Source organism: Podarcis raffonei, chromosome 12 (genome assembly GCF_027172205.1).
Source record: "Podarcis raffonei isolate rPodRaf1 chromosome 12, rPodRaf1.pri, whole genome shotgun sequence".
NCBI classification, from domain to species: Eukaryota; Metazoa; Chordata; class Lepidosauria; order Squamata; family Lacertidae; genus Podarcis; species Podarcis raffonei.
Genome location: NC_070613.1, coordinates 8,298,319 through 8,369,794, shown reverse-complemented (window position 1 = coordinate 8,369,794; position 71,476 = coordinate 8,298,319). Strand labels below are relative to the sequence as shown.

The following is a 71,476-nucleotide window of genomic DNA, read 5'->3' as shown; positions in this document are numbered from 1 at the left end:
TTTTCATCAGATAAATGTTGGAGGGTATGCAGTTGGTTCCCAAGGGTGTTGGTTCTGGTGTACAAAGCCCTAAGCAGCTCAAGACCAGGATATGCAAAAGAACCTCTCACTCCATATATACCCAACCCATCACTGTGCTCTGCAGTGCTTTCATGCTGATATCATCTTATCCGGAGGACCATTCCATGCTTTATAGGAGTTGAGCCTTTAGTGTGGTGGCCCCAGCCCTTGGAAGTCCCGCCCTCATTATATAACAGACAGGTGTCCTCTCTGTTTCCTCTCCCTTGCAGGGACGCAGGTGGCGCTGTGGTCTAAACCACTGAGCCTCTTGGGCTTGCCGATCAGAAGGTCGGTGGGTCGAATCCCTGTGATGAGGTGAGCTCCCGCTGCTCTGTCCCAGCTCTGCCAACCTAGCAGTTCGAAAGCACGCCAGTGCAAGTAGATAAATAGGTACCGCTGTAGCTGGAAGGTAAACACAGTTTCCATGCGCTTTGGCTTCCGTCACGGTGTCCCATTGCACCAGAAGCGGTTTAGTAATGCTAGCCACATGACCCGGAAAGCTGTTTGCGGACAAACGCAGGCTCCCTCGGCCTGAAAGCGAGATGAGCGCCACAATCCCATAGTTGCCTTTGACTGGACTTGACCGTCCAGGGGTCCTTTACCCAGGACTGTCTTAAGCATGTGTGGCGTCGTGGTGCAAAGATCCGCCCGGTGCCCCTCCCAGGTTGCCCAGTCCCAGGTGCGCAGAAGGACGGAGCCAGCCGGCCGCCTCAGCATCTCGCTGGTGTTGGGATACTGCCAGGGAGGCAAAGTCCATCTGAGCCCTCAAGCCGGCTGCCGGATGATCCATTGACCTCCCGTAGACAGGCAATATCAGCTATCAGCGACACGAAGCCTCAAGAATTTAGATTGCCACATTCTTAGGCTGGTGCACACTCTATCAGCAGAATTCACACAGCAAAAGATGCACAGCAGGAGAGCATATTTACAGTTTATTCAGCGTTGGTCAGAACAAAGAAACCATGACCGCCTGCTCCGGCTGCTCAGGCAACAAGAAGCGAAAGCAACTGAAAACATAAACATCCTGTGAGACAGGAAATACGCAGGCTGTGACACAAACATCCTGCTCCCTTTTAAGGTGGAACGGAAATATCCTAACAGCTGGCTCGGTCACCCCTGAACTCGTGGTGCAGAAGAGTCCGCTGCGGTGCTCTGACCAACAGGCAGGCTCTTTCCTGGACTCAACTCTCAGGCCCCGGACTCTCGGCCTGGCGCCCCTAAGAGCCCGGCACCCAGGTGTCCTGCACCCCTAGCACCTATGGCTAAGACGGCCCTGCCTTTACCTATTTTAGCTCTCCCTTGCCTGTTGAAGACTTCTGTCCCACTCAAACAGCCTTTTAAGTGAAGATCATTATCCCAACCTGACTCTGTATTGGACTGGAAACAGTTTTCACATAAGAGTGTGTTTTTGTGTATATGTATGTGTGTGTGTGTGTATTGTTCCTTTACATATGGAATTGTTTTTCATTGTTTTTACTGTTGGCGCTTCTGCTGCGAAATCTTTCCGAGATGTTTTGTGGGAAGTGTTTCATAAATAAACTGAATCAAACAAATAAAAGCAAATTCCAACCAGCCACAGGCGATGTGGTTGCGCTGGCAAGGGAACTGTAGTGCAAAACATGACGGGTGACTGTTTGGGAAAGGCAGGTATGTATCTATCATCTACATACCTAACTACCTATCTAGTGTCTCCACTAACAAAACGTTACATAAACTTATTTCATTCATCCCATTCTTTAAAACCCACAGCAGAAAAATTATATAAGTTGATAAGAACAGAAAAATTGAACCAGAGAGAGAGAGTTATGAGTTAGATCAGCCATATTATTAAAAAGCTGATAAGCAAATCATTCCTTGATTTAGAATCATCACTATTAATTCAATCTGCAAAACAAAAACCTTGAAAAGAGAAAATATTTTTACAAGGAGGAAAAAAATCGTTATAATAATAATAATAATAATTATATATTATTTATGCCCCGCCTATCTGGCTGAGCCAGACACTTTGGGCGGCTCCCAATCGAGTGTTAAAAACAATACAGCATTAAGTATTAAAAACTTCCCTAAACAGATGCTGCCTTCAGATGTCTTTTAAAAATAGGATAGCTGCTTATTTCCTTGACATGTGATAGGAGGGTGTTCCACAGGGCGGGTGCCACTACCGAAAAGGCCCTCTGCCTGGTTCCCTGTAACCTCACTTCTCACAATGAGGGAACCGCCAGAAGGCCCTCGGCACTGGATCTCAGAACAATATAACAATAAAGTGCAATGCTCAGCTATAGACAAATATTGCTTTACTATCCCATTTACAACCCACAGCGACTTTATTTCCTGAAGCAGCTTAGGATATAACGACTGCAATTCAGTCAGTAAAACGATAAAAAGTTCACCTTAGGTTAAACAACGTCAAAACATTGCGGAAGAGCTGCAGAGATTGCAAAGCACCGCTTGAAAACAGTCAGGCCGTTCATTGTTTCACAAGTCAAAAGAACTCTTGGAAACGACCAGTATGGTGGTACCTTGGTTCTCAAATGCCTTGGTACTCAAACAACTTGGAACCCAAGCACTGCAAACCTGGAAGGAAGTGTTCTGGTTTGCGAACTTTTTTCGGAAGCAAAACATGCCCTGTGTTTTGAGTGCCACACTTCCATTTTGAGTGTTATGCTGAGGTCTGTCTGTTTTTGCTATTTATTTTGTGTTTTTGTGGCTCTTTGTGTGTGTGTGTGACTGTGTGGAACTGCACAGCTACTGATTGATTGACTGTGTGACTGCAGTACATTGTTTACTGCTTTCATTTTATGGATCAATGGTCTCCTTAAACAGTAAAATTCATGTTAAATTGCAGTTTTAGGGCTTGTTTTTCAAAGTCTGGAACGGATGAATCCATTTTGCTTTCCTTTCTATGGGAAAGTGCGCCTTGGTTTGGGAACGCTTTGGTTTTGGAGCAGACTTCTGGAACGGATTAAGTTTGAGGACCAAGGTACCACTGTATTTGACACTTTCATCAAATCCGCAAGTTACCTGGGGCAGGTGAATCCATCTGAACAGAACTTAAGAAGAGCCTTGGTGCCGGGTCAGCCCAAATGTCCATCTAGTCTGGCGTCCTGTTTATCGTAGTGGCCCAGCACGTGTCTGGATTAAAAGCGAAAATCTGATAAATGGATTACACGGGATACCATTCTTGTGGTGCAAAGGGATTCAAACTCAGGTCCTTCCATTCCAGCACAAACCCTCTCTCTGTTGGGCCACGGGGTCCCTTAGGTGTTTCTGCCTGGGAGGAATCACCATGAAACTTGGTGACTCAGTGCAATTTAGGTAAAGGTAAAGGTACCCCTGCCCGTACGGACCAGTCTTGCCAGACTCTGGGGTTGTGCGCCCATCTCACTCAAGAGGCCGAGGGCCAGCGCTGTCCGGAGACACTTCCGGGTCACGTGGCCAGCGTGACATCGCTGCTCTGGCGAGCCAGAGCCGCACACGGAAACGCCGTTTACCTTCCCGCTGGTAAGCGGTCCCTATTTATCTACTTGCACCCGGGGGTGCTTTCGAACTGCTAGGTTGGCAGGCGCTGGGACCGAGCAGCGGGAGCGCACCCCGCCACGGGGATTCGAACTGCCAACCTTTCGATCGGCAAGCCCTAGGCGCTGAGGCTTTTACCCACAGCGCCACCCGCGTCCCAATTTACTTCTGAGCAAATGCGCACAAGATTGCACTGTAAACTTATCACCATCATCGTGACTTGAGATTTCAAACAGTTGTGTGTCCTTTTCCCCTGCATTTAGTTGTGCAGCTCCTCTGAAATAAAATTCCTGCGTCTTTCTTTATGTCAGACTGCTTCACTTGTTGGCTTGTAGTTCCTCCTCGCTATCAGGGCTGGATTAACCATTAAGCCAAATAAGCTCACAGAAATTTCCCATTGCCGGATTTTGAACATTCATGGCCACAGATTGCTCAGCTGAGCATCCATTTTCTCAGTCGAAGTATATTTTAAAAATCGCAACAAAACAATTGTGCAACAAGGCAGGCTGGGTGCCTCCTCTCTGCTAAGTCTAGAAGCAGAAGTGTTACGTAAATTTAGTTTTTAGGATCTGATCAAAGACTTGGCAATTAGAAAAAGGAGGCGAAAACATTTCCAAGTGGAAATATACAAAAATAAACTTTATTTTCCTTCTTACTTTTCTGTTTTTGCTTCATTTCGAAAAATAAAAGTTTATTTTACGGTTTATTGTTCATATTTTGAATTTGATATATATGGGGGCACCCAAAACTTTAAGTGCATAGGGCCTATAAAGGTCTTAATCCGTCCCTATGCACTACAGTGGTACCTCGGGTTACATACGCTTCAGGTTACATATGCTTCAGGTTACAGACTCCGCTAACCCAGAATTAGTACCCCGGGTTAAGAACTTTGCTTCAGGATAAGAACAGAAATCGTGCTCCGGCGGCGCGGCGGCAGCAGGAGGCCCCATTAGCTAAAGGGGTGCTTCAGGTTAAGAACAGTTTCAGGTTAAGAACGGACCTCCGGAATGAATTAAGTACTTAACCTGAGGTACCACTGTATCTAGAATGCAAATTTGCGTTCGGTTCATGTTCCCCCTTGAATTAAATTTCATTTGCTTTGACTTGATTCCCTGCTTTCTATTTTGCAGGTGCAAGGCAGCCTGCTGCAGATCCCTTGTCCCTCTGAGTTCCATCACCCAGTACACTCATATAATTTTCTTTCCCTCAATTTCTTCCCCAAGTACCGAAACCTGATTTCATTATTTACTGCTGTCTCTGTAGCCTAGGAGATAAATGAATGCCAATGTGATTTATGAACTGGGCATTCGGGATACTTTTTTTTTTTTTGTAAGGGTTGTTCAAGTTTGGCGTAAACAAACAGAGAGGAAATTTAGGAAACGTAGGAAAATTCAGGAGCGGAAGTGTGAGGAATTAGATTGGGAGGCAGCTACTGTGTGGTTGGACCCAACTGCTACCAACCCCAGACTGTGTGGCCAAAGGTCAGCGATGACATACCCTCCAACATTTCTCTGATGAAAATAGGGACGTCCTGTTCCATAATGATAATTTTACAATTTATACCCCACATATCTTACTGGGTTGCCCCAGCCACTCTGGGCAGCTTTCAACATATATAGAAACATAATAAAACATTAAAACGTTTTAAAAAACTTCCCTATACAGGATTGCCTTCAGATGGCTCGGGGGTCACATAACTTCATCCCCTCCAACATTTCTTCAAGGGAAAAAAAGGACGTCCTATTCCATCCCCTCCAATATTTCTCCAATGAAAATAGGGATGTCCTATTCCATCCCCTCCAACATTTCTCCAATGAAAATAGGGATGTCCTATTCCATCCCCTCCAAAATTTCTCCAATGAAAATAGGGATGTCCTATTCCATCCCCTCCAACATTTCTCCAATGAAAATAGGGATGTCCTATTCCATCCCCTCCAACATTTCTCCAATGAAAATAAGGTAAAGGGACCCCTGACCATTAGGTCCAGTCGTGGCCGACTCTGGGGTTGCGGTGCTCATCTCGCTTTATTGGCCGAGGGAGATTGCATACAGCTTCTGGGTCATGTGGCCAGCATGACTAAGCCGCTTCTGGTGAACCAGAGCAGCACACAGAAATGCCGTTTACCTTCCCGTTGGAGTAGTACCTATTTATCTACTTGCACTTTGATGTGCTTTCGAACTGCTAGGTTGGCAGGAGCAGGGACTGAGCAACGGGAGCTCGCCCCATCACGGGGATTCGAACCGCCGACCTTCTGATTGGCAAGTCCTAGGCTCTGTGGTTTAACGCACAGCGCCACCTGTGTCTCTATTCCGTCCCCTCCAATATTTCTCCAGTGAAAATAGTAAAGGTAAAGGTACCCCTGCCCGTACGGGCCAGTCTTGACAGACTCTAGGGTTGTGCGCCCATCTCACTCTATAGGCCGGGGGCCAGCGCTGTCCGCAGACACTTCCGGGTCACGTGGCCAGTGTGACATCGCTGCTCTGGCGAGCCAGAGCCGCACACGGAAACGCCGTTTACCTTCCCGCCAGTAAGCGGTCCCTATTTATCTACTTGCACCCGGGGGTGCTTTCGAATTGCTAGGTTGGCAGGCGCTGGGACCGAGCAACGGGAGCGCACCCCGCCGCGGGGATTCGAACCGCCGACCTTTCGATCGGCAAGCCCTAGGCGCTGAGGCTTTTACCCACAGCGCCGGGACATCCTATTCCATCCCCTCCAACATTTCTCCAAGGAAAATAGGGACGTCCTAAGGAAAAGCGGGACATCCAGGATCAAATCAGAAACTGGGACGGCTTCTGTAAATCTGGGACTGTCCCTGGAAAACAGGGACACTTGGAGGGCCTGCAGTTTGAGGACTTATTTTTGCCCATCAAAAGTATCTGAGGAAGGGGCAGGCCTCAGTTCACAGTGCCTGGTTTAGATGGTGATTCTTGTCTCTGAACCCATGCCTAAGAGTATGCTGGTGTGGCCGTAATCCTGTTTCCACATGGCCAAAATAATAATAATAATAATAATAATAATAATAATAATAATAATAATCTTTCTCACCTGTTCTACTTGCGTTCTCATTAGTCCCTTGCTCCAAACCTGTAAGCAGAGGAGAAATGAAGTTGCATTTTTTACTTTTTATTTTTGGCCATGTGGAAGTGCCTATTTTTAATGCGAAAGCTCGGCTGTCAGGTTGAAAAGCTTGTCATGCAAATCGTCCGCAGAAGAGACTACGGCTAGATTAAAAGGACCAGAGCTCACAGTGCATGCAGAGAGACACAGATGAAAGAAGGCGCCGCAAAAATAGAGAGCTCCCGTTCTCCCCTGACTGCTTTCTTCCCATCTCTCAGAATTGTTCTATCCCCCTCCCCGCTTTAAAATCCTTCTGCATCGCGAGTCCTGCCCTTGAGACAGAAAAATACGTTTCAGTCTTGCCTGAAATAAAGCCTTGAACTTATGGTTGATCGCACTCGGGTGACAATAACGGAGAGGGAAGGGAAGTTAAAAAGGGAAAGGGAAAAAATTAAAGCAAAATTATTAGTTCGCAGGCACAGAAGATAAAGCACAGAACTGTGTTGTGACACTTTGGGCTCGTGTGGGGCTCGAAAAGATCACATTTACAGGGTATTTACAAGGGTATTTTCAGTACAGTCCTAAAAGTGTCTGTTGTTGTTGTTTTGTCATTTAGTCGTGTCTGACTCTTCGTGACCCCATGGACCAGAGCACGCCAGGCACTCCTGTCTTCCACTGCCTCCCGCAGTTTGGTCAAACTCATGCTGGTAGCTTAGAGAACACTGTCCAACCATCTTGTCCTCTGTCGTCCCCTTCTCCTTGTGCCCTCCATCTTTCCCAACATCAGGGTCTTTTTCAGGGAGTCTTCTCTTCGCATGAGGTGGCCAAAGTATTGGAGCCTCAGCTTCAGGATCTGTCCTTCCAGTGAGCACTCAGGGTTGATTTCCTTCAGAATGGATCGGTTTGATCTTCCTGCAGTCCATGGGACTCTCAAGAGTCTCCTCCAGCACCATAATTCAAAAGCATCAATTCTTCAGTGATCAGCCTTCTTTATGGTCCAGCTCTCACAACCATACATCACTACCGGGAAAACCATAGCTTTAACTAAAAGTGTCTACTCAGAAGTAAATCCCATTGAGTTACACTTATGGAATGGCCTACAGAGATAAACCATAGAAATAAATTTGGATTCACACACCTGTTCACAAAGGCTGCACTAGTGGGGGTCAAGCCATTGTCTCTCCCTACATTTGTATATTTCTTATCTTTCCTGATAACTCGCAGGTGGTACTGAAATTGGTCACCGTCTTATTTTGAGAAAGCTAAGATATTATCTGTTATATGTATAGGCATAACTCACAGACCAAAACCATTTCAAAGGTGCCTGAGCCAAAAACCATTAATGTGGGGCGGTGTTTTAAATTAGTTTTAATATGCTCTGCAAGGCATTCACTGGGGGCGCGGGGAATAAAGAAAGGACCTGCAGCATTGCATCTTTGGATTTCCTGCATTAAAGAGAATTCAGATTTGAATTCATCGCCGTGTGTGAGAACTTGGAGGCCAGCCAGTCTTACTATTAGGCTGCGCTTCACCCACATCGTCAAAAAGACACCAAGAATGAGTAAAAGATTTACAGAGCAGAGTGCTCCTTTGAGCCGAACCCTTGGAGGATAGCTGCTAGACTACACACTTTATGGATTCCAGAGGTCGAACAAGACAAGGACATCGTTTGGGGTTGGACTTCAGGCTCCCCAGAGTTAGTTAATTATAGACTCTGGACTTCATACTTTTGAGGGAACTGCCATAACTCAGTGGCAGAGCAGTTGTTTGCATGCAGAAGGCTGCAGGTTGAATTCCCAGCATCTCTAGGTAGGTATGGGAGACCACCCTGCCTAAATTCCCAGAGAGACAATGCCAGTCAGGCAATACTAAGCTAGATGGTTTGACTCAGTAGAAAGCAGCTTCTTGTGCAAAGGGTCTTTAGATGGCACTGTGCATTTCTACTTCGCTTCAAAACATGGTGAGCCAGCCGGAGCTGCTGTAGGGGATTTGGGGAGAGGGCTGCCAGGAGGACTGGAGGTGCTGGTCAGAGCAGGATGACAGGTGGGAGGGGCTTGAGGAGCTGCCAGTGGATGATCCCAGGGTGGGTTCCAGCGGGTTGTCACTCTGCCCGTCTGCGCCGCCATCCCAGCAGTGAAAAGTCCTGTGCCAGCCACATACACACCTCTATGTCCACCTCCAGAGCCTGCCCCCCAGGTCCCGGGCCCTAACGAAGTCATATTATCCTCCACCAGGGCCAGGGCCTTCTCAGTGATGGCTCCAACCTGGTGGAATGCTCTGTCCCATGAGATCAGGGCCCTGCAGGGTTTAACTTCCTTCCACAGGGCCTGTAAGACAGAGCTATTCCGCCTGGCTTTCAATTTGAACTTAGCCTGATCTTTTATTCCCCTTCCTTCCCCCCCCTCCCCTTTTTTTGAAGATTACCTGCTCTGGGACCCCACAGCTAATTCTCCCCTGGTCTCCTCGCTGGCCCAAATAGGACTAACTTAGCCAGCTAGCCCTGGTGATCATCTAATATTTATTGGATGGACTTTCCCCCTAAATTGATTTTTGAATTCTGAATTTATTCTTATTCACGTTTATGCTGTTTTTTGTTGCATCAATTAAGCGTTTTAAATTTGTTGTTAGCCGCCCTGAGCCCTGTTTTCTGAACTGGGAAGGGCGGGGTATAAATAATAATAATAATAATATAATAATAATTATTATTATTATTATTATTATTATTATTATTATTATTATTATTATCTCCAGCTGCCTACAAAGGACACACCAGATACCCAGTTGAATTCTGAGCTGGTGTTGACATCTCCTCCTCCACTTAGGGCACAAAGATGCCAGCACTGACTCAACCATAGAGCCATAGACTTGAAGAGTTGGAAGGGAGCCCAAGGCTCCAACCCCTGCAATCTCAGCTAGATCATCCATAACAGATGGCCATCCAACCTCTACTTGAAAGCCTCCAATGAAGGAGAGTCCACCACCTCCCGAGGAGACCATTCATGGTTGAACAGCTCTTATCATCAAGAAGTTCTTCCTGATGTTTAGTCGGAATCTCCCTTCTTGTAACTTGAAGACATTGGTTTGCATCCTACCCTCCGGAGCAGGAGAAAAACTGCCCTTTAGATATTTGAAAATGGCTATCACATCACCTCCCAGTCTCCTCTTCTCAACATACCCAGCTCCCTCAACTGTCCCTCCTAAGGCTTGGTTCCCAGGTCCTTGATCATTTGGGTTGACCCCCTCTGCACATGTTCCAGCACAGACCCAGCCCACCAGAAGTTCCAGTTTGTTTCTACACACTTTTGGCCTCTGGCTCCGCCTAGCAGGGCATGTGACCCTCAGCCAGAAAAAAACATTCTCCAGCTCTGCTCTCAATGGACAATTAAAGTAAAATGGTACAGTCATACCTCGGGTTACAGACGCTTCAGGTTGCGTTTTTTTGGGTTACGGATGTGCCAAAACCCGGAAGTACCGGAACGGGATACTTACGGGTTTCGGTGGTCGCGCATGTGCAGAAGCACTAAATCACGCTTTGCACATGCGCAGAAGCACCGAATTGCAACCTGCGCATGTGCAGATGCGGTGCTGAGGGTTGCAAATGCTGTGGGTTGCGAACGTGCCTCCCGCACAGATCACGTTGACAACCCGAGCGTCCACAATACCTCGGTTTAAAAACAGTCTGGTTTAAGAACGATTTGGTTTACAAACTCCGCAAAACTGGAAATAGTGTCTTGGTTTGAGAACTTTACCTCCGTCTAAGAATGGAATCCAAGCGGTGGAAGGGCACTGGCGGCAGGCCTCGTTAGGGAAAGAGTGCCTCAGTTTAAGAATGGTTTTGGTTTAAGAATGGACTTCCGGAACAGATTAAGTCCATAAACCGAGGTACCACTGTATAGGGGAATGGCCAGAGGGACTTTATTCATGCCCTGAACCCCACAGATTTCACAGAAGCTTTTTGGTGCTCCTATGCAAACATGGAAGTGGTTGGAGAATTGCTCACCATCATGCTTAAATGCACCACAGGTGTATAGGAGCCCTGAGAACCACCAACTGGAACTGTAGAGGTTGTCTGGTTGGGCTATGATTCATGTCATTAGGGTTGCAGCTGAGTTGGAGGAATGTGGGTTCAGATCATTTGGGGGGGGGAGTCTAGCTCACAGCAGAAGCCGAATCTGGATTTCATTTGGTAAACGGATTTGAGTTTTGATCTTCAGTGGACCAAAGCATTAGAACATAAATTACCAAGTTTTCATCAGATGTCCAGAACGTCTCACCGGGAGCTTGTTCTTACCATTAAAAGCAGCTGGTCGAGAGTCAAAGCTTTAAGGTAGAGGCTGAACATTCCTCTGTTCCATAAGGCCTTGGCGAAAAGCCTGGGGAATCTGTTTGTGAGCCAACCCCTCCATTCTTGGCAAAGGCCTTCATTTCAGCACAGGATAGTCCACCACTGTGTGTAAACATAACAGTTCGATTATGATTTTGCAGCCTGCCCTATGGCTAGGCTTGATGGAAGTTGTAGTCTGATACATCTGGAGAGTTGCAGTAGTCAAGGCAGTGCAAGTATGATGACGGACAACTGTCAAGAGTAAATCCAGATGAAATATACTCGGAGTCGAGAGTGGATTTCATGCTCTTTATTCAGCTAATAGTGGTGAGGAAGAATGGGAGTTCCCCCAGAATGTCTGCTTTATAGACATTATTTACACAATGGGCCCCATGTGATTGGCTAATCCTGGGATTCTCCTGTAGGCCAATCAGGTTGCGGATTCACTTCCACCTGGAGTTGGATTGGGTGGCTCCTGTGGACCAATCAGATTGCTGCATTCTGAAGCCTATTGTTCTAAGACCAATCAGAATGCTGCATTTTGGATCCTATTCAACTCAGTACATAACACCAGGAGTGATGTCAGATCTGATCTGATAATCAGAACAGGGAGAGTCAGAAGCAGAAGAAGAGCACCGACTGGATGAGGCCAATAAACCATTCAGTCCAGCATCCTGTTCTTCTGACAGTGGCCAAGCCAGGAGTCAACACTGAGTGGCGTGTGAGTCAGGAAGAAGATTGTCCCCAGTGTTCCAGCTCAAACAGGAAGCCAGTTTTAGTGGATGGAGCAAGGCTGAAGCCTAAGGACACTACTCAAGGATCTGCACCCAACTACAGCCCTGGTGGGCAACCATGAGGGTTAGAGGATCCTCACATCTCTGGGCCCAATGACTCCTGATGTATACTACGAGATAAAGAGTCAATAAGATAACCCTCCTTCTCTCTTTCCTTTAATATATATTTTTATTAATTTTTATGTATCATTCCCAACAACCATATAACATAATTTCTTATATTATACAATTGTTTTGGATTTCCATCAACCACATCTGAAGATTTTTCAGTCTTTATCACTTAATCTACATTTCTTAATTCCCTTATTACTTTTAATTGTCCTTAACTAACAATTCTCTTTATAATCTTCTCTGGAATATTTCGCCTAATCCTCCTTACAAAACTTCTTGCAGTCCTACTAGCGTAATCTGTTTATTACAATTGCTTTTCAAATAGTTCAAATATTTACTCCAGTCCTCTGAGAATCTCTGGTCCCGCAGGTTTTGGATCTTATCTAGTTCTGCATAGTCCATTAATTTCGCCTGCCATTCTTCTTTTGTCTGCCATTCTTCTTGTTTCCATTTCTGGGCCAATAATACTCTTGCTGCCGTTGTTGCATATAAAAACAATTGACTATCCTGTCTGTTAATATCCTCCCCTACAATGCCAAGTAAAAATGCTTCTGTTTTTTTTTTTATAAATGTATATTTCAACATCTTTTTCCCAGAAGCTTTTCACTTTCTTACATTCCCACCACATGTGGTAAAAATATCCTTCTTTTTCTTTACATTTCCAACATTTATTACTTGTTTTGTACATTTTGGCTAATTTCACTGGTGTAACATACCATCTATACATCATTTTCATCACATTTTCTTTCAAAGCATTGCATGCTGTAAATTTTAATCCTTCTTTCCACAGTTTTCCCCAATCTTTTAACTGTATAAAAGGACCCCTGACCATTAGGTCCAGTCGTGACCAACTCTGGGGTTGCGGCGCTCATCTCGCTTTATTGGCCGAGGGAGCCGGCGTACAGCTTCTGGGTCATGTGGCCAGCATGACTAAGCCGCTTCTGGCGAACCAGAGCAGCGCATGGAAACGCCGTTTACCTTCCCGCCAGAGTGGTACCTATTTATCTACTTTGACGTGCTAGGTTGGCAGGAGCACGGACCGAGCAACGGGAGCTCACCCTGTCGCAGGGATTCGAACCGCCAACCTTCTGATCGGCAAGTCCTAGGCTCAGTGGTTTAACCCACAGCGCCACCCACGTTTAACTGTATATTATACCCAAAATCTTTGGCAGATAACCCTCCTTCTCATAGTCACTCCTCCTGCCTGCTCTTGGCTTACTGTCTGACCTTGACTCCCGCACACAATCTTTTGATATCCAAAGGCAACGCTTGACACCCAACAAATGACACATATGGTGAATATCTGCATGCCGAGAGGGAAACTGGAGAATTCTCATCCTCAAAACTGAGTGAGGGCATCCTGGGGTCAAATCAGTTCTTTCTTTCGGTCTACTGATTTCCTTCTCTTCGCCATACTATAAATGCCCCTTTCTTACTTTTAAAGCCATGGCCTGCCCAAGACATTTTGCTGCCTGAGGCAAAAGTCAAGGTGGTGGCTTCGCCAACCTACATAGAAAAGCCAACCAGACTGGCAACCGAATTGTACTGGTGATGATGGGTTGGCATCCACTGCACTTGGCAGACAGCTCTGTCTGCTCCCCAACCCCCTGAATCTGCCGCCTAAGGCAGCACCCTCACTCTCCCTAATGGTAGAGCTGGCCTTGTTGAAAGCTCGACATCACGCTCCCTCCTTTCATTCCCCTTCTATTTTTTGCTCAAGTGCCCTCTTGTTCCCTTCTCTCTGCTCCATCTAATATTCGATTAGGCCTTCAATTTCCGTGTCTTTGACCTCTCCCTGCGAACACTGCTCTCTGCCTCTTAATAAAAGTCTTACCTCTACTTTTCGAAAGCTCCTTCAAGCCCTCTTCTTTGCTTCTGAGTTTCCTTCTACAAACCCTTACGCAATACAGAACATATTCTTCCCCTCGGTTCCTTGCCTCCTCCAACTCCCTTACTTCTCCTATTGTGTTGGCTGGTGATAAATCGCTGGTCTACAAGGAGGAAATGATCTTTTTCAAAAACCCGCATTGCCTGAAAATTCCAGCAAGATCCACTAATAGTGTTGGGCGCCTGAAATACCAACACATTCATTATGACATAAGCCAGGGGTTATTTTAGGGGACCCCTGACCATTAGGTCCAGTCGTGACTGACTCTGGGGTTGAGGCGCTCATCTCGCTTTATTGGCCGAGGGAGCCGGCGTACAGCTTCCGGGTCACGTGGCCAGCATGACTAAGCCGCTTCTGACGAACCAGAGCAGCGCACGGAAACGTCGTTTACCTTCCTGTCAGAGCGGTACCTATTTATCTACTTGCACTTTTGGCGTGCTTTCGAACTGCTAGGTTGGCAGGAGCAGGGACTGAGTAATGGGAGCTGACCACGTTGCAGGGATTCGAACCGCCGACTTTCTGATCGGCAAGTCCTAGGCTCTGTGGTTTAACCAACAGCGCCACCCGCGTCCCTGCGAGGGGTTATATGGGACTCACAGCCCCCGTCAGCCACGAAGCTCACTAGGTGTCCTTGGGCTGGTCACTGCGTCTCAGCCTAACCTGTCAGGAGCTGAGCCTACACTCGAGTAGGACCCTGGCAGAGACACATGCCCGACTGGCATGTTCTCTCCCTCCTGGTTGACCGTTCGGGAGCTTCAAAAGCTTTCTTCAGCCTGAACATCACAGCGACCAATGCCAACAGACACCGGCACACTTAGGGATCTGCAGAGTTTGTGCAAATTGCGTAACAGACCTCAGCAACTCAGAATTTTGGCTAATCTATTTACATATAAGCACACATGGAGCACTGCAACATGGCTCCCTCTCTCTCTAGCATCAGACAGCAAAGAGAAAAAGAACAAAGGACAATAGTCCTACTTCACGGAAAACAGTAACACAAATATCCTGTCTCCGTCACTTCCCACTTTGTGGAGCCAAAACATACACTGTCATGTGATAGACAACAATCCCATGACTGCAATCATGGAGCAGGAATTCTAACATAACCTACCTTACAGGGTCCTTGTGAGGGGTTGAGTGAGGACGTGGAGAACCATGTATACTGCCTTGAGCGAATTAAAGAAAATAAAAATGGTATATTATATTCAATAGATGAATAATATAATAATGAATAATAATGGTATATTATATTCAATAGATGAATAATATTCAATAGATGGTATATTCAATAGATGAATAAAATTAAACGTTGTGGAGTTGCTAGGAGGACCCCATTCCCTACCGAGAGCTACAGTTCCCAGCATGGTTAAACCATCAATCTCTCATTGCCGGGAACTCTGGGAATTGTAGCTCTGGGAGGAGGAATAACAAACCCGTCAGCTGCCCTGGGAAAAATGGGATATCCCATTTTCCCCCGTGAGGGGACAGTGGCCAAAATGGCTGCAGCAATCTTGTGGAATTTCGGGTTGCACTTTTTTCAGGCACAGTGTCCCCAAAACACACGTGCAAAATCAGTGTCCTGAAAAAACAATTTGGGGGGTGCTGTGATCTTGCATGGGTTATGTGTCTCATGCGGAAATGCAGCCCTGGAAGATGTTGTTGTGGTTTTGGGCCACTGAGAGCCAGTGTGGTGTAGTGGTGAAGAGCGGTAGTCTCGTAATCTGGGGAACCGGGTTCGCGTCTCCGCTCCTCCACATGCAGCTGCTGGGTGACCTTGGGCCAGTCACACTTCTCTGAAGTCTCTCAGCCCCACTCACCTCACAGAGTGTTTGTTGTGGGGGAGGAAGGGAAAGGAGAATGTTAGCCGCTTTGAGACCCCTTAAAGGGAGTGAAAGGCGGGATATCAAATCCAAACTCTTCTTCTTCTTCTCTTCTACTTCATATTCGAATAGCAGCTCCTAGCACGCTTAGCAAACTACAGTTCCCAGAATCCTTCAGGGGGTGGGGGTGGGGAAAGCCATGACTGTTTAAAGTGGTATCGTAGTGCTTTTAAATGTATGGTGTTAGTGTGATCCCAATGCTATGTGTGCAGAACCACACGAATTCCCCACCCTTCCAAAAACGAAGAAGTGGAAATAGGGGGCGGCGAGGCATCCGAAGTACTTTCCAAGAACTGCCGCAATCCATTTTGGATGCATTTGGGGTGTTTTTTGTTGCAAGGGCCACTTCTCCTGTGAGGCACCCTAGCGCAGAAACTTTGGTATGTGCTGTAGATTCTGTGCAAAGTGGGGTGGGGAGCAAAACCAAGCCAGATGAAATTTCAAAACCCAAAGAGGCCTCATTAAAGGGGGAGCGGAGTTTGTGTGTATGGTTTGTGTGTGGGGGAAAAGGGAGAGGGGGAAGAATACATCTGAAAAAAGAAGGAAGGAGGAGGTCTGCCATCTAGTGGCCTCGACTAGCTGCTTCACATCAACAGTTACATAACCCCTCTTCGGTAAGGGATTATTTTTAATGCAAATCAAGCGAGGGAGTTGAAACACAAAGGAATTTTCCTACATTGTGCGGAACGACAAGTTCTTTCCATTTTTAATTTCCCCCCTCCCAGCTGTTTTAACAGTCAGGAAGCAGCACTCGCACAAGCTCTTCGAAGCAGGACAAGCTGTGGTCTCGAAACCCTTAGAAAACAAACTTCAGAGTTGCGTAGTGCGGGAGAGTTATTTGGACAAGGCGGTGGGGTGGGGGGGGCAGGTGCTAGTCCACAGGAAATTCAGGACTTCAGCATTGTTTTGGGATTCTCCTGAGGGCGACAGTTTGCTGCGGACTGGGGACTCTGCCCATTGTGGAATGTGGCCCTGTTATTGTCTACCATGTTGTTGTTGTTAAGTTGTTTAGTCGTGTCCGACTCTGGACCAGAGCACGCCAGGCACTTCTGTCTTCCGCTGCCTCCCACAGTTTGGTCAAACTCATGCTGGTAGCTTCGAGAACACTGTCCAACCATCTCGTCCTCTGTCGTCCCCTTCTCCTTGTGCCCTCCATCTTTCCCAACATCAGGGTCTTTTCCAGGGAGTCTTCTCTTCTCATGAGGTGGCCAAAGTACTGGAGCCTCAGCTTCATGATCTGTCCTTCCAGTGAGCACTCAGGGCTGATTTCCTTCAGAATGGATGCGTTTGATCTTCTTGCAGTCCATGGGACTCTCAAGAGTCTCCTCCAGCACCATAATTCAAAAGCATCCATTCTTTGGCAATCAGCCTTCTTTATGGGCCAGCTTTCACTTCCATACATATTGTCTACCATAGCAGTCAACAACTAGGAGCCATGTGGCCAAATCCGTCCCACCTGAAGAGTACCAGTTGGCCAACCAGTATCTCATGATCCAGTTCTCATGAACCTGAACATCGGAGGGGGATATATTGGAGACCTCTGGAGGGTACCAGTATGGAGCAGGACCCCATAAGTATGTTGGCTGTTTGCAGTTTAGTAGCGCAGAGAGCTTGCTGGGGAGACCATGCATTAAAAAAATAAAGGACTCAAAAATAACTTAAACTAGGTTTTAATAAGAAAAACAAAAACTCCTTTTACACTAAATACATTAACCAGACCCAACCACCAACCCATCCCCCAGGGTAATGGGAGAGCTAGGTGCTGCTCCTTATATACTACACCCAAATGCTGACACACCTTAATCAAATACAACTCAGCAGCACCTGCTACATTTCACAGCTGTAAAGCTGGGTCTCGTTATCTTACTCTGGCCCTTGCTCTGGCCCCTTAAAGACATACACATTGGGTGGAACAATGATGAACCTTTACATTTAAATAAACCATTCAACATTTCCCCTGCGGTTCATCATTGTGGAACAAAAACATAAAGCATACTTTGTACATGTCTTTCAAAACAGAATGTCCACGTTGTGATGCATCTTTTAACAAAAGCTTAACTGTTTCAAATTTTACGCTTGGTGAATAACACAAATCATAATCTTCGCCTGGAATTTGTTGAAAACCCCTAGCAACTAGTCTTGCTTTGTACCTTACAACTTCATTTTTGTCATTCATTTTAACTCTATAAACCCATTTTGAATCAATAAGTCTCATATCTGGGGTTTGTGGTACAAGAGACCAAGTGTTATGCTCTTTTAAAGAAGCTATCTCAGAGTTCATAGCTTTATACCAATTTGCAGCTTGTTGCTTAGGTAATTTCTGAACATCATTGTAGCTTTTTGGCTCAAAAACTGCCTTACTGGCATACACAGTATTAAAATGTTCATCTGCAAAACGTTGTGGCTTCTGCCTCTTTCTATCTGAACGTCTTAGTCCAGAAGGAGAGTCAGACTCCTCAGACTTAATGGGACTAAGTGAACCACTAGTTTCAGGTTGTAAATCATTGTCAGATTGAAGAGATGCCTGTAGGCTAAGCTCACGGTCAGAAAACTCAAGAGAATCTAACCTCCCCTTGGGTGCCTGTGACTTTAAATCATCAAACAAATCAGATTCAACAGACTTTTTGTCTTTTTCCATTAATTCAGAAGCACCATTTCCTCCTCCTGCTGCTGCTGCTTCTTCCTCTTCTTCCTCAATATTATCTATACCATCAGTATCTTGGAAGACAGCAACTCCATTCCAATTTACAGTTTGTATCATGCTTCTGGTAATATGAAATTTGCCAGTTGCTGGTATGTAAATTCTGTATGCCCCCTGCTGGTAGCCCATTAATTTTCCCTGGACACTACGTTCACCCAATTTCTGCTTAGCAGGATAATGCATAATTACATCTGAACCCCAAATGCGTAGGTATTTCAGATTAGGGCGTTTTTTAAACAGCTTCTCATAGGGGGTGACATCTAAACCAGAATGATAACTGCGATTTCTAACATAACAAAACGCATTAAGCGCTTCAGCCCAAAAGTCTTTGGGCAGATTAGCATCGTGCAGATACGTTTTAACCCCTGCCTGTAGGTCACGCTGCACAACTTCAACAAGCCCATTTTGCCAGGGACTTCGGGGGCAAGATAACTCATGAGTAGTCCCCTGCGCTTCCAGGAATTTCTCAAAATCCTCAGAAACAAATTCCCCACCCCGGTCAGAAAACAGGTTCTTAATTGGTTTGTTAAAGTGCATTTTTACCCAGTTGCAAAAAACTTTGTACTTCTCAAATGCTTGGGACTTCTCAGCTATTGCATAAGTCCAACAATATCTACTATACTGGTCTATCAGAGTAAGCCAGTACTTAGAACCTCCTAATGATGGTGGGAGTGGCCCAACTAAATCACAATGTACACGCTCAAATGGCTCAGTTACTTTCCTATCTGAGCATCTACCCTTGCGTGCAACCTTAATCTTATTCTTGCAACAGGATAGACATTGCATAAAGAATTTACATGGTTTTAAGTTGAGGCCATCAACAATATTCTTTGTCTTAATTACATCAGCAAAATTCAGGTGTCCCAGAATTCTGTGCGCCTCATGGACACACCCGGAATGTGGCCTTACATTCCTCAACCCCTGGCTTGACTGTGCTGCTCTGCAATTTATAGGCGATTGGGAGTAGGTGCGAAAATACAGTCTATATAAACCATCAGATTCCCGGGCATATAATAGACGTTTGTTCCCATCGAAAAACTCACACATTGACTTTAAGAAACGCACAGTTATGCCTTGACGAGCAAAACACCATACTGATAATAAATTGTCCACTGACGGGCAGTAAATGCAGTTCGCTATTGTAATGTTTAAAGAGTCAAGTTTAACAGTACCCCTGCCAAGCGACTGCAAGACTTGTGAATTGGCTAAATGTACATTACCAATTTCCTCTTCGAAAGAAATAAACAAGCTTCGATCGTTGCAAATATGCTGAGATGCTCCTGAGTCCACAACAAAAGACTTCCACTTGGCACGTTTAAGTCTTTTACGATCTGTTGTCCTAGCATGGAAAACTCACGGCTCGTTTCTGTCTCTACTATACGATGTCGGCTGCTGGGCTGACGACCGTGACTGACGAACAGAAACAGGCTTGGGAGTACTTTGCTTTCTTTTGGATTTGCAGTCCTTTGCAAAATGTCCTTGCTTATTGCAGAACCAACAACGCTTTGCAGCTTTAAATGCAGTTGTATCACCACAGGTTTGCATATGGCGTTCCTCATTACTTCTGGAAATAGGAGTGCTTATGGCACAAGCCTCCCTTCTGTCCAACTCGCCCATTAATCTTGCCGTTACCCCTTCCACAGTTAATTGTGCTGGTGGAACAGCAGATATCTGGCTAGCTATACCATCGAAGTCCTCATTAAGGGAACATAGAATGATAAAAACATACTGAATATCAGGTATCTCCATGTCCCTTCGAATTAATTCGCAGCGTATTGCCTCCAGACGTCTCAAGTGTGCTGCCAAATCACCACCAGGCTGCAACTTCGTCTGGTACAACTGCTTGAAAAACGTCAATGCAGATGCTGACTCTTTTCTAACATGCACTGCTGCAAGACTGTCTCACATTTCTTTGGCAGTTTTCTTATTTCTTATATAGACTACTTGCTGGTCGCTGACTGCCAAATTAATTATCGCCCTGGCTTTTGCATCTCCTTTCGACCAAGCATTAGTCACAGGGTCAGGAGGGTCATCAGTTACATAGGTCCATACTTCTCTAGAGGTCAAAAGCGCCTCCACCCGAAAAGACCATAAACTATAGTTCTCATCTGTTAGCTGTGGGAAGACCAGAGCCTTCTCAGCTTCAGGAACCCGGTCAACCATTCTGGAACTCTTCCAGACCCACAGAACTACACTAACAGGAGAAGGAGTTTTCAAACCTTTCTCAGAGTCCAAAAATATGCAGTCATCCACTCAGCAGCTGGGCCCATAACCAAAGATGTTGGCTGTTTGCAGTTTAGTAGCGCAGAGAGCTTGCTGGGGAGACCATGCATTAAAAAAATAAAGGACTCAAAAATAACTTAAACTAGGTTTTAATAAGAAAAACAAAAACTCCTTTTACACTAAATACATTAACCAGACCCAACCACCAACCCATCCCCCAGGGTAATGGGAGAGCTAGGTGCTGCTCCTTATATACTACACCCAAATGCTGACACACCTTAATCAAATACAACTCAGCAGCACCTGCTACATTTCACAGCTGTAAAGCTGGGTCTCGTTATCTTACTCTGGCCCTTGCTCTGGCCCCTTAAAGACATACACATTGGGTGGAACAATGATGAACCTTTACATTTAAATAAACCATTCAACAAAGTAGACCTCCTGGAGACTACAGTTCCCACCATCCCTGACCATTGGGCCATACTGGCTGGGGATGATGGGAGTTGTTGTGTGGGCCCTAGACCAGGCTTCCTCAAGCTCAGCCCTCCAGATGTTTTGAGACTACAAGAACCCACCATTCCTGACCGCTGGTCCTGATAGCTAGGGGTCATGGGAGTTGTAGGCCAAAAACATCTGGAGGGCCGAGGTTGAGGAAGCCTGCCCTAGACCTTCCCAAACCAGAAACCCTTGAGGAACTAACTGTGTGGTTCAGGCACACTTCATAAAACGGGGGCAACATTCACACCTCTGGAAAGAGCATTGCTGCTTTGCTGTGTAATAGTCGGCACGTCTGATCTAAACACTGCCAGGTAACATGTGGGGTAGCCCTAAAAGAGCACACCCTCCAACATTTCACAGGTTAAACACAGATCTTGTTGTATACAGAAATGGGGGGCCATCACAAAAAAGTCCCTGCCATGGCTCAACACTAGCTGGGCAGCCCCCAGTGGCAGCATTACCATTTATTTATTTGTAAATCTCAGATTGTAAATTACAATGCAAAAAACACAAAATACCAAACAAAAACAAAACAACAATCCCCTCTCACATAACACATTTAAAAGGGCCACCCAAAGCCTGGTTGAAGATGAATGTTTTTGTCTGGTGTGCCTGGGGAGAGCATTCCATAGGGGGGAGCCACTGCAGAAAAGGCCCTGTTCTTGCGTTGCCACCCTCGAGACCTCTCATGGAGGAGGCATGTGAAGAAAGACCTCAGAGGATGATCTCAGGGTCCAGGTAGGTTCATATGCAGAGAGGCAGTCCTTGAGGATTCACCTGCCAATCATAGTTTCCAAGACGGTTGATTTTAGGAAAGGCTCTTTTAGGAGAAAAGCACCTCTTCAAATTACAAAACAGGGACAGTGATTTATCAGGACCAGGAGCCAAAAAACAGACAGTGCCACGTAAAATATGTTGTTGTTGTTTAGTCGTTTAGTCGTGTCCGACTCTTCGTGACCCCATGGACCAGAGCACGCCAGGCACTTCTGTCCTCCACTGCCTCCCGCAGTTTGATCAAACTCATGCTGGTAGCTTCAAGAACACCATCCAACCATCTCATCCTCTGTCGTCCCCTTCGACTTGTGCCCTCCATCTTTCCCAACATCAGGGTGTTTTCCAGGGAGTCTTCTCTTCTCATGAGGTGGCCAAAGTATTGGAGCCTCAGCTTCAGGATCTGTCCTTGCAGTGAGCACTCAGGGCTGATTTCCTTAAGAATGGATATGTTTGATCTTCTTGCAGTCCATGGGACTCTCAAGAGTCTCCTCCAGCACCATAATTCAAAAGCATCAATTCTTCGGCGATCAGCCTTCTTTATGGTCCAGCTCTCACTTCCATACATCACTACTGGGAAAACCATAGCTTTAACTATACGGACACTTAACTATACGGACCTTTGTTGGCAAGGTGATGTCTCTGCTTTTTAAGATGTTGTCTAGGTTTGCCATCGCCTTTCTCCCAAGGAGCAGGCGTCTTTTAATTTTGTGACTGCTGTCACCATCTGCAGTGATCATGGAGCCCAAGAAAGTAAAATCTCTTACTGCCTCCATTTCTTCCCCTTCTATTTGCCAGGAGGTGATGGGACCAGTGGCCATGATCTTCGTTTTTTTGATGTTGAGCTTCAGACCATATTTTGCGCTCTCCTCTTTCACCCTCAATAAAAGGTTCTTTAATTCCTCCTCACTTTCTGCCATCAAGGTTGTGTCATCTGCATATCTGAGGTTATTGATATTTCTTCCGGCTATCTTAATTCCGGCTTCGGATTCATCCAGCCTAGCCTTTCGCATGATGAATTCTGCATATAAGTTAAATAAGCAGGGAGACAATATACAGCCTTGTCGTACTCCTTTCCCAATTTTGAACCAATCAGTTGTTCCATATCCAGTTCTAACTGTAGCTTCTTGTCCCACATAGAGATTTCTTAGGAGACAGATGAGGTGATCAGGCACTCCCATTTCTTTAAGAACTTGCCATAGTTTGCTGTGGTCGACACAGTCAAAGGCTTTTGCATAGTCAATGAAGCAGAAGTAGATGTCTTTCTGGAACTCTCTAGCTTTCTCCATAATCCAGCGCATGTTTGCAATTTGGTCTCTGGTTCCTCTGCCTCTTCGAAATCCAGCTTGCACTTCTGCGAGTTCTCGGTCCACATACTGCTTGAGCCTTCCTTGTAGAATTTTAAGCATAACCTTGCTAGCGTGTGAAATGAGTGCAATTGTGTGGTAGTTGGAGCATTCTTTGGCACTGCCCTTCTTTGGGATTGGGATGTAGACTGATCTTCTCCAATCCTCTGGCCACTGCTGAGTTTTCCAAACTTGCTGGCATATTGAGTGTAGCACCTTAACAGCATCATCTTTTACAATTTTAAATAGTTCAGCTGGAATACCATCACTTCCACTGGCCTTGTTATTTGCAGTCCTTTCTAAGGCCCATTTGACTTCACTCTCCAGGATGTCTGGCTCAAGGTCAGCAACCACACTACCTGGGGTGTACGAGACATCCATATCTTTCTGGTATAATTCCTCTGTGTATTCTTGCCACCTCTTCTTGATGTCTTCTGCTTCTGTTAGGTCCTTACCACTTTTGTCCTTTATTATGGTAATCTTTGTACAAAATGTTCCTTTCATATTTCCGATTTTCTTGAACAGATCTCTGGTTCTTCCCATTCTGTTGTTTTCCTCTATTTCTTTGCATTGCTCATTTAAGAAGGCCTTCTTGTCTCTCCTTGCTATTCTTTGGAAATCTGCATTCAATTTCCTGTATCTTTCACTATCTCCCTCGCATTTTGCTTGCCTTCTCTCCCCCGCTATTTGTAAGGCCTCGTTGGACAGCCACTTTGCTTTCTTGCATTTCTTTTTCATTGGGATGGTTTTAGTTGCTGCCTCCTGTATAATGTTGCGAGCCTCCACCCATAGTTCTTCAGGCACTCTGTCCAGCAAATCTAAATCCTTAAACCTGTTCCTCACTTCCACTGTGTATTCATAAGGGATTTGGTTTAGATTGTATCTTACCGGCTCAGAGGTTTTTCCTACTTTCTTCAGTTTAAGCTTGAATTTTGCTATAAGAAGCTGATGATCTGAGCCACAGTCAGCTCCAGGTCTTGTTTTTGCTGACTGTATAGAGCTTCTCCATCTTTGGCTGCAGAGAATATAATCAATCTGATTTCGATGTTGCCCATCTGGTGATGTCCATGTGTAGAGTCGTCTCTTGTGTTGTTGGAAAAGCGTGTTTGTGATGACCAGCTTGTTCTCTTGACAGAACTCTATTAGCCTTTGCCCTGCTTCATTTTGATCTCCAAGGCCAAACTTGCCAGTTGTTCCTTTTATCTCTTGATTCCCTACTTTAGCATTCCAATCCCCTATATTGAGAAGAACATCCTTCTTTGGTGTCACTTCTATAAGGTGTTGTAAGTCTTCATAGAATTGGTCAATTTCAGTTTCTTCAGCACCAGTAGTTGGTGCATAAACTTGGATTACTGTGATGTTAAAAGGTCTGCCTTGGATTCGTGTCGAGATCATTCTATCATTTTTGAGATTGCATCCCAGTACAGCTTTCACCACTCTTTTGTTGACTATGAGGGCCACTCCATTTCTTTTACGGGTTTCTTGCCCACAGTAGTAGATATGATAGTCATCCGAACTGAATTCGCCCATTCCCGTCCATTTTAGTTCACTGATGCCCAGGATGTCAATATTTATTCTTGCCATCTCATTTTTGACCACATCCAACTTACCCAGGTTCATGGTTCTTACATTCCAGGTTCCTATGCAATATTTTTCTTTACAGCATTGGACTTTCCTTTCGCTTCCATGCATATCCGCAACTGAGCGTCCTTTCGGCTTTGGCCCAGCCGCTTCATCAGCTCTGGATCTACTTGTACTTGTCCTCCGCTCTTCCCCAGTAGCATGTTGGACACCTTCCGACCTGAGGGGTTCATCTTCCAGCGTCATAACTTTTATATGCCTGTTGTCTTTGTCCATGGAGTTTTCTTGGCAGGGATACTGGAGTGGCTTGGCAGTTCCTCCTCCAGGTGGATCACGTTTGGTCAAAACTCTCCACTATGACCTGTTCATCTTGGGTGCCCTGCTCGGCGTAGTTCATAGCTTCTCTGAGTTCTTCAAGCCCCTTTGCCACGGCAAGGCAGTGATCCATGAAGGGGACGTAAAATATAGAATGCAGCAAAAAGCAACAGCAAGTGTGATGGAGATTCCTGCTTTGCAACTAGCCATGGGACTAAAGGCCACCATTTCCTGGAACAGTCTCCCCTACCCTGGTGCACTCTAGTTTTTGGACTTCAATTCCCATCAGCCCCAGCCAGCATAGCCAATGATTGGGGATGATGGGGGGGTTGGATCCCAGCACCATCTAGAATGCAGCAGATTGGAGGATGCCGTCCTGGAAAGACATGTGACCTTCTTACCAAGATCATAATATCTGCTTGTTTCTTCTGCCACTTCAGGTTTGTAACATACAGTGGGGATGATTTATGGCTTCACAGTAAGGTGCCCTGATGGATATGACAGATTGATCCTGCACCAAAAAGTGGCATTTGCAATTGGGGATGCTGGAGAATATGCCAGGATTGCTGCTTGCATTAAGACTGCTGGTTTGTTTAACGCCACATCTCTCTCCTGAACATCTCCCTTACAGCATGTGTCGATCAGCCGTATGTTTCCAGTCTGCAATGAGCAGATGGAGACAACAGTGTTCGCTTACAATGCAAGACACCCTCTTCTTGTGTGTTTGTGCAGGATTCAAAAACACCTGGTGGTGATGATGTATGTTCTTCTTCCTCACAGTGCGTAGGGACACTTTCCAGTAGTTGTTGTTTAGTCGTTTAGTCGTGTCCGACTCTGGACCAGAGCACGCCAGGCACTCCTGTCTTCCTCCGCCTCCCGCAGCTTGTTCAAACTCATGCTGGTAGCCTCGAGAACACCATCCAACCATCTCGTTGTCTGTTGTTCCCTTCTCCTTGTGCGCTCCATCTTTCCCAGCATCAGGGTCTTTTCCAGGGAGTCTTCTCTTCTCATGAGGTGGCCAAAGTATTGGAGCCTCAGCTTCAGGATCTGTCCTTCCAGTGAGCACTCAGGGCTGATTTCCTTCAGAATGGATGCGTTTGATCTTCTTGCAGTCCATGGGACTCTCAAGAGTCTCCTCCAGCACAATAATTCAAAAGCATCCATTCTTTGGCGATCAGCCTTCTTTATGGTCCAGCTCTCACTTCCATACATTACTACTGGGAAAACCATAGCTTTAACTATACGGACACTTTCCAGTATTTTCCTTCAAATACATCTGTGGTTAAATATTGTACTCTTCTATTTTGCACAACAAATGTTGCCGCTGCCTTAAATTCTGCATTTCCCAAAGAGCACTTATCTCTACTTTTGTACAAGCCAAGTAATCCATACCCAGTGGTTGCATATCCTAAACGAGGAAAACTCTAGCTTTGGCAAATCCCACCCCTCCCCCAATAAATGGGATTTTCTTTACTGACTTTCTGAAACTGTTCTTACTTTCTGTTTTGGTCACTTATCTGTGCATTGTCAGGGAATCTTAAGCTACACACTCTGATAAAGTAGGTCCCAGTGCTGAATTGCTTGCGCTACCGTAGCAATATGCCAAAAGAGGAAAGTTACTTTTGAACCTCAGGAAGAGGCAGGATAGAAGCATATAAAACTCTTTGTGATGAGAGTGAAATTTATCTCCATCACTTATAATTCAAGAACCCATTGGCAGCACAGTCAGGGGAGACAAAAGGAAAGTACTTCTTTGTACAATGCACAATTTACTTATGTAATTTGCTGCAAGGCACAGCAAATTTTGACAGCTCCTTGCTTAGATGCCTTCAAAAGAAGATCAGACAAATTCAAGGATAGTAAGTGTACCGGCTGGATTTGATTGTCACCAGGCGATCAGCACTAAACTGTATTCGTGTCACATGGAGATACCACATGGATGACTCCCTGGTGGCAAGCAAGGTCTATCTCAGGTTAAGGAGGGCCCATAGCACAAAGGAGAAAAAAAGACCTCAACTCAACAGTGCCATCAACTCTCAGGCATGTGGGAAAGACCCAGGACAGGCCAAAATCCCAACAGAAGTGCAGAAATTCCTTCAATTCCTCCCTCATGCCACACCTCCAAGGCCTCCTCTTACGGCGTTGAGAACAAAGATCTGTGCCACAACGCGATTTTTTGATTGAGTTGCCTAAGATCCAGGAGAAAGCACCGCCTTTCAGAAATCCCCTGACGTCAATTCTGCCTTTGAAATCCTGCTAATGTCCGGGAAAATCCAGACATATGACAGCCCTGGTACATCACTTTCATAGATCCGTCAAAGGCCTTTGACCTTGTCAGCCGAAAAGGACTCTTCACACTGCTCAACAAGATAGGATGCCCACCTAAACTTCACAAGATGATTGTGTTCCTCCACAAGAACGTGCTCGGCACTCTCTATTATGATGGCTCATCTTCAGACGCCTTTCCTACAAAGAGCCGTGTGAAACAGGGCTGTTTTCTTGCCCCAACTCTCTTTGGCACATTCTTCTTGATGGTGCTTTCAGATACCTTCAGCTTGACTGAAGGTGTCAGGAGTGCGTGCAGGAGCCAGGCGCTGTGTCCGGTAGGGCTTCGCAGGACTGGGGCTTTCCTAAGTTTGTTCTCAAGAGGCAAGGCGCGGCCGCACAGGTGAGGCACAGCACCTGGTGGCAAGAGTCGGGAAGAGATATAAGGGCAGCATTTCCCTTTGGCTCTTGGTCACAGCAACACGCTGCCTGCATTGCTGTGTTTGGCTTCTTGACTCCTTGCTTCCTGATCCTCAGACCCTTGGCTTCCTGACTCCTGGCTTCTGGACTCTCGTTCCTGCTCCCACCCTGCCATCTTGGCCCTGGTTCCGATGTCCTCTGCCAGGACTTCGACCGCTTCCACTCAACCTGGCAAGTCTCTACACCAACACAAAAGTGTGGTGGGTCCTTACCTGAGAGATGTTGTTTGCAGATGACGCTATCTTGACTCTACACTCTGAGGAAGCTCTCCAGAGACTCATCAGCTGTTTTGCTCAAGCCTGCAGGGAGCTTGACCATACCATCAGCCTCAGGAAGACCAGCCAGGACATGGCTGGCACTCTACACATCAGCATTGACAACCATATGCTTGAGGTGGAAGGCCATTTTGTTTACCTGGGTTCCACCATAACCAGCAACCTCTTCATCGATGCTGAGCTGGACAAGCCTCTCCAAAAGGTATGGGAGAATGAGATGCCCAACAAGATGAAGGTCTGCCAGTCTTGTGTGATGAGCATGCTGCTTTATGGAAGTGAGTTGTGGGCAACTTAAAACTGCCTGGATTTGTGCCACCGCATAGATTGGATGGTGGTTACGAATGAGGGGAAACTGAACCGTGATTGCACACACCTGTTTGTTGAGTACATGCCTTTGATCGCCTTTGACCTGCAACATGGACTTTGTAGTGTTTAAGAAGGAGACCAGCGGTGTTGGTAGCAGCCAGTGGGAAGGACTGCTGTCATGTGCCTGTGTGGACTCCAGAAGTGGAGTCTCTGCAGTTTTCAGAGAGGGAGATGGGGAGTGATGAAGCACCAAAGGCTTCGGCATTGTGCAGCTGCCAGTTTTGCATGCTCCATTATTGACAAAGAATATTTGAGCGAGGCTGCGCTGCAGCATGGGATTTGTAGTCTTTGAAATGTGTTTGATGAATTCTTAAATCTGGGACTCATTCAGACTAGGGTTTCTTGCATTGGGTGAACATGTGTTACAAGATCATGCATCTCCTCTGTGGTGTTTACTCGTGTCCTGCAGTGTTTTTCACTGGTCATCAGTGTTTCTCAAACTTGGCTCCCCTGCTGTTCTTAAGACTACAACTCCCATCATCCCTAGCTACCAGGGCCCGTGATCAGTGATGCTGGGAGTTGTAGTCCAACAAAACCTCTGGGGACCAAGTTTGAGAAAGGCTGAACGAGGCCTGGCTTTTTTTTTTAACCCACCCCATAATATTCCCCCCCTCCTCCCCAACATTTCCAGGTAGCAAGTGATACTGCTTCTCCGCCACCCCACCCGTTTATTTTTATTTTATTTTGTTCGCTCGGCCTCGCAGCGCCCCGACGCGGCCTCTGAGGCGGGAGGCCTGGCCCGTTGCCTTAGCAACCGGCGCGGCCTACTCCAGCCCAGGGGAAAGGCGAGGCCTGCGTGGATTAGATCCCGCCCGTCCTCCCCGCTGGCTTGTGTCGAATCTGCGCCTGCCACTCCGCGGCCGGGGCGGGGCAGAAAAGGAGCGAAAGTGCCGCGGCGGAGCGGGCGCCGCGTCCGCCTGGTTCGAGGCGGGGCGAGAGGAGAGGGCGGCCTCGCCGGCCGGGGATTTCATCATGCTGGGGGCCGGGCCTCGCCGCCTCCGCCGCCGCCCTCCTGCGCTCCATGCCGTGGCCCCTTAGCGTCCTCCGCGCCGCCTCGCTCGGCCGCCTCAGAAGCAGCAGCAGCATCCGCAGCCTCCTGCTCAGCCCCCTCGCCTCCCTCGGCCTCCAGCCCAGCCCCGCCGGCCGGACCCTGGTCACCCGGCGCCCCGGGTCCCCCTCCGCCGTCCCTGCCGCCTCCTCCTCCTCCTCCTCGCCCTCCCAGTGGACCAGCAACCCCGGCGCCGGCATGGACGGGCCCGCCGCCGAGGCGCTGCTCGCCCCGCTCAGGCAGGCGGTGCGGCAGCAGGTGAGGCTGGACGGGGGGCTTGTTTGGAGGGGGGGTCCTTTGTCCATCAGTGGGGGGGGGGGATGTCTGCCTGTGTTAGAAAGAGGAGGGGGGACTCCGCATACTTTGGGACGGGTGCTTCTCTCATTTTCATCCTAGGATCTTGCCCCCCCCCAATCTGGATGAGGGTCTAGAATCTGCATTTCTCTCCCCCCCCGTGTGTGTGTGTGTGTGTGTGTGTGTGTATATATATATACACACACACACACACACACACACAGACATACAGTGGTACCTAGGGGTTACAGACACTTCAGGACACAGATGCTTCAGGTTACAGACTCGGCTAACCCAGAAATAGTACCTCGGGTTAAGAACTTTGCCCCAGGATGAGAACAGAAATTGTGCGGCGGTGGTGCAGCGGCAGCAGGAGACCCCATTAGCTAAAGTGGTGCTTCAGGTTAAGAACAGTTTCAGGTTAAGAACAGACCTCCGGAACGAATTAAGTACTTAATTCGAGGTACCACTGTACACACATATAAACATAATACACAGATATACACACATACTTGTATACCCATACATACGCGCACACATATCTATATCTATATATATATGCACATAACACATAGGGATAAATAGATGCACATACATATAAATAGGGATGCACACATATATCTGGAGATACACACACACACACACACACACACACACACAGACAGACAGACATATATAGTTACAAACACACAGGGATATGTCTATAGAGGACTTATCTTTCCCCCCTTTCAATAGGCTTCCCCTTGCAGTCTGGATCTGTGTAGTGGGAAAGAGGTGAATAATCGCACCTGACAGCAATACTGTCAGGCTTCAAAGACTCTTTACGCAAGTGTAAGGCCCCGCTGGGTGCAGTGGGGCTCAATTCCGAACAACCATGCGTATAGGATTGTCCTGGGAGCCTTCTGATCTGAGGATACCCAGGGACAGGATGCAGCTGCCCCTGGTTGTCCTTTATGCTTGGAACTCTGGGTGGGATTTGCTTGGGATTCTGGATCCTGGGTGTTTTCGGGGGATCCTAACCAACCCTTGATTTGCGTGTCGTGATGTGGCGTTCTTTCAAAACTTGATTTAGGACAGGTGCTTCCTCTGGATCCTTCCTTTGTTTGAAGCTTTCTCATCCTAGTCATCTTTCTCTGTTCCGACTTGCGTGTCACTCTGCCCCCCATTCACGGTGTAGCTGTAGAATTAAGAGAGACATACAAATGCTTAATTCCTGGTTATTCTCCAGAGCTTTCCCCTGTAGCTTTGAGGTGTGTAGGAAGTCACCATTGCTTTAGAAAAACCCCCCCTTCAGTTACAGATCTGTTTCTACCTAAAGTTAGATTCATACAAACATTCCTTAATCCTGTTTCAGGAAAGTCCTCATGTACATTTGAATTAAAGTGCTGTGTCTTTTTGCAGCATTCCTGTTCTCATAGAGAGCCAGTTGTGTGTGTGTGTGTGTGTGTGTGTGTGTGTGGCGCAGTGGATCCTTTCCCCAGGTTCCTGAGATTTGTCTTATGTTACAGCTAATTTCTCTGCTGCATTTTCTTTCATATAACTAGGTTCCTATATTCCGTTTGGGTGGGTGAGATTTACCTGAACATAGATCTGGGTCTTTTGTTAGATTCCTGCCTTCCTCTTTATAAACTCATATGCTTCTCTGCAGTTCCTCTCCCACTGTGATAAGCTGAGCTGAGAACAAGACAGATATGAACTCTTTCCCCCTGCTGTCCCATATACTGTGGATGGTCTTTCCTCTCATTTTCTTCAGCTGGATTGCTCCAGCTGTTTACTCTCTAGAGGAATGTGTTTAAGGTCCCCTTTCCTTCCTACAGTGTGAAATGATGATTCAAACCCATTTTTAGCAGAGTGGAGTCCACACAGAGCATCGTTTTCTTCTCCCGCATGTCTTACACAGCACAATGCTCTATACATATCTATTAAGAAGTAAGCTCATTGGGTTCAGTGGTCCTAGGTTAGTGGGGAATTGCAGCCTTAGCTTTCGACAGAGTTGTTTCACTTGGAATGCTTTATTCCTAATGAACCTTTACCCTGCCCCTTATGACACTCCTTTTGTAGACAGATGTGATACCTTGCAGTAAGGAATTGAATCTCTGCGCTCTCTGATTCAAAGATCTGTAGCCACTTTTGTTCATTTGAAAAGAAGCAAATTAAGCATTTTCTCATGGTCTTTTGGGTAAGATCAAGCATAATATATGTTCTTATCAGTTTAATAGGCTGTTCACTGCTTTGGGGGCCTTTAGGCTGAAAAGCAGTTTATATAAACAAATTGTAGTCGTAATAATACAATGGTTGTAAGGATTTGGGGATATATTTAGACTCCCAGTAGGGATGAATGCCTATTGATAGACAGTGCTGCTTTAAAGCACTGTACTGTTAAATTTCCTTAACTTTTTGTGTGGGGGATTTCACAAGGTGGAGATGAGCTTTGCTTCCCCACATACCATCTGACTCTCAGATCTGCTTGGTTCCTGCAATACTCTTTTATATCTTTGCATCCTGGAGGGTGTATGTCTATATATTCCAGTCTAATGCAAAATTGGATCTGTTTGGTTGTTTCACAACTGAGCAGAAGGCCCTGCATACCCATATTATTTATATACCTGATCTTTAGATACATGGCTATTTCTGTGTAAATTCCCCATTATGCCACTAAGTTCACAGTCTATTCTTGCTTAGCTAGTCATGTAAAATGGACTCAGATCGGTGTCTTTACATAACTGGATGGGTAGCATCTTAATTAGTGTATGCTTCAGCTTTGTTTTTCTTGTGAATCATCATACACCATCCCAAACTACCTGGTTATAAGGAGATCTTGCTGAATCAGGTTCTGGTGGCTTGATGCAAGAGTCGGAGGTTATCCTTTAAAAAGAAATCTCAATAGCTGACACACAAACACAGTACGTTTTCTTAAGCAGGAATCTTCCTGCTTTCTCGTATTTGCAATAAGGAAATGCTGAAAGTAAAGCTTGGTGTGAGAAGGGACTTTTGCCAGGCACAGAGAGTGTGCTGTGTGATGTGAAATTAGCCTGGCAGAGATTAAGATCTGGTGAATGAAGAGGAGGTTGTATGGACTGTTGGCTTGTCCCCGTCATTAGGGAAGGAAGAAACACTTTAATTACACCTCTGGACAGATCTCCTTGAGTGAGAAATCAGTCCTGGGCTGGGTTAATGTTTTCCTCCTGCAGCAGTGCCTGATGCAATAGGCTTCTGTGTTAGAGGGGTGGATCCCTTTCCCTGCCATAAGGGACAAAGCTGCAGTGAAATCTGCCACATCAGTCTAGCTCCGTTGCACTTTCTTTGGGTTGGGCAGGTTCTCTCAAATAAATGAATCCTGTTGGCATTTCCTTCCTCTCCCTCCCCCCCCGCCTCCCCCTGCCTCAATTTCTGCCTTTTTCCTGTGTGCTCTGGACTTTCTCTTTCTTGACATGCGAAACTACAAATGCTGCTGGCTTTTTAAAAATGCATGCCCCCCCCCCTTTCATTACTGGTGACTGCAGATTTCAAATGTCTTTTTAATATTGCTTTCCTGAGATTTTATCTCTCAGCCGACCCCCTCTTCCTCCCTTCTTCTCACTCCCTTCTTTTCTAGCTTAAAAAAACAACCTTCAGTTCCCTCCCTTCTGCCACGTTAGCCTGCAACTGCAGTGACTTCGAGTCAAACTTTCACATTCAGAATCAAGCTCGTTGTTAGTCTGGCTGCAGCAATGGACGCTGTCGGGTTTCTCTTTCGCTTCCTCCCTGATGCGTTTGTGGTCTGTCATGCTTGGCGTGCCTGCCTCTTCTTTGATTAATCTCATAAGGATGGAGATTTCTTTCCACATCTGAAGCTCTTTCCCTCCCGCTCATATTTTCCTTTGCCCTCGACTTCTGCTCTTCCTGCCAGCTGCTTGTCAGTGGAGCGAACGGTTTACCAGTGTAGAAAGGACTTATTATAAAAAATGCGGTCCCATTTGAGACCTTCAATAAGGGAAATCTGTTTAGGGGGAAGATTGATGCTAAACTGTGATGTGTGAAACTAGGAAGGTGATGGAGTTTAAAAAAATATGAATCTAATCCTTAAGGCATTCTGCTAGTCCGATGCCCTCCAGATGTTTTGGACAACAACTGGCTGGGGCTTATGGGAGTTATAGTCCAAAACATCTGGAGAGCACTAGGTTGGCAAAGGCTGTCGTGGGATATATCCAGCTAAGCCCTTGCATTGGTTTCTTCAGCTCCATACAATCTCACCTGCTGGGAGCAGTCAAGACAGTAGACTTACTGAGTGTCGACTTTTGTGTATGCCCCTCCCCATATATGCACTTACCCACCTAAATCTGGGGAACTGTGATTGTGACTCACCAGGGTTTGTACCCTTTGTGTATATATTCACTGCAAGACTCCATATGCATAATTTGTGACAAACTACTTGGGAATTCTGAGTAGGATTCAACCTGGGACTTTTGGAGTTCTATCCACCTAAGTTTCACAATAACGTTGCCCTGCTCTGTTTTCCATATAAGGAAAAACTAGTATTGAATTTTGTGTGGAAACTGAAGTGTGGGATATAAGACCTATGGTGGTTCTTAGCCATGGGACCCAGTAGATACCATGTGGAAGGGACATTTGTCATAGCCTATCCTCCCAGGACTGTTGTGAATGTGAGATAAGAAATCCTAGTAAGAATGACTTTTCTAACCTACATTCTTATCAACCCACGGTGAAACCATCCTTAAGCCTTTATCAAGATGTCTGCAGTCAGTTGCATTGCTGTCTTTCAAAATCATATGGCTTTTATTGAAATGCCGTAATAACTTGCTTCTGTCAATTTTTTTTTCTTGTTTACTGTCACATCTTTCAGAAAATCAATGATACCGAAATGCTGGACACACTTCCTAGAAAGTAAATTGCGTTCACACAGTGGGACTTGACTTCTTGGTAAACGTACATAGACTGTGACGCACCACACGCAGTGCATTTCTTTGTGAGAGCTCACCTCCCCACCGCCTTCAAAAGGCAATTGTACTGGTTTAAACATCATTGTGGGTCAGGTATCGCTTGCCCCTCAAATCCATGTGTAGTGAGTTTAAGTGGCAGAAAAGTGCTGTTTCTGCTGGCAATTCCTCCCTGCCACCGGCTATGTTCATGGGATTTCTTCCAGAACTGAACCTGTACTGACTGTTTGCAATTCTTTTTCTAGGGCGAACTTGTTCGAAAGTTGAAGGAAGAGAAGGCTCCCCAGGTGGATGTAGACAAAGCAGTAGCTGAACTCAAGGCTCGCAAAAGAATCCTTGAAGCAAAGGTGAGCCTTGGGGGTCAATTTTTTTGTTGACTTTTGGTTCCTGCCCGCCCCCCTTATGCCAGAGTAAATGACCAAGGTTTAGGGTTGCACTGACAAGTTACAATGAATTTCAGACTTAGGTGCTTCCTGTCCCCTTTTATTCTTCCATTGTGTCTTCAAGGAGGTGGCTGGAAGTTTCAGTGTCCATTTCCAGATTAACCATAGTTCAGCATTTCCTTCAAATGCCAAACTGTGGTTCTTCTTCATTATGGCTAGTGATGGCATGCCAGATTCAAAGTGTTGGTACTCATGGGCGGAGACTGTCATGTCTTGGGGGCCGTATAAACACCTATTTGCATTTTTCTTCTTTCTTTTCAAACATCATTTAAGTTTTTGAAATTTGGCATCCCAGCTATGTTAGGCTTATTAAAATTTTGCATTGTTTCCCAATATGTAAGTCACACAGTGATCTGCAACCACAGTAAAGTACGGAAATATAATCACACGGAGATTATTAAAAACATATTTAGCAATGTTGTTGGTGCTATATTATCTTTGAGGAGAGCTGGTCAGTTTCCTTCTGGTGCTAAATAAATGCATGTTAGTAATAGGACTAACACTGAGATCCCTTTTTTCAGTAGCACCCGTATTATCAGCAAATTTCTCGAAGGGTGTATATTGATTGCACCATATCTATAGGCTTCTTTCTAAGCCATGTGTTTTTGTAAGCTATCCTCCCCCAAGCTGGTGCCCTCCAGATGTTTTGATCTGCAATTCTCATCAGCCCTGGGTAGTGCAGCTGTGTTGGGTGGGACTGATGGTCTTGTAGTCCAAAACATCTGGCGAGCACCAGGTAGTGAGAAGCCTTCCCTAAACACTTAACTGAGGACTTCAGCTACTTTTCTGGAGGTTTTTCCATCACTGGCTCCTTGTCATGTGCACTTCAGAGTCCTGGCTCTGATGCAGCTGAAAGCAGCGTGCCCTATGACTGTGTTTAAAAATAGGTTTTACAGATGTTGGGCAGCTTCAGATACAAGCAGAAGACATCCAGCACTATGCTGCTTTATGCAGGGCAATGTATCTCTAAAGAGGGAGGTGTGTGTGCTACAGAGAGAGAGAGAGAGAATGAATCAGATCAGGGAAGATCTATTTTAGTTGAAATCTATCATTCGTTTTTTTACAGGAGCTGGCTTTGCAGCCAAAGGATGATATCGTGGACAGAGCTAAAATGGAAGATACTCTGAAGCGAAGGTTTTTCTATGACCAGGCTTTTTCTATTTATGGAGGTACACAATTTATAATTGTAATTGTGGGCTCTTTAGAGCATGATTTCTGTGTTCTTCACCATTTATTTATTTTTGCAGTCTTAGGCCATGATAAAATGCACAATACAGGATGTAATGGTCAGTTTTAAACATAAGGCAAGCAGTAACATAGAAATCAGATTTAACAATAAAAATAATGAAAGATGTCAGAGATCTAGCTTACCGTCTGCATTAAGCTGAATGGTGCTAAAAATTTTAGGTGGGTGTATAATACTGTCAGGGGATGCGGGTGGCGCTATGGTCTAAACCACTGAGCCTCTTGGGCTTGCCAATCAGAAGGTCGGTGGTTCAAATCCCCATGACGGGGTGAGCTCCCATTGCTCGGTCCCAGCACCTGCCAACCTAGCAGTTTGAAAGCACACCAAAAAGTGCAAGTAGACAAATAGGTACTGCTCCTGCGGGAAGGTAAACAGCGTTTCTGTGCGCTGCTCTGGTTTTGGTGTTCCGTTGTGCCAGAAGCGGCTTAGTCCTGCTGGCCACATGACCTGGAAAAACTGTGCGGACAAATGCCGGCTCCCTCAGCCTGTAAAGCGAGATGAGCGCCACAACCCCAGAGTCATTTACGACTGGACATAACTGTCAGGGGTCCTTTACCTTTTACCTTTTATGATATTGTCATTCAGTGCAATTTATTGCTTGGGTCTAATTCTAACACTGCTCCATAGTACATCATGAGCAAATTCTTTTTATGGGTTTAAACTTCATAGGAATTTTATTGGAATTTGTAAATTCCCTTTGAGGAGAGCCTTTGCTTTACTTAAATCTATACAAATGTTATATCTGGTTTTTGTAGGTTATTTTAGACAGGTATTACTGTAACAGACCTTTTAATCTCCACTAGTGGAGCAAAATACTTGCAATGTAATCCTATGCACACTTACCTGGAGTTGTCTCACTGATCTTGAGCTCAGTGGTGCTTGCATCCTAGTAAAAATTGCCAGGAGATGCTTCTCTCAATGTCAAAAGGAAGTTTCTCATGGTTGGATGAGTTAATTGCCTTAATCTGCAAAAATTGAACTGTGTAATTGCCAGCAGTAGTAAGGAGATAACAATGAATTATGTTCTATGTTATGGCACTAATAAAATGTTGCAAAACTTTTTGTAATTCTCATGTTGTAGATTTCAGACCGGAATTCTGTTTTTTTTACTTATTTATTTGGAATGGTCTGTGTGTGTGTGTGTGTGTGTGTGTGTGTGTGTTCACAGCTTGTCTCTCTTGCAGGTGTGAGTGGCCTGTATGATTTTGGTCCTGTGGGTTGTGCTTTGAAGAACAACGTAGTTCATGCCTGGAGGCAGCATTTCATCCAAGAAGAGCAGATTCTTGAGATAGACTGCACCATGCTCACGCCAGAACCTGTTCTGAAGTAAGTAGCATGTCACCCTACTGTTGTTGTTGTTGTTGTTGTTGTTGTTGTTATTTATTATTTATTATTAATTATTATTATTACTGAAGTTTTTTCAGTTCTACAAAATAAAGTGAAAAAAGAAAGAGTGTGATATATATATTGCACTCTTTTTGTATATATATATATATATATATATATATATATATATATATATGCACACATGTGCTTATATAGGTACCGCTGCAGCGGGAAGGTAGATGCCAGCTCAAGAAGTTTCCTGAAGTATAACTCTGCCATTTTGCGGAATGTGAATTCTACCACAGTAGTACCGCTTTTGGTTTACTGAAAGCAATCCATTAAGTCTGTGATATATCTTTTTAACCACACACTGTTTGGGTAGCTTTGCACTGTGAATCGGTTTATAAATCTACCAATGAATAAAAGAAATCTTGATGCCACGCGCGATGACGCTACTCTTGACCATTGCAGGACCTCCGGCCACGTAGACAAATTTGCAGACTTCATGGTGAAGGATGTGAAAAATGGGGAGTGTTTTCGAGCTGATCATCTCCTGAAAGGTATGCTGTGCTGCGAGAGCAGGACTGGTTTCACTTGTCCCCCCCCCCCGCCGCCCTTGCCTCAGCACTGATCTAACAAATGTTTTTAGATTGAAAGTTATAATCTCTCTCCTCTCCCAAGCGAAAGCCAAGTTAGCATAAGCCATGTATTATGCTGGGCTGGCATATCTTCAGCACCGTATTTTCAATATCCTCCCTCCTTTCTCTGCAGCTGTCAGGGCTAGAAATTTGCCTGGAAACAGAATGCTGTCTTAAGAGTGACTTAGACAGTTTCTAATCCTTTTTTAAGCCATCCAGGTTGGTTGCCATCCCTGCCTCTTGTGGAGTGAATGCCACAGTTTAACTATGTGCTGTGAAAAGACGGTACAGTCATACCTCATGTTACGTTTGCTTCAGGTTCAGCATTTTCAGGTTGCGTCCCGCGGTGACCCGGAAGTACTGGAAATGGTTACTTCTTTTTTTTAAAAAAAGATATTTATTAAAATTTCCAATTTTTATACAAACAAAAAGCAAAAAAGTTTAAAAACACATATAGTTCACAATACTTAGTTTTCAATGACATATTTCCCTGACCTCCTCATACCTCCCCTTCTTGTAGTCCAATTCAAATTATTTATTCAGCAAATCCTTATCTCAAAGCATTACAGCTAAAAACCCCTTAATTTCTATCCGACATCATTCAACATTCATTAATTTTACAATATTTCTGTAAATAGTCCTTGAATTTCTTCCAATCTTCTTCCGCCGACTCTTCTCCCTGGTCACGGATTCTGCCAGTCATTTCTGCCAATCCCATGCAGTCAATCATCTTCATCTGCCATTCTTCCAGGGTGGGTAAATCTTGCATCTTCCAGTACTTTGCAATAAGTATTCTTGCTGCTGTTGTAGCATACATAAAGAAAGTTCTATCTTTTTTTGACACCAACTGGCCAACCATACCCAAGAGAAAGGCTTCTGGTTTCTTCAAGAAGGTATATTTAAATACCTTTTTCAATTCGTTATAGATCATTTCCCAGAAAGCCTTAATCTTAGGGCACGTCCACCAAAGGTGAAAAAATGTACCTTCATTTTCTTTACATTTCCAACATTTATTATCGGGCAAATGGTAAATTTTTGCAAGCTTGACTGGGGTCATGTACCACCTGTATATCATTTTCATAATATTTTCTCTTAAGGCATTACATGCCGTAAATTTCATCCCAGTGGTCCACAACTGTTCCCAGTCAGCAAACATAATGTTATGTCCAACATCTTGTGCCCATTTAATCATAGCTGATTTGACAGTCTCATCCTGAGTGTTCCATTTCAGCAGCAAGTTATACATTTTTGACAAAATCTTAGTTTTGGGTTCTAACAGTTCTGTTTCCAATTTAGATTTTTCCACCTGGAAGCCAACTTTCTTGGAAAGGGTTACTTCTAGGTTTCATCACTCGCGCATGCACAGAAGTGAATCGCGACCCGCGCGTGAGCAGACACAGGTTGCGTTCCTTTCAGGTTGCGAACGGGGCTCCGGAATGGATCCCGTTTGCAACCAGAGGTACCACTGTACTACTTCACACAGCAGAAACTACAGAATTCACTCCCACAAGGAATAGTGGCAGTCACCCTGAGGGTCACCAACTTGGGTGGTCTTCAAAGAGGATTAGACAAATTCATGGAGAGTAAGGCAATCATTGGCTACTAGCCATGACAGCTATGCTCTATGTTCACTTTATGTTCACTGGGAACTCGCAGGTTTGGTGGATTTCTGTTGCATCTGGTTGGCTGCTGTGAAAACAGGATGCTGGACTACATGAGCCTTTGGCCCAAACCCAGCAGCAGCTACTTTTTGTTCTTATTCTGTGAAAATGATACTAGAAACATTAAATTGTGCCAGCTCTGGGTGGGCTGAGTATCTTCTATCCTTGAACATGTTGGGAGAAAGGGCAGAGCCAAATTGGTTTCCCTGATTCGGTTGCTTTCAGACATTTATCTTCAAAAACTCCTTTCTACATTGACACTCAAGTTGAGGAACCCTCTATGCAGTATAGAGAAGCCTGGAGGGTATTTGAGCACAAGTCTGACCTTGAACTGGGAGCATGGAACTCTCTCCTATAGCTGTGCTTTGCAGAAGGAAGTCACTAATGATGGATACGATAGACATGTTTCTCTGAGAAACCTATCATTACTGATCTCCGCTTTGGGGATCTTGGGGGCTCTTCGGACACCTATATTTGGAAACTGCCCATCTAGTTCTTAGAATCTGCATTCTGGTGGGCTTTGTGGTAGGCCACGAATGCTTCTTTCTGCCTTCTCTTGCAGCTCACTTACAGAAGCTGATGTCGGACAAGAAATGTACAGCTGAGAAGAAGGCTGAAATGGAGAATGTTCTGACACAGGTCAGTATGTGGCTGTGCAAACGGAGATGCAAGCTTTCAATTATTTACTTCGGATTCCCTGGGAAGAATTAAGACACTGGACGAACTTGGAAGTTGACATCTCACAAATGAGTTTTCTACAGGGCGAATTCATTTGGTGGAGTGGCTGTGTGCTTTGCGTTGCGGTGTGTAGATTGTAAAGGTTTGTTCCACATACCTGCTGGGAATCTATTACAATTGCACAGTGGTGGGCAATTGGTTCCATGGTTCCGTTACAGGCAAATTCAGAGCTCCGCATGTAGTGTGAAGCCTATCAAGTAAGAAACTTCCTCCTCCCCTTTTTCTGACCTTTGAATAATTTCTAGTCCTGCTTGTCCAAATCTGTGCAGCTGACATTTGTGAAACTTGCTTCTCCGTAGATTGAGCAAAGCTGAAAGGGAGCTCTTAGCTGATCCGTGCCTATATATGTTTTCTTTTGCTTTGGATAAAACAAGGTGGATGCTGGGATAATAATAACAACCTGGTGGGGGAACTGAGATTTGTCAAGCTGTAGCTGTGACACCTGCCTGTGTTGAGCGTGGCCCAAGATTCAGTTGGCTTGTGGCACTTGGCCCTGGCTCACTTGGCCTATTCATTTTTTCGTTGACCCAGTGTGAGTAAGAAGGGGAAGGAATGGATATAAGCAGCTGGAGCCCCTGTGGCCATGTTTGCTTCCCCGAAGAGAACTCATCATTTCTCAAAGCAGGTTCAAGAGGGGTGTGTGGCGGAAACACACAGCGGGACTTGATAGCTGCAGTGTAGGCAGTCGACGCTTGCACTGCTGTCGCCCATCCTCTCCCGACTGGGTCCTCCTGTAGAAGTAGCTGTTGGCCAGAGAAAGGGAAAGACGGACCACCCTCCTTCCTAGGAGGCATTTGCAGCAGTTCATAACCTCACAAGAAAAGGAGAAAGGGTTGTTCCTCCTTGAACCCATTGTGCACTTATCTCGACATCCTTTAACTTGCGGGTTTGGTTTCCTGATTCTCACAAACAGCTGACATTGGGTTGGGGCATGAAAATATAGAAGGATTGTGGGCTTTTTAATTTACTTTCTGAAGGAGGGAGAGGGGGAACCTGTGGCCCTCAAGTTCTGGTTGGCCTTCACTCCCATCAGGCAACATGGTCAGCAGTGAAGGATGATGGGAGTTGTAGTCCGGCAGCATCTGAAGGGCCACAGGTTCCCCAGCCCAGCTCTTTCCCTGCCATCCCTCTTCATAGCACGCTTTGGGAAACGCGTGACAGTGTTTCTGTTTGTCTGTGTTGCTCTGGCCCCTTATCCCATCACCAGAATGCCCTTGTAAGAGGCTGTGCTGGCAAATCTATGCTTGTTGCTTCCCCCAGTAAAATGCCAGGATTAATGCTTTGCAGTTTCTCATAACGGGCTGGTGTCTTTTTAAAGAGGAGACAGGGTGGATAGAGTTAAGTCTTTGCTGCAGGTTCCTGTGTTAAATGCCTTTCATGTTTTGCTCCTAGTTGGACAACTACGGCCAGGAAGAGCTTGCGGATCTGTTTGTAAACTACAACGTGAAGTCTCCCATTACTGGAAATGACCTCAGTCCTCCGGTGTCCTTCAATCTTATGTTCAAGACATCTATCGGGCCTGGAGGAAACATGCCAGGGTAAATTAAGCATGGATGTTGGCATATTTCTTGTGACCTACTGGGCTTGGCGAGGGTGACTGACTCGTGCTACAGTTAAATACATTCCATTGTGTTCTTCTTATAGTCACCTAACCCTCCCCAGGAGGAGGTCTTGGGGATCTTCAGTTTGTTTGGGGTGGTGTGTGTGTGTGTGTTGCTGAACCTACCAGTGATGGAAGAGGGACTGGGGTAGCGATGTATAAAACAATTAAGACTGCTCCCCACACCCCAAACCCGCAAATTCTCAAGCGTAGTGGTTTTTCCCCACATGCGATTTGGGAATTCTGGGGTGGGAAGGTTTAGCAAGGGCTAGGAGTCATGGAGCTAGGAATGAGCTAAATTCCAAAAAAATTGCTTGGGAATTGATCCCTGAGCCTTTGACAGGAAATATTTGCACCAGGCCATGGTAGTCAACTCAGCTCCATGTGAGGTGTTTTTGTTCTTATCCTAATATAACATAAGGGTGACAAATTTACTGCTGTGTGGGTTATTTGCAGCAGATGATCTCTCTTTGACTAGACCAGCCTTGCAATCTTTAATTTTATTTTAATTTTATAGTTGGAAGGGGTTCTGAGGGTCATCTAGTCCAACCCCCTTCAATGCAGGAATTTCAGCTAAAGCATCTGTCAGAGCTGCCCGAGGTCCCAGCTCACAGAGGACCAACGCTGCTTCGTTGTTTAGTATAAAAGTCTTTATTGAAGTTCAGTTTCACTTCCACAGCCGCAGCGTGCAGCACTACGTCTCAAACTTTAGACCGCCAAAGCTCTGTCTGAATCTCCTCCCCCCTGACACCAGTTTAAGACTCTAGCCTTGCTCCACCTCTTCCTTTGTTCTTTTCTCCTCTGGGTCCGCCTGCCCGTCGGGGTCTCGCCCTTCCTAGACTCTTCTGACGCTGAGTCCCCTGACTCTTCCCCCTCCCTCCTTCGGGCTTTAGGACCTGGCTCCCAATCCGGGTTTTCTGCTGTCCCGCGCGCCTGCACATTTGAACTTGGCGCGCACGCCCAGCCTCCCACTTTCCTTCTGACCGTTACACTTGTGTCACTGCTCCCTCCTTCGGGGAGGCTAGCTGGACCTGGCCTTCCCTCCGTTTCCCCACTTTCCGACGGGGGCGTGGTCAGCCCTGACTCATCTTCTCTCCCCGCTGGAGGAGAGGCTGGTCCTGACTCATGTGACTCTTCCCCCCCACTGCGCTCTGGTGGGGGGGCTGGTCCTGATCCTCCGCTGCTGCTTTGGGAGTCCCCGCTGGCCCCTTGCTTCTGGTGCGTCCCCCCTGGGACCCCCCCTTGCTGGGAATCTTCTGATTCACTGCAGAAGCTCATGGAATCTCTCGGGTCACTGTCATTCTCCCCTGTGCTTCTGCTCCTGAGCCCCTGACAGCATCCATGACAGATGAGCATCCAACCTTTGCTTAAAAACCTCCAAGGAAGGAGAGCCCACCACCTCCTAAGGGAATCCATTCCACTGTTGAACAGCTCTTGCTGTTGGAAAGGTCTTCCTGGTGTTTAATTATGTGGCCGTAAGACGGATAAGCAGCAATGATGCCTCAGGCTGTCAGCTACTTGTATCATAGGGTGCAGTAAAGCAATAAAGTGAAAATTGGTTTAAAATCGAACAGTATTTAGTGTTCCTGTTCCCAGAAAAACAAGCACAGGAGCAGGAAGACGCTGAGACTATGGAACCAGATGCAAAAAAGTTGAGGAACCAGGCTCGTCTGCTCTCAGGAGAGTTATTTCCCTGCTTCTCAGTTGGTTTCATTGTTGGATTTCATTTGTGTGTTTTTTTTAAGTTACCTGAGACCGGAAACTGCGCAGGGGATCTTCCTGAACTTTAAACGCCTCTTGGAATTTAACCAAGGCAAACTTCCTTTTGCTGCTGCTCAGATTGGGAACTCCTTCAGGAATGAGATCTCTCCTCGCTCAGGCCTCATTAGAGTCAGGTACTGTAAGCATTTTTCTATGACAGTTTGTGAAAACTACACACGGACTTTCTCTCTCTCTCAACTTGTAAGGGAATGGAACCATGGGTGTGTCTTCCTAAAATGATCCCCATGCAGTCACCTCTCTACATGTTGATTTCACAAAAGGCCCTGTTGCATAACCTTTGGAAATATTGACGGCACTGTCTGTGGCATATCATAAATTTGTGAATATTTGTCATTTTTACTTTGCTTTACCGCATTGACTTTAACTGGACCCCCAGAAGTAGAACATTTCGAAATGTAGATATTTGGTGTGGGTTTTTTGTGAGGAAGGGGAAATGGTTATAGGTAGACGGGTTACTGTTGCAACTGTCTTGAGATTTTCACTGCACTTATTTGTTCTTTGGGTGGCTAAAAAGTGGTGGACCTTTTATATATTCTCTGTTTGTTCTCTTTACAATTGAATATATAATTGTATAATTTATAATTGTGTAATTTATAATGGAATATATGGTGCCAAATGCTTGCAGCTTTAGCATGAACTTTGCCCTTGGATTCCCTATCCCAGTGTCCACTGGGTGACTCCAGCTCTCTGAGTCTGGGACGCCACGAGACATTGAGATGGCTTAACCTGTGTACGTGGTGTTGTGCAGAGCTTGTGGGTTATTTCACCTTTATGGGAGATGCTATAGTGGCTCTCAAACAGAATAGCTACTAAATCCAGGGCATGCCTTTGTCTTTTAGAGAATTCACAATGGCAGAAATTGAGCATTTTGTGGATCCCAGTGAGAAGCATCACCCTAAGTTCCAGAATGTAGCAGACCTTCACATCCTCTTGTACTCTTCCAAAGCCCAGACCAGTGGGCAGTCGGCTCATTCCATGCGTCTGGGGGATGCTGTTGAGCAGGTACTGAAAGTGTGTTTTGCAGCAGAAGCATGTGAAGGAAATGTGGAAGAGAACACTAGATGAATTCTGCTAGATACTCACCTTTGTGGAGAACTAGATGAGGTCTGCATATTGCAATTTCTGAACAAGAAGCAACACAGATTAATTCTGTATTCACTTTACAAGTTTAGCCTTAACTATGATGGAAAGTATCTGGTATCTGAAGAAGTGTGCATGCACACGAAAGCTCATACCAATAACAAACTTAAAGGTAAAGGGACCCCTGACCATTAGGTCCAGTCGTCGCCGACTCTGGGGTTACGGCGCTCATCTCACTTTATTGGCCGAGGGAGCCGGCATACAGCTGGTCTTGTGGCCAGCATGACTAAGCCGCTTCTGGTGAACCAGAGCAGCGCACGGAAACGCCGTTTACCTTCCCGCTGGAGCTGTACCTATTTATCTACTTGCACTTTGACGTGCTTTTGAACTGCTAGGTTGGCAGGAGCAGGGACTGAGCAACGGGAGCTCACCCCGCCACGGGGATTTGAACAGCCAACCTTCTGATCGGCAAGTCTTAGGCTCTAGGCTCTTAGAGACAAACTTAGTTGGTCTCTAAGGTGCTACTGGAAGGATTTTTTTTCAAAAAATTTTTTGACTATGGTAGACCAACCCGGCTACCTACCTATAACTTTGGTGGAAAGTCTCAGCACCTTTCAAGAACTAAAATCCTGATTTTCCAAGACACAGACATGTTGGGTTTGCTGTTACTACATGTAGGAATCTTCACCACGTTGACAAAAAATTGAGCTTCTGATAACCATTGTTGAGATTTGGTTGTAGGCCCCCTGCTCAGCTGTGAACAAGCCCTTAAAACACCTTGGCATCAAAATCCTGTGGAATTGATAAAAAGATTGGTCCTAACTTAACTTTCCTTATTCAATACATGGAGGATGCTGTTGAAATTTCATGGAAAAGGGCCCGGTATTTTATACCACAACTCAAGGAGTTTGAAACTCCCTTGGCACCAGGCACGGTTTGCGACCGGCGCAGGTCCAGTTGCGACCATGTGGAGATCTCTGGTTGGTGACCGGGGAAAGCAAAATGCCACTCAGAGGAGAATCTGAAATATTGTCCTTGAAGCTTGAATTTGTTTTATTCTGGATCGTTTGATTTGAAGTTTGAATGTGTTATATACCGCTTTGAGATTTATAAATATAAAATATAAAGCGGTATAGAAATGAAATGAATAACAGCCACAATAACAACTGCAATAGAAAAAACTCTATTGTAAAAAAAGAGGCACCTAGACATTCCATTGTGGCAACCGCAACCTAGGTTTAAGGTGCCATTTGGCGATTAGCTTATACAGTATATAGAATCATAGAATCATAGAGTTGGAAGAGACCACAAGGGCCATCGAGTCCAACCCCCTGCCAAGCAGGAAACACCATCAGAGCACTCCTGACATATGGTTGTCAAGCCTCTGCTTAAAGACCTCCATCTGAGCTTCTAACACTGAACACAAGGTGTTCAGTGTTGTTTAGTCGTTTAGTTGTGTCCAACTCTTCTGACCCCATGGACCAGAGCACGCCAGGCCCTCCTGTCTTCCACTGCCTCCTGCAGTTTGGTCAGACTCATGCTGGTAGCTTCGAGAACACTGTCCAACCACCTCGTCCTCTGTCGTCCCCTTCTCCTTGTGCCCTCCATCTTTCCCAACATCAGGGTCTTTTCCAGGGAGTCTTCTCTTCTCATGAGGTGGCCAAAGTATTGGAGCCTCAGCTTCAGGATCTGTCCTTCCAGTGAGCACTCAGGGCTGATTTCCTTCAGAATGGATCGGTTTGATCTTCTTGCAGTCCATGGGACTCTCAAGAGTCTCCTCCAGCACCAGAATTCAAAAGCATCAATTCTTCAGTGCATATTTACTTGAGGAAGCAGTTTTTGGCTTTTGGCATCCCATCTCTCTCTCCCCCCCCCCCCTTCAGGGTGTAATCAATAACTCGGTGCTCGGTTACTTCATTGGCCGCATCTACCTCTACCTTGTCAAAGTCGGCATCTCTCCAAACAAGCTGCGCTTCCGACAGCACATGGAGAACGAAATGGCCCACTACGCCTGCGACTGCTGGGATGCAGAGTCCAAAACATCCTACGTAAGTAATTTGATAGCCGCTGCAGAGGCTTCTGTATTAATCGAGGGGAGGCCGGGGAGAGGAGAGAGTTTGGCTAACTCACGCGGCGGTGTACTGAACAGAGGTGAATCCTCTTTTTTTTTGGTCTTTCAGGGATGGATTGAAATTGTTGGCTGTGCTGACCGCTCTTGCTACGACCTCTCTTGCCACGCCAGAGCCACCAAAGTTCCTCTTGTAGCTGAAAAGCCTCTGAAGGAACCCATATCCTTTCAGAAATAAAACAGTTCTAACTGACGGGGAATCGGGCTGGAAGGATGTGCGGGTTCACCTAATGGATTTCCGTTTGTGAGGCTGCTGGGAGTAGATTCAGGAAGCTCTCTTGAAGCCAGGATGGGTAAAAATCAATGATATTTTACATATACACACAACACACACAGATATGATTCTTTTTATTTAAAACAGCTTTTTTTTATTTAAATCGGATTTTAAAATAAAATGCTTTTGGGGGGAAACATCTTTCTAAAGATACCGTATTTTTCGCTCTATAAGACGCACCAGACCACAAGACGCACCTAGTTTTTGGTGAAGGAAAACAAGAAAAAAAAATATTCTGAATCTCAGAAGCGAGAACAGCAAGAGGGATCACTGCGCAGTGAAAGCAGCAATCCCTCTTGCTGTTCTGGCTTCTGGGATAGCTGTGCAGCCTGCATTCGCTCCATAAGACGCACACACATTTCCCCTTGCTTTTTAGGAGGGAAAAAGTGAGTCTTATAGAGCAAAAAATAGGCTAGTTTTCTATTTCAGTTACATTAGAGTCCAAAGCCTATTCATCTGGAAATAAGGATTTGTTTTAAGTTTTTCACGTTCCTCCTGTTCCCTTGGGATTCCTTAACGTAACCTGCACAAAACAGCCAACGTCGTTCAGTTCGAAGCAAATAAGGGAGCCATTGGCAAGGCTTACAAGAAGGACGCTAAACTGGTGCTGGAATACCTTTCCATCTGCGATGAGTGCTACATCAACGAGATGGAGAAACTGTTGAACGAAAAAGGGTAAGTATTTGAGCCTGAGGGAGGTGAATCAGGCAATTTCCACCCACCAACTTGTGCCGCGATGCTCAGATTGGAGCACAAATAACTTGCGACTGAATTGTCACCCAGAGAGTGCTTAGGTTCCGGGGCTTCGCTTTCTGATCTCAGGCTATCTCGGGTTTTGTTGACGATGCGGCTGGCAAACTGTCATTTGTGTCAACTCTGTAGTATGTCTGCAGAAATCTTTGTTTTTCGTAGATGAAATTTGCTCTTGGATCACAAGAACCAGTAGTACATACTGTATCTTTCACTATATAAGACGCACCAGACCATAAGACGCACCTAGTTTTTGGAGGAGGAAAACAAGAAAAAATATATTCTGAATCTCAGAAGCCAGAACAACAAGAGGGATCGCTGTGCAGTGAAAGCAGCAATCCCTCTTGCTGTTCTGGCTTCTGGGATAGCTGCGCAGCCTGCATTCACTCCATAAGACGCACACACATTTCCCCTTACTTTTTAGGAGGGAAAAAGTGAGTCTTACAGAGCAAAAAATACGGTATATCCTCTTCCAGCACACTCAAGAGCTTTGGCAAGGGCGAAAGAGCATGTGAAAGATCTGAAAAAGCCTGAGCAATTTTTACTTAAAAATTTGGATTAGAAGATGAAAGGAGACTGAATCGGCCACCAATCAGCAAAGGCTCCCAGTTGACCCTCCTTTTTCTTCATTAAAAAAAATCACAAAATCCACAGAAGTATGCTCATTTGCCAAGGGGTCAGTAAACTTTTTCAGCAGGGGGCTGGTCCACTGCCCCTCAGACCTTGTGGGGGGCCGGACTATATTTTGAAAAAAATAAAAATGATTCAAGACCACCACGAGCCCTGGTGGCTGCTTACCTGTGTCCTGCGAGTGACAGGGGCTGGCGGTGGTGCTGGAGGGATGATGAGCAAGGGCTCTGGAGAGGGGCTGCTTAAAATGGTGGCTTCTCAATCGCTGCTGCTGCTTGCTCCAACAAAGCCCAGCCTCCTTCCTCCTCTAGGCAGGGCAGGGAGAAGCTGGAAGGGAGGAGGCGCTGCTGCTGCCGTGTGAGGGAGAGGGAAAGAATGCGTGTGCTGGTGATCCACGCGGTGATTCCTGGACCATCCGCGGGCCTGATCCAGAAGGCAATTGGGTCTGATCCGGCCCGCGGTCCTTAGTTTGCCTACCCATGGCCTACATCCGCATTAGAGCAATACCTTTATTAGGCTAATCAGTATGTTGCAAAATTGATTTGACTGGGTCTTTCCCCCTCTATATTCTCCATCTGCAATACTTTCCTCCAATTCCCATAATCCCCTTCATTTCATGGATTGCGTTTCCCTACTAGTGCCTTTTAAAAAAGGAACAAAACATAACAGATTTCTCCCCAAACACTCTCGGAACAAAAGGGAGAAATAATTTGATTTAGCCTTGGCTCTGTGTTTTGAGACGTTAATGATTTTATTGTACACCACCGTAATATTTTGAGTTGAAGGTTTATAGTAATTCCGATAGATAAATACGTAACCACCATTTTTGTTAGCATTTGCTGTATTTACTTAATTTCTATAATCCCTAATCTCAAGATGTAGTATTCTAAACTTCCTGAGCATAGTGATCGTAGAGGTTAGGAGTTGGCAACCAAGCGCCAAGCCTGTGGAGATGATGTTGGACTGTCTAAATTCATTGAATGAAGCTTGCAGAGAAGGATTACCTGCTCTTCCTCAGCTGTTTACTTTCAGGAAGTATATACCCAGTCAGGATGTTGTTAGGGATCCTTGAGCTGACCTGGTTGTTCATTCATAACTATTTTTTGAAATGCCTTTGATGACCTTCAACTTCTCCTGGCATCTGCTGGACCTGCTTTTTGAACTGGAAGGTCACTGCTGCTGCTGTTTTCCTTTAACTCCACAGATTCCTCTGGAAGGAAAAGAGCCTGGTATTGATTCTTAGCCCCCTTTTCTTTTCAGGGAATTTACCTTTGAAACGGAAGGGAAAACTTTTCAACTAACAAAGGACATGGTCGGTGTGAAGAGGTTCCAAAAAACCTTACATGGTAGGTCTCCCTGTGATGTTAGTTTCTGTTTGCCACTGTGCAGTGCTTTGGAGTCACAAGACTCTGTTTACATTCCAGAGACATTCCAGGCTGTTGGAAGTCTCACGGAAGACGGGAGACGGATGTGTCGTTACTGGTTTCCTGTTCCTTTGTTTTTTTCAGTTGCTCTCTGCTTTCACGGAGAGAGGATGTATTTTTCTGTCTGCGTAGCTTAGAAAATAAAGCATAGCGATGTAGCCATAAATCTCTTCACTTCCGCGTGCTGCTTTGATTCTCTGCTGAATGGGAATGTGCCTGGAGCCTCATCAAAGGCTCAGGTCGTTAATCACGTCGGAGGGTGATTCCAGAAGATGAGCTTTATCAGCTCGGTTGAACGCAGATTCCAACATGTACCTGCTGCTATAAAATAGTAAAGATCACAGCCAGAAGACTGTCCCCTGCCCCAAATCAGTGGGAGACTTCCTTTCCATTCACTGTAGCACATCTAATTGCAGCCTTATGCAGTTTTTCTTAAATTTGGGTCCTGCAGCTGTAGTTGGACTACAACTCCCATCTTCCCTAGCTACCCAGGACCCCAGCGGTCAGGGATGATGGGAGTTGTAGCCCATCTACAGCAGGGGACCCAAGTTTGAGAAATGCTGGAACGGCTGTTTTTCATCAGCAGCGTGACAAGCACTGAAATGGCTTCCTTTTGGTCAGGGGGCACAAACCACCATTATAAATGTGATCAGATGCCATTCACTTGGTTTGACTGGGATGCGCAGTTCCCATGGCAGTGCCTTACCTCTGCTGGGGCCACTAGCGTTGATATAATTCAGGCTTCCTCAACCTTGGCCCTCCAGATGTTTTGAGACTACAGCTCCCATCATCCCTGGCCACTGGTCCTGCTAGCAAGGGATCATGGGAGTTGTAGGCCAAAAACATTTGGAGGGCCAAGGTTGAGGAAGCCTGATCTACCGAATTTTTTGCCGTATAGGGCGCACCGGCCCATAGGGCGCACCTAGGTTTTTTTGGGGGGGGGAAATAAAGAAAAAAAATATTATTTTTCCCCCCCAGGCGTGGGGCTGGGGTGGGGGAAGCCCGAGCTTCCCCCGACCCCAGCCCCCAGAACAGGCTGCTATCCACAAGCCTTGGGAGCCCGGCAGGAAGTCGCGCCGGGCTCCCAAGGCTTGCGGATATCTGCCCGAAGCCTGGGGTGCGCCCCGCTGCGCTCCCCGGGTTTCGGGCTGCAGGCTGCTGTCCAAAAGCCTTGGGAGCTCAGCAGGAACTCCCGCCGGGCTCCCAAGGCTTGCGGATAGCTTCCTGAAGCCTGGAGAGCGAGAGGGGTCAGTGCGCACCGACCCCTCTCGCTCTCCAGGCTTCAGTGAAAGCCTGCATTCGCCCCATAGGACGCACACACATTTCCCCTTCATTTTTGGAGGGGAAAAAGTGCATCCTATAGGGCAAAAAATACGGTAATTGCTCCGTACGGTGAAATTGAGAGAGTAGTGTTTGTGGGCGTTACAGTGGCAACCTTGGAGCCCTGTCGCTGTTGGGCAGAATTGTTATGAACACAAAAAGCTTCTTCCATGGCTTCCAACCTGAGTTGGCCTAGCAAAACATACCCTTTTTTTGCCTATCTGTTTTCTAGTGGAAGAGATTGTCCCCAATGTGATTGAGCCTTCGTTTGGTATCGGAAGAATCATGTACACGATATTTGAGCACACGTTCCGCATCCGGGAGGGAGATGAGCAACGGACGGTAGGAAGTCCCATCTGTGACTTTGGTCTGGTTTCAGAGCTCATGTATGTCGATGGCTTCCTATGGGAGGCTCTGCGGATTTTGTAGCCTCAGCACTGTAGGCTGGATTTGGGCATTGCAGACTTGGCTTAGAGCCTACTCAGCCCCCAGCGGCCTTGAGTCATAGCTCTTTCTCTCCGCTCCCTTTCTCCCGTCTGTAAAATGGGAATAAAAGTAACCTCACAGACAAGCAGCAATTGTGTTAGGCTACCTGGCACAATTATGACTTCCTGCACACAATTCATTTCCAGGTATGCAATTCATGTTTCTTGGAGTGTGCAAACAAGTGTGACAGCTGCAAGCACATGACTACCTGATCAGTTTGCTTGGGGCACGTGAAACACTTGCACCCCAACTCCACACTCCACATGTCATGATAAGCATTTTCCTACTCAGAATATTTCTTTTTTGGAAATCTGAAATGTATGAAATAGCTCTCTAACTCTGGAGTGTTGTAAAAAAAGTTAGGCTTCCAGCCTTAGTTTTGAAGGTAGAAAACATATAATTTGTTGTCTGTTAAATGGGCATATGTTTCTATGCACATATCCAATATTTGTATATATGGAAAGAACAATTTGGTCACCTGGAGTGGATTGTATGAACACAAACATAGGTTCTAGCTTTCTGTATTTAATTCCCCCCGATCCTCGGTAGCTTCCACTCTGCCTATTTTTCTGTGCCCTTTGCCCCTCTTAAGAACATTGAGGTTCAGCTCTTCCTTTCCCATTAATTGCGTGGAGGAATCTGGACTTGGCAAAAAAGAAAGAAAAGCATCTGCAGCCGAAGGTCCAAATTGCAAGATCAAAATGAATGTTCTTTTCACTACTTAATCAGAGCACAAAATCAGAGTCTTCTAGTCACATAATTCATAGCATACGTAGAGCAGAGTTGATGGGGGTGGGGGGGAACCTTCCAGTTTACCCCTAATTCCCATCAAATTCAGATGAAGACTCTTCCACTCTGGATCTGTTGGTTTCCCCTGCCTGATCACCTGCTTCACTTTTCTCTCTCCACCAGTACTTCAGTTTCCCTGCTGTGGTGGCGCCGTTCAAGTGCTCTGTCCTTCCCCTGAGCCAAAACCAGGAATTCATTCCGTTTGTGAAGGAACTATGTGAGTAGCTCCCAATGCTTCCGGGCTGACCTGTGTTAGCAAAGCTGCAATTGCATCAATGAATTGGGAGTGTTCAGTAGGAAAGGGGATTGACCAGTTTGTTTCTTTTTTTACACGATTTGTTTCACTGATGTGACTTCATTGTGCTTGAGCAGAGGTGGGGAACCTCTGGGGCAGGTCTGAATGCAACCCTCTGGGACTCTTTTATCTGTCTCTCAGGACTCTTCATCCCAGACCTTGCCCCTCACTGGCCTTGCCTTGCCCTATCCTGGAGTGCTTTCAGCTGACCAGCATGCTTGCTTGAACTGTGATCATGCCTCTTGCTTGCTGGATGGAGAGATGTGTGGATGCAGAAACCACTGGCACAAGTGTGGAATGTAGCCTGCAGTTGCACCTGTTGCTCTGCTTGCTTTTGCCTCTGGCTACATCCATCTGCAGGGACGCGGGTGGTGCTGTGGGTTAAACCACAGAGCCTAGGGCTTGCCGATCAGAAGGTTGGCGGTTCGAATCCCTGTGACAGGGTGAGCTCCCGTTGCTCGGTCCCTGTTCCTGCCAACCTAGCAGTTCGAAAGCATGTCAAAGTGCAAGTAGATAAATAGGTACCACTCCGGCGGGAAGGTAAACGGCGTTTCCGTGCACTGCTCTGGTTCGCCAGAAGCGGCTTAGTCATGCTGGCCACATGACCTGGAAGCTGTACGCCAGCTCCCTCGGCCAATAAAGCGAGATGAGCGCTGCAACCCCAGAGTCGGTCACAACTGGACCTAATGAACAGGGGTCCCTTTACCTTTTACCTTTACCGTACATCCATCTGCTGGCATGTGGCCCTCAGGAGGTTAACTCTGAGGGAATGTGGCCCTCGGGGTGGAAAGGGTTCCCCACGCCTGTGGTTGAGCATTCCCCAACAGGAAAAAAACCCACAACTGGCCATGGAAACTGGTTCATATTTAGGATGCATGCTTCCCTTTTGGCTTCAGGTGCCCTTTGCTCAGTTGTTCGAGCACAAGACTCCTAATTTCAGGGGTTGTGGGTTCGAGTCCCACATTGGGCAAACGATTCCTGCATTGCAGGACTAGATTAGCCTCGGAGTCCCTTCCAGCTCCACAATTCTATGATATTTCGTTTTGGCATTAGGGAAGGCATAATGTATCCAAAGGGCTTTGTGGTCTCATATATTGTATGCTGCAGTACAGTGGTACCTTGGTTTGCAAACAGTCTGGTTTGCATACATTTTGGATTACAAACACGTCAAACCCAGAAGTGTGTGTCCCGGTTTGCAAACTATTTTTGCATTACAACTCCCGCTTTTTTTTTTTTTTTGGATTCCGAAGAAATTTTTTGGGGAGGCCCCATTGGCGAAAGTGCTCCTTAGGTTACAACCTGTTTTGGTTTACAAACGGACCTCTGGAACGGATTATGGTTGTAAACCAAGGTACCACTGTATTCTAGTTCACGGCAACGACACTGAATTTAGTTTCCAGTTACAGCTGTCTCTCTCTGTGCGTATATGTGGTTTAAATTAGACATTCCACCCCATTCTCAAGGGCTGCGCAAATATCCAACCCTTTAAATAAAACAAACTTGGACTTGAGTTTGATCAGCTGAGGTTTCCAGTCATCCTTCTTTGGGGGACTCCCATTTCTTCTCTTCTCCCATTTAAATTCTCTATAAAGCCAGCCGACTCAATAAAACGACGCACACCTTTGTTTCCTCTTGCAGCCGAAGCCCTCACAAGAAACGGGGTCTCCCACAAGGTGGACGACTCCTCCGGATCCATCGGCCGGCGCTACGCCAGGACGGATGAGATCGGTGTGGCTTTTGGGATCACGATTGACTTTGACACGGTCAACCGGTCACCGCACACGGCCACCTTGCGAGACCGCGACTCCATGCGCCAGATACGAGCTGAGGTAGGCTGTGCCCTTTGCGTTGGGGCGGGGAGCAAGTTGGAGGTTCGAGACAAGCAACCGGAAGGGAAAGGTGTGGAAAGTCCTGCTTTCTTTGAACTGTGGCCCGATTGGGGCCAGGATCAAAGTGGGTGCAGGTAGAAGCAGAAGGAGCTAAAAACACGTTGAATGGAGAATGAGACAAGTCCACTCTTACAACCAGTGGTGGTTGGGAGACAGCATAAGGCAGCTGTCCTGTGTTCTCATCCTAAGTCAGGTCATTAGTCCATCTAGTCCAGTATTGCTTACACCGGCTGGCAGCAGCTCTCTAGGGTTTCTGGCTGCGTCCATTTCTGGGCCAGCCTGAAAATGCTGGAGTCCTTCTGCGTGCACAGTGTCTGGTGGTGCTTGGAGGACGGATGGCAGATTGAGGTTGAATCCTGACAAGACAGAAGTATTGTCTTTGGGGGAACGGGGCGGGCAGGTGTGAGGGACTCCCTGGTCCTGAATGGGGTAACTGTGCCTCTGAAAGACCAGGTGCTCAGCCTGGGAGTCATTTTGGACTCACAGCTGTCCATGGAGGCGCATTGTGTGTCCAAGGGAGCTGTCTACCAGCTCCATCTGGTACACAGGCTGAGACCCTACCTGTCTGCGGACTGTCTCGCCAGAGTGGTGCATGCTCTGGTTATCTCCTGGTTGGACTACTGCAATGTGTTCTATGTGGGGCTACTTTGAAGGTGACTCAGAAACTGCAACTAATCCAGAATGCGGCAGCTAGACTGGTAGCGGCCGCTGAGACCACATAACACCGGTCCTGAAATACTTACATTGTCTCCCAGTACGTTTCCGAGCACAATTCAAAGTGTTGGTGCTGACCTTTAAAGCCCTAAATGACCTCGGCCCAGTATACCTGGAGTGTCTCCACCCCCATTGTTCAGCCCTGACACTGAGGTCCTGCTCCAAGGGCCTTCTGGCAGTTCCCTTTGTGAGAAGTGAGGTTGTAGAGAACCAGGCAAAGGGCCTTCTCAGTAGTGGCGCCCACCATGTGGAACGCCCTCCCATCAGATGTTAAAGAAGTAAACTGCTATCTGACTTTTAGAAGACATCTGAAAGCAGCCCTGTTTAGGGTAGTTTTTAATGTTTGATGTTTTATTGTGTTTATTATTCTGTAGAGAACTGTCCAGAGTGGCTGGGGAAACCCAGCCAGATGGGCAGGGTATTCTTCTTCTTATTATTAATAATAATACCTCTGAACCATGACCCTTCTGTGTTCATGGGAGAGCAAACACCAACTGCAACATGCCTGTAACTTGAGCCTCAACAGATACCTTTATTTCAAGGGTAAGGATAGGATTTTCCTGGGCTCCTTATTATAATCCAGAAATATCCTGAGAAAAAGGAAGCAGTGCCCACGCAGTGAGGCTGATGGGAGTTGTGACCAGTGAAGCAGAGAATGCACACAAGAATTTTAACTTGTGGTCTGGTGTGTGTTTATCCTGTCCAATGCGCCAGTCGGTAGAGCAGAAGACTCTTAATCTCAGGGTGGTGGGTGCCACATTGGGCAAAAGATTCCTGCATTGCAGGGGGTTGGACTAGATGACCCCCTTGGTTCCTTCGAACTCTACAGTTCTAAGAAGGAGCCCACCCATTGCTGGGTACAACTGGCTGCCTACATTCTGCAACGGTTCAGTCTCAAGGGGACTAAGCCCCATAGTTCTTCTGAGAAAGTTGATTAGCTCTGTGTTGATCCTGGAGTCTGAAAGTGCCCTTTCTTCTTCCTGCTTCCAGATCTCTGAGCTTCCCACCATAGTTCGGGACCTTGCAAACGGCAACATAACCTGGGCTGATGTGGAGGCCAAGTATCCACTCTTCGAGGGACAAGAGACTGGCAAAAAGGAGACAATAGAGGAATGAGACAAACTCCCCGGAAACTTAACAAGAAGTCAACTTTTTACTGTTCATGTTAATATAAAATTCATCATGTGTATTATTCAAAACAGGGACTGTCTGGTTATCTCCCCCTTGACTTCCAATTGCTGCCTAATTTTAACTCCCAGCTCCAATAAACACAGTTAAAAGACTAAAAACACTGCCGCATTAAGCTTGCTCTCTCTGTCTCCTTTCTCCTTGGTGCTGTCACCATCAGATATTCAGTGGCCTGGTTTGCAGATAATATTAAACCATGGTTTATATTACTTTATGGTTCATTAAACTATGGCTTACCATGATGAATGAGCCCTGGTTAGCAGCTCAGCTATGGTTTGTTTACTGCCAACAATCCATGGTCTAAAGCTGTGGTTACTAGCTCGCAAAACCTTGGTTTGTTGTAACAAAGGTATGACATGATGTGGTTTATTTGGTCACTCCACCCCAGAAGCTGACCAAGCTACAAAGGCAGAAGGTAAGAGCAGATGGGGGGGAAACCCAAGCTTTGGAGAAGCCATACTTTGTTCACCTGTGGGCGAATTCCATGGTTAACTCGTGACTTGTTAAACCAACCATAGCCATGGAAAAAACCCAGTGGCTATTTGTTAACCAGGCGAGTCTAGTTTTGGACTGTTTTCTCTGAACTATAAAGAATTGGGAGCAATGTTGTGTGCTCCTTTGCTCAACCATCCCTTTACCCAGGCTTATGGAAACATCCATTTAATTATTTTACAGATAGGATGCCCAAAATAGAGCTCATCTCATTACCTCACAGGGTCACTGGTTGGACTGATGTGTAAACCTAGGGTTTGTTGTGTTGGTGCTGTGTACTGGGGTCAGTGCATTTTTCATTTATCCTGTCCCAAACTCTTTAACACTTTCTGAAGCCGGTGTCATGGTTACTGTGGATTTTATTCATAGTTTCTGATTCCTCTGTCTCCTTTCCTTTCTAAACTCATCACACCCTCCACACTGATTCTTTCTGCTCTGGAAGCCCAAATGACTATTTCAGATGTGCAGGTGTAGCAGATAATAGAGGGCTATATTCTTCAGTTTCCAGTGGTTTGCTGAAACTGGAATGGATCTTAACACATATGGACTTAAATTGAGTTTTCAGCGTGTCAGACTTTGTAAAAAAACTGTTTCAATGCAAATATCCTTCAGATTCAAACTCACACTAGAGCTTTGATAGGTCTTGAGTTTGCGCCTCGAGATTTTGAGATGGGTTTCAAGCAGGTAAATGCCATAATTTGGGGGAGATTTTCCTTCCCTCTTGGGAGTGACACCAGTTACAGATTAAAACATGGGTCTCAACCTACCTTCAAGGGGATTGACTAGATGGCACAAACCTCCTCGAACCTTCCAATAGCTTAGTCCTTATTCTTGGTGATTTCACACTCAGGTTTGTTTTTGTCCTAGAGGTCAGCAAACGTTTTCAGCCGTGGGCCGGTCCACCGTTCCTCAGACCATGTGGGGGGCCAGACTATATTTAGAAAAAAATATATGAACAAATTCCTATGCCCCACAAATAACCCAGAGGTGCATTTTAAATAAAAGGACACATTCTACTCATGTAAAAACATGCTGATTCCTGGATCGTCCATGGGCTGGATTGAGAAGGCGATTGGGCTGCAACCAGCCCCTGGGCCTTCGGTTGCCAACCCATCCCAGTCCATTAATGGGGCAAAATACTACATTGTGTGCAGTTCTGAGTTGCAATTGGCTAACAGGCCGCTTTTGGGAAATGTAAGTTCTGGACGTAATCATGCAATTTAACTTGATTACTTACAGTACATTCTTCAGCAACAGTTTCTCATTTATCCCAGCAGTCAGCCCAATGGCTATGTTATTATCTATTTTATTCATTTCATAAAATTTATACACTGCTTGGCTGTAAAAACAGGCAAACATTCAAGTGGCTCATAAAAAACGATAAAATGATCGATAAGAAAAGTAATAATGAGAAAAATTAACAATCTAAGACTTTCAGAAAGTTTGAATAACAATGGACTAAAAGCAGATAAAAACTTCTAAATATCTGGGTAGGCTGGTCTAAACAAAAATGTTTTAGGTGCCTGGTAGCAATAGGCAGGGTGTTCCCAAATGTAAGTGCTGACACAAACTCCGAAACAGGAATTTGCCAAAAACTCAACCTCATCAGCCTCTTAGTTCAGCAAAATCGTGAAACAGCCTTTCACTTATGTGCCAACATCAACATCAATTATATGCCAACTTCCCCCCTTTCTGGGGGTAATTCAGTGCTCCTCTGCTCTCTGGTAACATTGCAATACAGTGGTACCTCGGGTTAAGTACTTAATTCGTTCCGGAGGTCCATACTTAACCTGAAACTGTTCTTAACCTGAAGCACCACTTTAGCTAATGGGGCCTCCTGCTGCCGCCCCGCTGCCGGAGCACAATTTCTGTTCTCATCCTGAAGCAAAGTTCTTAACCTGAAGCACTATTTCTGGGTTAGCAGAGAGTGTAACCTGAAGCATATGTAACCTGAAGCATAAGTAACCCCAGGTACCACGGTACAATTTCCACTAATGAACTGTTCTTCTGAGAAGTGGATTTCAAGTATGTGCACAAACACAAAAATTAAAGACAGCCGACCAAACAAACAACAGTTGCACAAAGTGAAGCAGCGCCCAGCATATATGAAGGAAAATCTCTGTTTGTTTAGCATGCATAATTATTTTTTTAAGAAGCAGCACACTCTGAAAAAACAAGGCCAAGCTAATAAACACTCGTTAACAGTAATAACTAGTAATATAAACTACTTGATTTTAAAAGGTGCCCCTGGATTTTTTTAAAAAAACGACTCAAAATGTTCAATTGACAAAGCAAGCAAATTAACTGTCTTAAAAGTTTCCATCCTATTTCACAAAGGATGCCTCAAGTTGAGAAGTGTATTAAATCTATATTTCCAGCAGAGGGCGCTGCAGACCTAAATGTATAAAACTAAGCAATAAAAGAAACATTACAGAAGTCCTGAATTTTGAATTTGAGAACATATACCCGAAGGCTGGACTTCCTATGGCGATTAAATCCTTAGCTCTTGGGTCCTTTCCCTGCACAAGCCGGTCAGGGCTCAATATTAAACATGAGCCAGTAACAAATATGTAAGTCTCTGAGCAGAGACGGCACATGCTGACAAGGTCTCACTCGTGTCAGGAACCATGCTGCGCCATTTTGCACTAACTGCAGTTTCCAGGAAGCCCCACGCAAAGAGTATATTGCATTAACCCTGTCTTGAAACCACCAATGCCCGAACTACTGTAGTCAAGCTGTCTCCGCCGAGCAGTCAAAAGGAAGACTGGGACATACTCTGGAAAACAGATCTGAAATTTACGGCATGTTCTTTACTGAAAGAAAAGTATATGAAAATGATGTACACCAGTTAAATGAGCAAAAATGTATAGAACATGTACAAATATATGCTGGAAATGCAAAGAAGAATAAGGTACCTTTTATCGTATGTGGTGGACCTGTAAAGGAATTAAAAAATTCTGGAAAATGATATACAATGAAATGGAAAAAATGTTCAAAATAACTTTTGCTAAAAAACAACAACCCAGAAGCTTTTTTATTAGGAATTGTAGGTATCGAGATCCCAAAGGACCAGAAAAAAACTGTTTATGATCGCGACAACAGCTGCACAGATGCTACTAGCCCAGAGAGGGAACCATGACTAGAGAAGAATGGCAAACCAAGTTGATGGACTATGCTGAAATTAACTGGGAAACTTAAGAACCAAAAAGACAAGAACTTTAAAAATGAATGGGAAAAGTTTATAATTTATATACAAGATCATTGCAAGCAGGTTAAAACATTGGCAGGATTTTAAACGCACTTGTAACAGAATGTGTGGATATTTTAGAAAGATTAAAAATTGGAGAAGTATTGATATGCAGTGGAAAACAATATCAATAGGATCCATGGAAGCGATGGGGGGGAGTAAGGAGATTCAGAGTAAACTTGATATTTGAATTTGGAATTGTTTTTGTTACATAGATTTTACTTTCTTGGTCTCCATGATCACTGCAGATGGTGACAGCAGTCACGAAATGAAAAGACGCCTGCTTCTTGGTACAAAAGCATGACAAACCTAGACAGCATCTTAAAAAGTAGAGACATCACCTTGCCGACAAAGGTCCGTATAATTAAAGCTATGGTTTTCCCAGTAGTGATGTATGGAAGTGAGAGCTGGACCATAAAGAAGGCTGATCGCCAAAGAATTGATGCTTTTGAATTCTGGTGCTGGAGGAGACTCTTGAGAGTCCCATGGACTGCAAGAAGATCAAACCGATCCATTCTGAAGAAAATCAGCCCTGAGTGCTCACTGGAAGGACAGATCCTGAAGCTGAGGCTCCAATACTTTGGCCACCTCATGAGAAGAGAAGACTCCCTGGAAAAGACCCTGATGTTGGGAAAGATGGAGGGCACAAGGAGAAGGGGATGACAGAGGGCGAGATGGCTGGACAGTGTTCTCAGAGCTACCAGCATGAATTTGACCAAACTGCGGGAGGCAATGGAAGACAGGAGTGCCTGGCGTGCTCTGATCCATGGGGTCACGAAGAGTCGGACACGACTAAACGACTAAACAACATTTTTGTAAACCAGAAATTTATTTCAAAAGAAGGAAAGCCCTCCAGAAAGGCAGGGGACCCCCATGAGTGACATCTGATGCTCTCCCCGGCCATTGCAGAAGGAAATGAGCACCGACAATGTCCTGATGTGCTTGGCAGCGCATAAGAAGCATGCATTCCCGGGAAAGCGATAAGAGGCGAAGGCGGTGTATTTCTTGGTCTGGAGAGCATCGTTGGAGCCAGGGGATCAAATGCTACCGATCTCAAAGGGGAACATCGCAAAACAGGCAGCTGTACCTTGGAAATCCAGGTTTGCTCAACCATAATCCCTTTTCAATTCCTTTATTTGCTCAGCCTGCTCCTGTCCCCGCTCAGGGGAGGCATGAACTCTTCCATATGCATAAGAGGCTCAAGACGGTGCAGTGCACTCCTGCCAATGCGCTCCTTCTTTATTCATGCGCTGGGCAACTGTGTAGCATGTCTGCTGTCTGCTTTAATCCGCAGCTGGCTTCACCTCAGAGTGCATTCAACTGCGCCTGTTCAGTCCTCACCTCCTTCCTTTCGGTGAAAGCCACGAAAGGATTAAATGTATCAACGGCCAAAAAGGACAGGCGCTCCTCCGAAAACAGGAGTGCGCTGCTCAGAAGGAGATGGTGAGGCCGAGTCAGGCAGCAGCCCATCTGTGTTAGGAAGCCTCAGGTGGCCTGTAGCAGCTCTTGGTGCTGGCTGTTGCTGCTCCACCCAGCAACCTTCAGCCTCTGTCACCAGCACCGGCATCCACACACATTTCCTTCACCACAAGGTGGCATTTTATGGAAGCAAAGAGGAATAAAAGAGGCCCAGAGGCAAAAGCTTGGGGGAGGGGCATGTCACTTGTGTGACATGTTGTCCCGTTGTTGGGTGCATGACATCAAGATGTTGGAAGGAGCCAAATGCGGTGGGCACATGCAGGGCCGGATTTAGGTTTGATGAGGCCCCAAGCTACTGCAGGTAATGGGGCCCTTTATATGTCCAGCTGTGCTTTGTCAACCACAGATTGTCATTGTTTTTTGTGTTGAATATATGCTATATGTTCATTTATGGACCTCATAGGTATCTAAAGCCATTTGCACATAACAAAATATGTGTTTTATCAAAGTAATTGTTGAAATGAAATACAATTAAGAAGAAGTATATTAATAGTGAAATACAATTAAGAAGAAGTATATTAATACAGTGGTACCTCTGGTTAAGAACTTACTTCGTTCCGGAGGTCCGTTCTTAACCTTAAACTGTTCTTGACCTGAGGTACCACTTTAGCTAATGGGGCCTCCCACGATTTCTGTTCTCATCCTGTAGCAAAGTTCTTAACCCGAGGTACTATTTCTGGGTTAGCGGAGTCGGTAACCTGAAGCGTCTGTAACCCGAGGTACCACTGTAGTGAGATCATTATTAAGCTCTAACCTAGAATGTAGGCACCCTATATAGAGAAAAGAGCAAACCAGTGATATTTTAGGGAGCAGGCTAGCAGGCGGGGCCCATGACTTACATCAGGGGTGTCAAACTCAAATTAATCGGGGGCCGCATCAGCAGTTTGGTCACCCTCAAAGGGCCGGTTGTATCTGTAGGACTATGTGTCCACTCTATTATCACTTTCCCATCTCTCCTGAAATTGCCTTCCCTCTGCATCAGCTCCGCCTCCGCCACTTCCACCGCCCCCCAAGGCCTGGTCGCTCTTCTTGCGCTTGTACTTGTCCTTGCACATCTTGTTGCGGTGCCTCTTGCACATCCAGGGCTTGCGCTGCTTGGCCACTTGCGTGGTGGTCTCGCTGCGGCCTTTGTAGGTGCAGCTCTTGCAGCCGCCGCCTCCTCCTCCTCCCCCAACTGGGCGCCGCCCTCCTCCTTGTCGTCCAGATCCTCCAGGCCTCCGCCGGGGCTGCCGGCACTGTCGCCTCCGTCGCCGTCCGCATCGCCCCCCGCCGCCGGGCCCAGCTCGTAGAAGACCATGAGGCCTGAGGGTGCCTCCGAGGCCCCCCGCGATGGTGGCTGCAGCTACCGCACCACCTGGGGCTGCAGCAAGGCGCCCACCGCCTCCCCGTCCCCGCCGCAGGGCTGCATCACCAGCAACGTGAGCGGCTGCGGCGGGGAGGGGGAAGGCGACGATGAGGAGAAAGCGGCCGAGCTGCCGCTCGTGTTCCTGGAAGGCTCCGTCCCTTCGGCAGGCCTCGCAGCCAGGGCCTCCCGCAGGGCCCCTCAGCTGCCACAGCAACGGCAAACGGGCGCCACGGGCCGGGCGCTGACAGGTTGCCAGCTATTACGCACGTGCGGGGAACGCGGCACGGACGCGACCTCCACCTCCTTTCCCTGGAAGCTCACTTAAGCGCGCAAGCGCAGAGGCGGCGGCGACGGCGGGGCTTTCCCCCCAATCCTTCCCCGCCTGCGCATGCGCGTTGCACACCCGACGTCGCGCATGTTCAAAAAAGGCCGCTAGGGTAAGCGATCTCCTTTATGATATTGGAGTTAGCGGGAGGATTCGTCGCGCACATGCGCCGTCGCATTGGCAGCCTGTTCGATGGGCGGGTGGGAAGTGACTGGGCTTCTAATAGTGGGCTGGGGCTACACGGGCCACATGACGAGGTCTGGCGGGCCGGATTCGGCCCGCGGGCCTTGTGTTTGACACCCGTGACTTACATCATAGGAGCCTACACAACACAAAACACTCTTGCTGTATGTAGGTTTTTTTATCCTACATTTTGGAAATGTATGTCCAGTTTTTCCCCCTTTACATTTTTGTGGAGCTCCCAAGAGAGTGGGACCCTAAGCTATAGCTTGTTTAGCTTATACGTAAAAATGGCACTAGCCACATGTCACTGGACAGAGGCTCCTCCTCTTCCTGGTGCTGCTACCGGCAGGTGATTTCTTCCATCCTTCTTCCCCTCGGGGGAAGGAGGAGGAGGAGAAAAAGCCAACCCCTAGAGCTACCCAGCCTCCTCCACCCCCTCAACATTGGAAGGGCATGGCCCCCTCTCAAAAGATATCAAGGGGGCCTAAAACACCTCAGCTCCCAGAAGCTGGTACCCCTGGGGAGCCACAATTTGCTTGCTCTGCTTGGTTGCAAGAGACCAGGTACTTCCTGAGGGAGTGGAAGGCATCAGGCATTGTTAAGAGAGACAGAAGATGGATCTATAGATAGCAGGCAGCAGCAGCTACAGGCACTTGGAGGCTTCTGATTGTGTCCACCAACTTCTGTGTGACCAGTTCTATAATGTGGCGCCTATCATAGCAATGTGGTTCACAGGCACCTTGTCTTTTATTTTATTTTTAAGAGGTCAACCTGGGGACGCGGGTGGCGCTGTGGGTTAAACCACAGAGCCTAGGACTTGCCAATCAGAAGGTCGGCGGTTCGAATCCCCACAACGGTTGTGAGCTCCCGTTGCTCAGTCCCTGCTCCTGCCAACCTAGCAGTTCGAAAGCACGTCAAACTGCAAATAGATAAATAGGTACCACTCCGGCGGGAAGGTAAACGGCATTTCTGTGCACTGCTCTGGTTTGCCAAAGCAGTTTAGTCATGCTGGCCACATGACCCGGAAGCTGTACGCCGGCTGCCTCGGCCACTAAAGCGAGATGAGCGCGCAACCCCAGAGTCAGTAACAATTGGACCTAATGGTCAGGGGTCCCTTTACCTTTAAGAGGTCAACCCAAGTTGCTTTCTGTTCCCCCCAGCCTTATAGACATGTAATCTCTCCTACTTGCTGGCCACTAGACATCGTGAACTATGACTCCCAACAGAGTTGATTACAATTATCTACATGCTACTCAAATGCAGACTGCTAATATGGATTTATTCCACTTCATCTGCTCAATGACCTTTCCAGATGTTGGGACTCCCAGCTGCCATCAGCCTCATCGTTCAGGGCCAATGATGAGGAATTATGGGAGCTGTAATTGTCCAACCTCTCCATCCTTGATTTCATCAAACACCCTAGTTAATATGTGAAAGTTTGTAATCCTACTCAAACCGTAAAGTGACTGTGGCTCTAGAAAACTTGCGGGGAAAGCCAGCAAGATGTATTTGCTGTAGTAAAATATAACTAAATTCCAAATTGACAAGCGCCAAGGAAATCAGTTTTCTCTCTTCCTAGATAATGGATTATGATGTTCCCAACGTTAATCTAATGTTAATCTTGTCCAACGTTCAAGCTCAGAGGACAAAATGTTTCCAAACAGTTTAGTCCTCTGCGTTATCTATAGAACATGATTGAAGTTACATAAAGGCAACCTTTATTTTCAAACATGAGACTGTTTCCGTAAGCAAAGGAGCCAGAATGGGACAGAGCACGTCGCTCATCGAATATTCTCGGATAGGAGGGATTACACAACTGATCTGCTGGCTTTAGCAATCCTGGGATTTCACCCTCTTGATGCGATCCATATTTATTTGCTTGGTATCTGACTGCTTGCACCACTCGCTACAACCTGTTGCACAGCCGATTTATTTTGCAAATCAGATGGGGAATTAGCAAGCGAGATTCTCTCGACCCACTTTGATTGAACAAGTCATCCATTTGCTGTGTTTTGGATGCTAATTAGTTCTCCCTGGGCCTTTTGTTAAACTATGCACAACCTTTACTATTCACAAACTGAATGCGCCCTTGAGGGATGAGTCAAACTTTTGCATAAGAACATTTTGGAAAGTGAAAAATGAAGTGCTTTTTTTTTGGGGGGGGGAAGGAATTATATTCACATTTTTTGCAACCAGGGTGAGATTTGTGCTGGGACTTATTTTGAGTTCGATTTCTTCTTCTTCTTCTTAAGTAAAGGAAACGCCGTTTACCTTCCTGCTGGAGTGGTACCTATTTATCTACTTGCACTGGCGTGCTTTCGAACTGCTAGGTTGGCATGAGCTGAGACAGAGCAATGGGAGCTCACTCCGTCGCAGGGATTCGAACCGCCGACCTTCTGATCGGCAAGCCCAAGAGGCTCGGTGGTTTAGACTGAGCTGGATGCATCAGTGGCCTCAGATGATGTGAGGATTTTTAACAGCAGTTTTCGTTATTGCTTCCATAAACGTAAAATGAAATTTAAAGGTAAAGGAACCCCTGACCATTAGGTCCAGTCGTGGCCAACTCTGGGGTTGCGGCGCTCATCTCGCTTTATTGGCTGAGGGAGCCAGCATACAGCTTCCGGGTAACGTGGCCAGCATGACTAAGCCGCTTCTGGTGAACCAGAGCAGCGCACAGAAACGCCGTTTACCTTCCCACCGGAGTGGTACCTATTTATCTACCTGCACTTTGACGTGCTTTCGAACTGCTAGGTTGGCAGGAGCAGGGACCAAGCAACGGGAGCTCAACCCGTCGCGGGGATTCGATCCGCTGACCTTCTGATAGGCAAGTCCTAGGCTCTATGGTTTAACCCACAGCGCCACCCGCGTCCCTTAAATGAAATTTACTGCCACACTATAAATGTAAGACACTTTCAAGATTCTTCAACTGATGCTGGTTCCCAACACAGAAACCTTGGGAAATATAGTTTTATGAAGGGACTAGGAATCCACGGCAGCCTTGCACAAGGGGTGCTTTGGAGACGTTCTTCATCTATGTAAACATTTCCTAGAGGCATTGTCTGTTGAAGCTCAAAGAACGGCCCTGTGGCCTTAAAGACATACACATGTATTAAGGCACAAGCTATTGTGGACCTGAGTCCCTTCCAGAGTCTATAATAATAAACCTGTTAAGTCTTGAAGGTGCAATAAGATTTCTTGCTGTTCAAATACAGTGATACCTTGGTTCTCAAATGCCTTGGTACTCAAACAATTTGGAACCCAAACGCTGCAAACCTGGAAGTGTTCTGGTTTGCAAACTTTTTCCAGAAGCCGAATGTGCCCCGTTCTGAGTGTTACACTTCTGCTTTGAGTGCCATGCTTCCATTTTGAGTGTTATGCATCCAATTTGAGTGTTGCGCTTCTGTTTTGAGTGCCACACTTCCGTTTGGAGTGTTACGCTGAGATCTGTCTGTTTTTGCTATTTATTTTGCGTTTTTGTTTTTGCAACTCTTGTTTATTGCCTTCATTTTATGGATCAGTGGTCTCGTTAGATAGTAAAATGCATATGTAATTTCTGTTTTAGGGGGTGTTTTTAAAAGTCTGGAATGGATTAATCCATTTTGCATTACTTTCTATGGGAAAGCTCGCCTTGGTTTTGAAACAGACTTCCAGAACGGATTATGTTTGAAAACCAAGGTACCACTGTATATCACATTGGTGAGCCTTTAGCTGGCTAAACAGAAGCATTAGGGTTCTCAATATAAAGAGACAGAGATGATTCTCCCATGGTAGAAGCATGAATGACACTGAAAGCCTTTTCCCTGTTTCAGTCTAGGGCCTCCTTTGCACTTTACGGTGGTACCTCGGTTTTCGAACTTAATCCATTCCTGATTAAATTTGAAAACTGAAAACTCAATAGCCTCAGGATCTTGCACTAGCAGAAGTTGTGTGGCATGTTCAACTTCTGAGGCGTGTTCGAAATCCGAAGCATTTACTTCCGGCTGGTGCTGTGAGTTAAACCACAGAGCCTAGGGCTTGCCGATCAGAAGGTTGGTGGTTCGAATCCCTGCGATGGAGTGAGCTCCCGTTGCTCGGTCCCTGCTCCTGCCAACCTAGCAGTTTGAAAGCATGTCAAAGTGCAAGTACAGTGGTACCTCGGGTTACATATGCTTCAGGTTACATACACTTCAGGTTACCGACTCTGCTAACCCAGAAATAGTGCTTCAGGTTAAGAACTTTGCTTCAGGATAAGAACAGATATCATGCTCCGGTGGTGTGGCAGCAGCAGGAGGCCCGATTAGCTAAAGTGGTGCTTCAGGTTAAGAACAGTACCAGGTTAAGAACGGACCTTAGTATTAAGTACTTAACCTGAGGTACCACTGTAGATAAATAGTTACCGCTCTGGCAGGAAGGTAAACGGTGTTTCCGTGCGCTGCTATGGTTCGCCAGAAGCAGCTTAGTCATGCTGGCGACATGACCTGGAAGCTGTACGCCGGCTCCCTCGGCCAGTAAAGCAATATGAGCGCCGCAACCCCAGAGTCAGTAACGACTGGACCTAATGGTCAGGGGTCCCTTTACCTTTAAGAGGTCAACCCAAGTTGCTTTCTGTTCCCCCTAGCCACCATTGGACCTAATGGTCAGGGGTCCCTTCACCTTTACATGGCTGCCTTCAGATGTCTTCTAAAAGTCAGTGATTTATTTATCTGTTTGAGATCTTGTCCTTTAGGGGCACAATTACCCCATTCAGGACCAGGGAGTCCCACCCCTTGGCCTACTCCCCCAGAAACAGTAATTTTGTAATGTTGGGATTCAACCTCAATCCATTAAGCTGCAATTCCGAGTTTGCTGGGAAGTGCAATTAACAGTTAAACTACTATGGGAGTTGTTGCGCTGGGAGCGGAATGGTTATTTTTTATTATATTTTTATTTTTAGACTCCTGGCTTTCTTCCTTGGCTCTGACTCTCTGGCACAGCTCCTGGCTCACCCTGAAAGCTACCTGCAGCTCAGCCTTGGCACTGAATATTGCTGTCAATGGCCGAGGACCATTTTGCATTGAGGCAAGCGAAATCCTCTTTGCCCCTTTAGCAGGACAACGCAGGCAATCAGCTTCCCAAGCAGTTAGCACCATAGATGCCACTTGGTAAATGGGCAGCAATGTTTGTGTATGCAGTAGTAAATCAATTTTTTTAAAAAAATGTAGATGCGGCATCTGTGCCACCCAAAGTGCGTGCCAAGAAAAATCAAATTTCTGGCCAATCCTGTATAAATTATGCAAAAGGGGCACATTTCTATAAAACATCAACATTTGCATAATCTATTCCGTTCTTGCTAGCCATGGGGGGGGGGGGGGGAGAGTTAAGGAGTTATGCAAGAGAGTGAAGACACAGGTCCCCTAGCTGATGAAAGTCTAATACAGTTGTTGTTTGTTGTTTAGTTGTTTAGTCATGTCCGACTCTTCGTAGATTGGAAAACAGGAGAATGAGAGGAGATAGGATGTTGTTGTTGTTGTTTAGTCATTTAGTCGTGTCCGACTCTTCATGACCCCATGGACCAGAGCACGCCAGGCACTCCTGTCTTCCACTGCCTCCTGCAGTTTGGTCAAACTCATGCTGGTAGCTTCTAGAATACTATCCAACCATCTCGTCGTCTGTTGTCCCCTTCTCCTTGTGCGCTCCAACTTTCCCAGCATCAGGGTCTTTTCCAGGGAGTCTTCTCTTCTCATGAGGTGCCAAAGTATCAGAGCATCAGCTTCAGGATCTGTCCTTCCAGTGAGCACTCAGGGCTGATTTCCTTCAGAATGGAGAGGTTTGATCTTGCATGGGACTCTCAAGAGTCTCTTCCAGCAGCAGAATTCAAAAGCATCCATTCTTCGGCGATCAGCCTTCTTTATGGTCCAGCTCTCACTTCCATACATTACTACTGGGAAAACCATAGCTTTAACTAGACGGACCTTTGTTGGCAAGGTGATGTCTCTGCTTTTTAAGATGCTAATACAGTAGGACTAGCCAACTGTTTTGGACGCCAACCCCCATCCTCCCTGGCCACTGGCCAAGCTGGCTGAGGCTCATGGGAACTGGAGTCCAACATCTGGAAACCACTGTTTTGGCTACCCCTGCGGTATTGTAATAACCCCGCTTTGGCGAATTCATGTTCTGAAGGATCTCTTCGCAGTTAGAAAAAGGCAGGAAGTTATAGCTGAAATCTGTGCCCAAGGTGAATATCTGCATCCCTGCAGCAAACACTCAAAGCTGGAAGAATTTGCCCAACTGCAGCCTTTAGCAACATGGTTGGGTCTGATGGGAATTGTAGTCTGGAGGGCACCAGGTTGGGGAAGGCTGGCGCACTATCCAGCACACCCAGCCTAAACCCACTCTTTCCGAAGTCCCAACACATTTCTCAACAGAAGATATGAGCGATTTCTGCAGGGAACCTATGTCCATCTAGCCAGAGTTTCCCAAACTTGGGTCTCCATCTGTTTTGGGACTGCAAAACCCATCATCCCTGACCCACTGATCTTGCGAGCTAGGGATGATGGGACTTGTAGTCCAAAAAGAGATGGAGACGCTGCTCCAGATGTTGCTGGACTACAACTCCCATCACCCACAGCACAAAAGGCCAATGGCCAGAGATGATCCACTGTTGGGGTGCTATGCTTCTGAAAGTATGTGCTCCTGGTAACGGCAGGAGGGGAGGGCTCTTGCGTTCAAGTCCTGCTTGTGGGTTTCCCATAGGCATCTGGTTGGCCACCATGAGTAGAAGATGCTGGACTAGATAGACCGTTGTCCTGCTCTTAAGTTCTTATGATGGGAGCTAGAGAACCACAGGTTCCTAATCCTTGAATCCAAATCAGAAATTTGGTCCATCTCTGCATTACACTGGGAATTCACATCTCTAGACATCTTCATGATAGTCTCAAGCTTCCTCGCTGTCCGCAGACAGAGATGCCCTCTGCTCTTTGTTAACTACGTGGAGACTCCAGAGCTTCTCCCAAGACCAAAACCATCCCTGCACCATTTACGGCTATACGGCGCTTCCTGGCTGTGGACCTTCTGATGTCGCCGGAGGTATTTTCTCAGCCGGAACCGCTTCCCGCACTCGCAGCACTTGTGGGCCCCGTCGCTCACGTGGAGTTTCTGGTGTTGGATGAGGTTCCTCCTCTGGGAAAACAGCTTCCCGCATTTAGTACAGTTGCACGGCCCCATCCGGACGTGGATTGTCCGGTGTCGGAAAAGGTTGCTCTTCTGGTTGAAGGTTTTCTCGCATTCCGGACACTGGTAAGGGGCCTCCTGAGTG

The 71,476-nt window shown here is 46.2% G+C and overlaps 1 protein-coding gene and 2 pseudogenes across 2 annotated transcripts; 2 read left to right on the top strand and 1 right to left on the bottom strand.

The window, feature by feature from the left end:
* The first annotated feature begins 29,364 nt into the window (after window positions 1–29,364).
* On the top strand, window positions 29,365–57,235 carry GARS1 (glycyl-tRNA synthetase 1). 2 transcript variants are annotated; one of them, XM_053359515.1, is made up of 17 exons: window positions 29,365–29,758; window positions 34,977–35,078; window positions 36,241–36,343; window positions 37,605–37,746; window positions 38,218–38,306; window positions 40,608–40,684; window positions 42,176–42,321; window positions 44,129–44,278; window positions 45,005–45,167; window positions 47,129–47,293; window positions 47,426–47,534; window positions 48,178–48,322; window positions 50,288–50,373; window positions 52,004–52,113; window positions 53,170–53,263; window positions 54,980–55,170; window positions 56,935–57,235. In XM_053359515.1, the coding sequence occupies exons 1-17, from the start codon at window positions 29,474–29,476 to the stop codon at window positions 57,058–57,060; spliced, it is 2,283 nt and encodes a 760-aa protein (XP_053215490.1). In that variant the 5' UTR covers window positions 29,365–29,473; the 3' UTR covers window positions 57,061–57,235. The 2 variants fall into 2 exon arrangements, with proteins under 2 accessions (XP_053215490.1, XP_053215491.1); XM_053359516.1 differs by having other exon boundaries at window positions 47,426–47,538; window positions 48,182–48,322.
* On the top strand, window positions 31,954–32,183 carry LOC128398575 (uncharacterized; annotated as a pseudogene).
* A 6,035-nt stretch (window positions 57,236–63,270) lies between the features above and the next one.
* LOC128398378 (regulatory factor X-associated protein-like) lies at window positions 63,271–63,758 on the bottom strand (annotated as a pseudogene).
* Window positions 63,759–71,476: the final 7,718 nt, after the last annotated feature.

Coding starts and splice junctions, on each gene's coding strand:
- GARS1 (XM_053359515.1), top strand. CDS start 29,474: ATGCCGTGGCCCCTTAGCGTCCTCCGCGCCGCCTCGCTCGGCCGCCTC. Junction 37,747..38,217: donor ACGCCAGAACCTGTTCTGAA/GTAAGTAGCATG, acceptor TGACCATTGCAG/GACCTCCGGCCACGTAGACA. Junction 44,279..45,004: donor TCAGGCCTCATTAGAGTCAG/GTACTGTAAGCA, acceptor TTTGTCTTTTAG/AGAATTCACAATGGCAGAAA.